Source organism: Coregonus clupeaformis, chromosome 28, assembly GCF_020615455.1.
Source record: "Coregonus clupeaformis isolate EN_2021a chromosome 28, ASM2061545v1, whole genome shotgun sequence".
Lineage (NCBI taxonomy): Eukaryota > Metazoa > Chordata > Actinopteri > Salmoniformes > Salmonidae > Coregonus > Coregonus clupeaformis.
This window is the reverse complement of record NC_059219.1, coordinates 6,028,938-6,100,587: the sequence shown is the minus strand read 5'-3', so window position 1 is coordinate 6,100,587 and position 71,650 is coordinate 6,028,938. Positions and strand designations below refer to the sequence as shown.

Here is a 71,650-nt window from a genome sequence, read left to right as displayed (position 1 = left end):
CCAGTCAAGGCTCCGCTGATAGCCAGGTGTAGCAGTGGTAAGAATTCACTCCATGGTGCTGAAAAGAAAGCTCTGCTGTTGGGACAGCTTTATGTAGGCCCTAACAGTTTGTGGGCACCATTTGTCACTGTTATAGTGCAATTAATTAATTGTTTAGTGTTGTGTTGTGGCTTTGCTGGCATGCATCGAATAAAATACAACTTTTTGAGTTTGCCCCACCAAGATTTACATGCCAAAATCACCACTGTTGCAGTATGTGTTGTGTACCTGTAGGTTCTCATGTTACAACACAGTGAGCTCCGAAAGTATTGGGACAGTTGATTTTTTGTTGTTTTGGATCTGTAGTCCAGCACTTTGGATTTGAAATGATACAGTGACTATGAGGTTAAAGTACAGACTGTCAACTTTAATTTGAGGGTATTTTCATCCATATCGTTTAGAAATTACAGCACTTTCTGTACATATTCCCCCCATTTTAGGGGACCAAAAGTATTGGGACAAAGTCACTTATATGTGTATTAAATTAGGCAAAAGTTTAGTATTTGGTCCCATATTCCTAGCACGCAATGATTGCATGGTTGTTGGATGCATTTGCAGTTTATTTGTTTATGTTTCATATCATTTTGTGCTCAATAGAAATGAATGGTAAATAATGTATTGTGTCATTTTGGAGTCACTTTTACTGTAAATAAAAACATAAAACACTAAACATTTCTACGTTAATGTGGATGCTACCATGGTTATGGATGGTGAATAATTTTGAGTCAGAAAGTTAGACGCACAAATATAATTCCCCAAAGACATGCTAACCTCTCACCATTACAATAACAGGGGAGGTTATTGTACATGGGCCCCGTGTAGCTCAGTTGGTAGAGCATGGCGCTTGCAATGCCAGGGTTGTGGGTTCGATTCCCATGAGGGGCCAGTATGAAAAAAATACAAAATAAAAACTCTAAGTCGCTCTGGATAAGAGCGTCTGCTAAATGACTAAAATGTAAATGTGTAATGAGGTTAGCATTTTTTGGGGGGTAAGATATTTGAGCGTCTGTAACTTTCTCACTCATCATTATTCACGATTCATTCAGGACTATCCGTAATCATGGTAGCATCCACATGAATGTACAAGTGTTTAGGAACATTCTATTCTTATTTACAATAAAAGTGACTTCAAAACGACACAATATATTATTTACCATTCATTTCTGTTGGACACAAAATAATCTGAAACACAACCAAAACAAACAGCAAATGCATCCAACACGCTTGATGTAATCATTGTGTGCTAGTAACATGGGATCAAATACTAAACCTTTGACTACTTTAATACAGATAAGTGAATTTGTCCCCTAAAATAGGGGGACTATGTACAAAAAGTGCTGTAATTTCTAAACGGTTCACCCGATATGTATGAACCTACCCTCAAATTAAAGCTGACAGTCTGCACTTTAACCTCATAGTCATTGTATAATCCAAAGTGCTGGAGTACAGAGACAAAACAAAACATTTCCAATACTTTTGGAGCTCACTGTATGTGTTGTGTACCTGTAGGTTTCTCTGTAGCAGTATGACTTGGTGTACCTGTAGGTTTCTCTGTAGCAGTATGACTGGGTGTACCTGTAGGTTTCTCTGTAGCAGTATGACTTGGTGTACCTGTAGGTTTCTCTGTAGCAGTATGACTTGGTGTACCTGTAGGTTTCTCTGTAGCAGTATGACTTGGTGTACCTGTAGGTTTCTCTGTAGCAGTATGACTTGGTGTACCTGTAGGTTTCTCTGTAGCAGTATGACTTGGTGTATCTTCATGATGCTCCGTTCCCTCCTCTACAGGCCTCAGCGTCTCAGCAACAGTCTCCTGAGACACACACACATTATTGAATTGACCCATATGGTGACACATTTAATCCCATTAGAAAAACTAGTTTTTTTCTTACTTAAGTGTTCAAAACTCAAACTTGTGCAAACTCTGCAGTGCACACACACACACAAAGCAGTGAAGAGAGCGTACCTCAGCTGTAAGGACAGTCCAGCTATTGCTGTTGGCAGCACCACTGCTGTCAGACATTGCCCCCTAGTGGCTATGTCCAGCACCTGCAACTCAAACACAGGATACTTCAGCACAGGATATAGATAGGCCTACAGTAGGCCAGTAATATTGAAATCCTGGCCTCAAGGTCCACAGTTCTACTGGTTTTCATTCTTTCCTTTAACTGATTTAAACCTGGGAAACCAAGTGTGTGTCTGTCATGGGCGATTACATTACATTGATTGATAGAGTAAGGGCCAGAGAGAGGTGAAAGGCACCAGTACTGCAGTGGCCCCCAAGGCCTGAATATGAATAGTATTGCTGTAGGCTTTATGTAGAGATACTGAAGGCCCGTATACAGCGTCAGTATGCTACAGTACAGTTCATAACTGTTCCACTCCTCATTCTTCTACTGTAGACCCTACAGCAGGGTTCCCCAACTGGCGGACTGCGGGATGAATTTGGCCCGTGGGTGGTTTTATTTGCCCCCCCACCCCCTCCAAGTTTTCTGAGCTATATATAATATAAATAAATAAATAAATAAATAACACACATACATACAGTTGAAGTCGGAAGTTTACATACACTTAGGTTGGAGTCATTAAAACTCATTTTTTCAACCACTCCACAAATTTCTTGTTAACAAACTATAGTTTTGGCAAGTCGGTTAGGACATCTACTTTGTGCATGACACAAGTCATTTTTCCAACAATTGTTTACAGACAGATTATTTCATTTATATTTCACTGTATCACAATTCCAGTGGGTCAGAAGTTTACATACACTAAGTTGACTGTGCCTTTAAACAGATTGGTAAATTCCAGAAAATGATGTCATGGCTTTAGAAGCTTCTGAAAGGCTAATTGACATCATTTGAGTCAATTGGAGGTGTACCTGTGGATGTATTTCAAGGCCTACCTTCAAACACAGTGCCTCTTTGCTTGACATCATGGGAAAATCCAAAGAAAATCAGCCAAGACCTCAGAAAAAAATGATAAACCTCCACAAGTCTGGTTCAACCTTGGGAGCAATTTCCAAACGCCTGAAGGTACCACGTTCATCTGTACAAACAATAGTACGCAAGTATAAACACCATGGGACCACGCAGCCGTCATACCGCTCAGGAAGGAGACGCGTTCTGTCTCCTAGAGATGAACGTACTTTGGTGCGAAAAGTGCAAATCAATCCCAGAACAATAGCAAAGGACCTTGTGAAGATGCTGGAGGAAACGGGTAGAAAGGTATCTATATCCACAGTAAAACGAGTCCTATCTCGACATAACCTGAAAGGCCGTTCAGCAAGGAAGAAGCCACTGCTCCAAAACCGCCATAAAAAAGCCAGACTACGGTTTGCAACTGCACATGGGGACAAAGATCTTAGTTTTTGGAGAAATGTCCTCTGGTCTGATGAAACAAAAATAGAACTGTTTGGCAATAATGACCATCGTTATGTTTGGAGGAAAAAGGGGTGCTTGCAAGCCGAAGAACACCATCCCAACCGTGAACCACGGGGGTGGCAGCATCATGCTATGGGGGTGCTTTGCTGCAGGAGGGACTGGTGCACTTCACAAAATAGATGGCATCATGAGGACGGAAAATTATGCGGATATATTGAAGCAACATCTCAAGACATCAGTCAGGAAGTTAAAGCTTGGTTGAAAATGGGTCTTCCAAATGGACAATGGCCCCAAGCATACTTCCAAAGTTGTGGCAAAATGGCTTAAGGACAACAAAGTCAAGTTATTGGAGTGGCCATCACAAATCCCTGACCTCAATTCTATAGAACATTTGTGGGCAGAACTGAAAAAGCGAGCAAGGAGGCCTACAAACCTGACTCAGTTACACCAGCTCTGTCAGGAGGAATGGGCCAAAATTCACCCAACCTATTGTGGGAAGCTTGTGGAAGGCTACCCGAAATGTTTGACCCAAGTTAAACAATTTAAAGGCAATGCTATCGAATACTAATTGAGTGTATGTAAACTTCTGACCCACTGGGAATGTGATGAAATAAATAAAAGCTGAAATAAATCATTCTCTCTACTATTATTCTGACATTTCACATTCTGAAAATAAAGTGGTGATCCTAACTGACCTAAAACAGGGAATTTTTACTAGGATTAAATGTCAGGAATTGTGAAAAACTGAGTTTAAAATGTATTTGGCTAAGGTGTATGTAAACTTCCGACTTCAACTGTACATACATACATACAGTGAGGGAAGAAAGTATTTGATCCCCTGCTGATTTTGTACGTTTGCCCACTGACAAAGAAATGATCAGTCTATAATTTTAAATGGTAGGTTTATTTGAACAGTGAGAGACAGAATAACAACAAAAACATCCAGAAAAACGCATGTCAAAAATGTTATAAATTGATTTGCATTTTAATGAGGGAAATAAGTATTTGACCCCCTCTCAATCAGAAAGATTTCTGGCTCCCAGGTGTCTTTTATACAGGTAACGAGCTGAGATTAGGAGCACACTCTTAAAGGGAGTGCTCCTAATCTCAGTTTGTTACCTGTATAAAAGACACCTGTCCACAGAAGCAATCAATCAATCAGATTCCAAACTCTCCACCATGGCCAAGACCAAAGAGCTCTCCAAGGATGTCAGGGACAAGATTGTAGACCTACACAAGGCTGGAATGGGCTACAAGACCATCACCAAGCAGCTTGATGAGAAGGTGACAACAGTTGGTGCGATTATTCAATCTCCCTCGGCCTGGGGCTCCATGCAAGATCTCACCTCGTGGAGTTGCAATGATCATGAGAACGGTGAGGGATCAGCCCAGAACTACACGGGAGGATCTTGGCAATGAGGGACCATAGTCACCAAGAAAAAAAGTGAAGGACTGAAATCCTGCAGCGCCCGCAATGTCTCCCTGCTCAAGAAAGCACATATACAGGGCCGTCTGGAGTTTGCCAATGAACATCTGAATGATTCAGAGGAGAACTGGGTGAAAGTGTTGTGGTCAGATGAGACCAAAATGGAGCTCTTTGGCATCAACTAAACTCGCCGTGTTTGGAGGAGGAGGAATGCTGTCTATGACCCCAAGAACACCATCCCCACCATCAAACGTGGAAGTGGAAACATTATGCTTTGGGGGTGTTTTTATGCTAAGGGGACAGGACAACTTCACCGCATCAAAAGGGACGATGGACAGGGCCAGGTACCGTCAAATCTTGGGTGAGAACCTCCTACCCTCAGCCAGGGCATTGAAAATGGGTCGTGGATGGGTATTCCAGCATGACAATGACCCGAAACACACGGCCAAGGCAACAAAGGAGTGGCTCAAGAAAAAGCACATTAAGGTCCTGGAGTGGCCTAGCCAGTCTCCAGACCTTAATCCCATAGAAAATCTGTGGAGGGAGCTAAAGGTTCGAGTTGCCAAACGTCAGCCTCGAAACCTTAATGACTTGGAGAAGATCTGTAAAGAGGAGTGGAACAAAATCCCTCCTGAAACGTGTGCAAACCTGGTGGCCAACTACAAGAAATGTCTGACCTCTGATTGCCAACAAGGGTTTTTCCACCAAGTACTAAGTCATGTTTTGCAGAGGGGTCAAATACTTATTTCCCTCATTAAAATGCAAATCAATTTATAACATTTTTGACATGTATTTTTCTGGATTTTGTTGTTGTTATTCTGTCTCTCACTGTTCAAATAAACCTACCATTAAAATTAGACTGATCATGTCTTTGTCAGTGGGCAAACGTACAAAATCAGCAGGGGATCAAATACTTTTTTCCCCCTCACTGTATATGGCCAATATACCACGGCTAAGGGCTGTATCCAGGCAGTCCGCGTTGCGTCATGCATAAGAACAGCCCTTAGCCGTGGTATATTGGCCACATACCACACCCCCTCAAGCCTTAATGCTTAATTATGTTCCGGCCCCCCGACCATCCGCTCAGCGTCAGTATGTTACAGTACAGTTCATCACTGTTCCACTCCTCAATCTTCTACTGGAGGCCCTACAGCATCAGTATGCTAAGGGACTGTTCCACTCCTCAATCTGCTACTGGAGGCCCTACAGCATCAGTATTCTACAGTACTGTTCCACTCCTCAATCTGCTACTGGAGGCCCTACAGCATCAGTATTCTACAGTACTGTTCCACTCCTCAATCTGCTACTGAAGGCCCTACAGCATCAGTATGCTACAGTACTGTTCCACTCCTCAATCTGCTACTGGAGGCCCTACAGCATCAGTATGCTACAGTACTGTTCCACTCCTCAATCTTCTACTGGAGGCCCTACAGCATCAGTATGCTACAGTACTGTTCCACTCCTCAATCTTCTACTGGAGGCCCTACAGCATCAGTATGCTACAGTACTGTTCCACTCCTCAATCTTCTACTGGAGGCCCTACAGCATCAGTATGCTACAGTACTGTTCCACTCCTCAATCTGCTACTGGAGGCCCTACAGCATCAGTATGCTACAGTACTGTTCCACTCCTCAATCTTCTACTGGAGGCCCTACAGCATCAGTATGCTAAGGGACTGATCCACTCCTCAATCTGCTACTGAAGGCCCTACAGCATCAGTATGCTAAGGGACTGTTCCACTCCTCAATCTGCTACTGGAGGCCCTACAGCATCAGTATGCTACAGTACTGTTCCACTCCTCAATCTGCTACTGGAGGCCCTACAGCATCAGTATGCTACAGTACTGTTCCACTCCTCAATCTGCTACTGAAGGCCCTACAGCATCAGTATGCTACAGTACTGTTCCACTCCTCAATCTGCTACTGAAGGCCCTACAGCATCAGTATGCTACAGTACTGTTCCACTCCTCAATCTTCTACTGGAGGCCCTACAGCATCAGTATGTTAAGGGACTGTTCCACTCCTCAATCTGCTACTGGAGGCCCTACAGCATCAGTATGCTACAGTACTGTCGCACTCCTCAATCTGCTACTGAAGGCCCTAAAGCATCAGTATGCTAAGGGACTGTTCCACTCCTCAATCTGCTACTGAAGGCCCTACAGCATCAGTATGCTACAGTACTGTTCCACTCCTCAATCTTCTACTGAAGGCCCTACAGCATCAGTATGCTAAGGGACTGTTCCACTCCTCAATCTGCTACTGAAGGCCCTACAGCATCAGTATGCTACAGTACTGTTCCACTCCTCAATCTTCTACTGAAGGCCCTAAAGCATCAGTATGCTACAGTACTGTTCCACTCCTCAATCTGCTACTGAAGGCCCTAAAGCATCAGTATGCTACAGTATTGTTCCACTCCTCAATCTGCTGCTCAAATTCATTTACACCCTCTGTTCTTGCGTGTGTGTGTGTGTGTGTGTGTACATGAAGTGCACACTCCTGTGAGTGTATTCAGTCCTTCATTAGTAGTATAGTGTGTGTTGCTAGCTTCGTGGCTACCCTGGCTTTTGACTGGCTGATGCATGCTTTGGCAGAAACAGGGGTTGCTATGGCTGGGGCCATTGTAGAATTAGAATTAGAATTAGTAGAATAGACATTCCCAAAGCAGCGGTCCATGGTGGGTAGTGGGTGGGCCTACACCGGGAGCCATATTAGGTGTAGGAAGGCCCAGTATTTTTTTTAAATGTTCGATTAATTGATGCCAACTACATCATCTCTTCTTTTATTGTGCCTTTCTCAAAGTTCTACTACACATGCACAAATGGCAAATTCTACTGTGTCATTCGGTGGATAGTGGATTTTAGATCTAGTCCATTCTAGTCATTGTGATTCTATGTCTGGCTGTTTGGCCAGGCAGTGCGGGAGGCACCTCCACTCAGGCCTAAATTACTGGAGCGGAAACCAACTGACTGAAAATACTGGATAGGGTTATAAAACGGCGCAATAAACTTTATACATGCCATACTAAAGTGTTGCTGCTAAAGTTTTACTGAAAGCCTATAACATGTCCTTTCTACTTTCAAAAAGTATGTTCTTCTATTAAGTTGGACTTTCTAGGCTACTTCCAATACGGGATTTCTTCTTTTCATTGTGTCTGACACCATCTTGAATCATGCCACTTTTGTCAGATCACTGCATGACACACTTCAGTCCCCTACGTCTCTTCTCGGTCCCACAGTAATTTAGGTCTTCTAATCAGGGTCTTCCCATGAGAGGACTGTTGAACGTCGCCTAGGGCCAACGGAGCATTGTGGAGCATATCGTGAAATGACTTAAATATAGATATTAGCCTAGCTAAATATAGAGCCAATGAGATAGACTCCCAAGACTGAGAGAGAGCGAACAGTGCCCTGGGGAATCACTCAAACACGCACACGCATTCTGAATGCGCGCCACTGTTTCAACTGTGGAGCATTTAAAGAGGCAGTGGCGACCGGTCACTCAGGGCAGGTGGTGCAGAGCTAATAAAATAATCCACATATATACAGTATGAAATAACACATATGGAATCATGTAGTAATAAAAAAAAAAAAGTGTTAAACAAATCAAAATACTTGTTATATTTGAGATTCTTCAAAGTAGCCACCCTTTGCCTTGATGACAGCTTTGCACACTCTTGGCATTCTCTCAACCAGCTTCATGAGGTAGTCACCTGGAATGCATTTCAGTTAACAGGTGTGCCTTGTTAAAAGTTAATTTGTGGAATTTCTTTCCTTCTTAATGCGTTTGAGCCAATCAGTTGTGTTGTGACAAGGTAGGGGTGGTGTACAGAAGATAGCCCTATTTGGTAAAAGACCAAGTCCATATTATGGCAAGAACAGCTCAAATAAGCAAAGAGAAACAACAGTCCATCATTACTTTAAGACATGAAGGTCAGTCAATCCGGAAAATGTCCTTTGGTCTGGAGTCCAAATTGGAGATTTTGGGTTCCAACCACTGTGTCTTTGTGAGAAGCAGAGTAGGTGAACGGATGATCTCCGCATGTGTGGTTCCCACCGTGAAGCATGGAGGAGGAGGTGTGATGGTGCTTTGCTGGTGACACTGTCTGTGATTTATTTCGAATTCAAGGCACACTTAACCAGCATTGCTACCACATCATTCTGCAGCGATACGCCATCCCATCTGGTTTGGGCTTAGTGGGACCAGCATTTGTTTTTCAACAGGACAATGACCCAACACACCTCCAGGCTGTGTAAGGGCTATTTGACCAAGAAGGAGAGTGATGGAGTGCTGCATCAGATGACCTGGCCTCCACAATCCCCGACCTCAACCAAATTGAGATGGTTTAGGATGAGTCGGACCGCAGAGTGAAGGAAAAGCAGCTAACAAGTGCTCAGCATATGTGGGAACTCCTTCAAGACTGTTGGAAAAGCATTCCGGGTGAAGCTGGTTGAGAGAATGCCAAGAGTGTGCAAAGCTATCAGCTGTCATCAAGGCAAAGGGTGGCTACTTTGAAGAATCTAAAATAACATACATTTTGATTTGTTGAACAGCTTTTTTGGTTACTACATGACTCCATATGTGTTACTACATAGTTGATGTCTTCACTATTATTCTACAATGTAGAAAATAGTAAAAATAAAGAAAAACCCTTGAATGAGTAGGTGTCCAAACTTTTGTCTGGTACTGTGTGTGTGTATACAGTTGAAGTCGGAAGTTTACATACACCTTAGCCAAATACATTTAAACTCTGTTTTTCACAATTCCTGACATTTAATCCTAGTAAAAATTCCCTGTTTTAGGTCAGTTAGGATCACCACTTTATTTTCAGAATGTGAAATGTCAGAATAACAGTAGAGAGAATGATTTATTTCAGCTTTTATTTATTTCATCACATTCCCAGTGGGTCAGAAGTTTACATACACTCAATTAGTATTTGGTAGCATTGCCTTTAAATTGTTTAACTTGGGTCAAACATTTCGGGTAGCCTTCCACAAGCTTCCCACAATAAGTTGGGGGAATTTTGGCCCATTCCTCCTGACAGAGCTGTTGTAACTGAGTCAGGTTTGTAGGCCTCCTTGCTCGCACACGCTTTTTCAGCTCTGCCCACAAATGTTCTATAGGATTGAGGTCAGGGCTTTGTGATGGCCACTCCAATACCTTGACTTTGTTGTCCTTAAGCCATTTTGACACAACTTTGGAAGTATGCTTGGGGTCATTGTCCATTTGGAAGACCCATTTGCGACCAAGCTTTAACTTCCTGACTGATGTCTTGAGATGTTGCTTCAATATGTTCACATAATTTTCCTTCCTCATGATGCCATCTATTTTGTGAAGTGCACCAGTCCCTCCTGCAGCAAAGCAACCTCACAGCATGATGCTGCCACCCCCGTGCTTCACGGTTGGGATGGTGTTCTTCGGCTTGCAAGCACCCCCTTTTTCCTCCAAACATAACGATGGTCATTATGGCCGAACAGTTCCATTTTTGTTTCATCAGACCAGAGGACATTTCTCCAAAAACGACGATCTTTGTCCCCATGTGCAGTTGCAAACCGTAGTCTGGCTTTTTTATGGCGGTTTTGGAGCAGTGGCTTCTTCCTTGCTGAGCGGCCTTTCAGGTTATGTCGATATAGGACTCATTTTACTGTGGATATAGATACTTTTGTACCCGTTTCCTCCAGCATCTTCACAAGGTCCTTTGCTGTTGTTCTGGGATTGATTGGCACTTTTCGCACCAAAGTACGTTCATCTCTAGGAGACAGAACGCGTCTCCTTCCTGAGCGGTATGACGGCTGCGTGGTCCCATGGTGTTTATACTTGCGTACTATTGTTTGTACAGATGAACATGGCACCTCCAGGCATTTGGAAATTGCTCCCAAGGATGAACCATACTTGTGGAGGTCTACAAAACATTTCTGAGGTCTTGGCTGATTTATTTTGATTTTCCCATGATGTCAAGCAAAGAGGCACTGAGTTTGAAGGTAAGCCTTGAAATACATCCACAGGTACACCTCCAATTGACTCAAATGATGTCAATTAGCCTATCAGAAGCTTCTGAAGCCATGACATCATTTTCTGGAATTTTCCAAGCTGTTTAAAGCCACAGTCAACTTAGTGTTTGTAAACTTCTGACCCACTGGAATTGTGATACAGTGAATTATAAATGAAATAATATGTCTGTTAACAATTGTTGGAAAAATGACTTGTGTCATGCACAAAGTAGATGTCCTAACCGACTTGCCAAAACTATAGTTTGTTATCAAGAAATGTGTGGAGTGGTTGAAAAACAAGTTTTAATGACTCCAACCTAAGTGTATGTAAACTTCCGACTTCAACAGATAGATGGATAGATAGATAGATAGATAGACAGACAGACAGACAGACAGACATACACACACACATATTACCGTTCAAAAGTTTGGGGTCACTTAGAAATGTCCTTGTTTTCCAAAGAAAAACATTTTTTTTGTCCATTAAAATAACATCAAATTGATCAGAAATACAGTGTAGACATTGTTAATGTTGTAAATGGCTATTGTAGCTGGAAACGGCTGATTGTTAATGGAATATCTACATAGGCCCATTATCAGCAACCATCAGTCCTGTGTTCCAATGGCACGTTGTGTTTGCTAATCCAAGTCTGAGATATGGCTTTTTCTTTGCAACTCTGCCTAGAAGGTCAGCATCCTGGAGTCGCCTCTTCACTGTTGACGTTGAGACTGGTGTTTTGTGGGTACTATTTAATGAAGCTGCCAGTTGAGGACCTGTGAGGCGTCTGTTTCTCAAACTGGACACTAATGTATTTGTCCTCTTGCTCAGTTGTGCACCGGGGCCTCCCACTCCTCTTTCTATTCTGGTTAGAGCCAGTTTGCGCTGTTCTGTGAGGGTAGTACACAGCGTTGTACGAGATCTTCCGTTTCTTGGCAATTTCTCGCATGGAATATCCTTCATTTCTCAGAACAAGAATAGAATGACGAGCTTCAGAAGAAAGTTCTTTGTTTCTGGCCATTTTGAGCCTGTAATCGAACCCCACAATTGCTGATGCTCCAGATACTCAACTAGTCTCAAGAAGGCCAGTTCTATTGCTTCTTTAATCAGCACAACAGTTTTCAGCTGTGCTAACATAATTGCAAAAGGGTTTTCTAATGATCAATTAGTATTTTAAAATGATAAACTTGGATTAGCAAACACAACGTGCCATTGGAACACAGGACTGATGGTTGCTGATAATGGGTCTCTGTACGCCTATGTAGATATTCCATTAACAAATCAGCCGTTTCCAGCTACAATTGCCATTTACAACATTAACAATGTCTACACTGTATTTCTGATCAATTTGATGTTATTTTAATGGACAAAACAAATTGCTTTTCTTTCGAAAACAAGGACATTTCTAAGTGACCCCAAACCTTTGAACGGTAGTGTATATCTGTTTTGCATTTTATTTTGGCATTAATACATGTCACGTCAGTTTGCAAACTTTGTATAAAAAAGAAAAGAAATTGAGTTAATAAAGCTGCATACAAACATGGTCTCTTTTTTGCTTTCTTGAGTAAGGCAGCTCCAAAACGCAGGCATTTCAGCCTAGCTCAGTGCTTTCTGTGGTAGTGGGGCAGGGGTTGTTCTCTAGTTGCGCCGTGATTGGCTCAGCGTTCGGTCACTAATGGGGACACTACGTCGCCGCAAAATCTACGGGGAGACCTCGAAAATTCAAGCCCCTTGGGTGCTGCCATAGAGTTACATTAGAAGTGCCCATCCAAGAAGGCTCAAGGTCATTGGCCACAGATAAAATGACGTAAATCATGTTATGTCTACCATAGCTTTGATTGGACTGATCATGTCAACATCATACTTTCAAAATCTTAGCTAGCAAGCTAGACAAGCAGTCATCATCAATAATCAAGTCGACATTCTACTGGCAAATCCTTTTCAAACCTTGTCATATGAAGAGAAATGATAGATAAAATGTATCGGTGCTCATCGGCCATTGGACATAAACATTACACAACAAGTTGGAAATCGCACATTTAACAATGAGGGGTTTGGAAGGAATCAGTGGCTAACTGCAGGCATTTGCAAAGCAATCACTAGCCTGTTATTCAGTGGAGTGCGTGTGTGGTCCAAGTCTGGGTGTAAGGGTCTCTTTTCCAAGCTTAAAAGGATAAACATTCAACACCATGGGCCATAAAAAGGTTGAATACATTAGCCATGCTGTCAAGCCAGCATGACTTCTGCCGCGTTCAAAACAACTGGAAACTCAGAACTGGGAAAACGAAGACTTCAGTGAGTTCAAGACAACTGGGAAATCATTTTTAAAAACGAGCTCCGACTGGGAAAATATGTTTTGAACGGTCATTCAACCGAAAAAACAAGTCGGGAACTCGGGCCTCTTTCTAGAGCTCCGACCTGAAGATCACTGACTTCATGATTCGACCTTATTGTTTTCCGAGTTCCCAGTTGTCTTGAAAGCACCATAAATCCAGAGAATGACAGACTTTGATGACAAAATGTGCCAACGCAGGACAGCTGCACCACCTTCCTGTTCACGTGAGCACAACAAGGTAAGTCCAAAAATGTCTTGTATGCTGCTGCATAAATTATGTAATATGCCAGGGAGATATGTATACTGTAGCTAAGAAAGTAATATGTTGTGTAGTAAGCTGTTAGTAGCCCATGTGCCTCACCCTAATAATTTGGTCCCTTTCCCCCCTCATAGTTTAGCCTTCTCTTCTGACTTGGTGGTGCACATGTAGCCCATAGCCTGTTTTAGAGGAATGTTATCATCGAATTTTGTAAGAGCTTTCATTGTCTGCTTATATGCCCCCTTTATTTATCCTACGGTTCTGACTTGGTGTACAGGGAGAATACTGTAGGAACGCCCCATGTTCTGAATTCTGTCGCTGTACATTTCAAAAGTGCTGAACAAATAGTTATATTGACTACGTCCATCCTAGCTCGAAATTATGGATTGCCTCTTATCCGCTCATTGTCCCCTTATGTCAGTAGAAACCACATTTGTTTAAGCAAGTCAGCCATATCGGCTGTTTTTTAAAAGGCAGTAAATGAGGTTGAATGAACTGTTTTGCTGCCATACAAGGCTCTGCTGATAGCCAGGTGTAGCAGTGGTAAGGATTCACTCCATGGTGCTGAAAAGAAAGCACAGTTTGTCACCGTTATAGTGCAATTCATGTATTGTTTTGTGTTTTGTTGTGTTGTGGCTTTGCTGGCATGTATCTTATTTTTTTTTAGTTTGCCCCACCAAGATTTACATGCTAAAATTGTCACTATAAAGAGGAAATGTTCTCTAGACCTACAGTAAGTAGCCTAGAATTCAGTATCTAAAATAAATCTTGCTTGTTTAAAAAACATCGGTAAAGATGTGGTGTCAATGAAAGAGACCCTCATTTCTGTACTCTCTGAAGTGGGTCATGTCTAGATGGGATACAGCTTTTGTCCAATTTTAGTCAAAAGTTGCAATTTTTGCATTTTAGCTAACCCCTAAACCTTTTCCTAATCTTAACCTAATTCTCCTAACCTGCTATTTTCATTCAGCTAACCTGCTGCATAAGTACTCCTAAACCTGCTACGAAAAGTCAATTTAGACTAAAACTGTATCCATTCTAGACAAAACCTCTGAAGTGGTGTATTAATTTGGCAGCCACGGAGCTCTCAGCAGAGTAGCGAACTTCTCACACACACTCTTGACCCATCAGCTTCACAAATTAACAAACGCTTCGACGCCAGCGGTAGTAGACTTGGCCTAAGCAAGCGCCCACTGCAAACTACACTTTTTCCTCTTTATATTTGCTTAATAGGCCTGGGTAATAGAGAACGATGTCCTTTGAAACGAGATTCTCTCATTCTCTTTAATATGAAATTACATGTATTTTTGAGTTGTCAAATGGTTCTTCCGTCTGCTGTGTGCCAATAGCCTATTATTATATCTCTTTATCTCTCTCCGCGAAAGAAAATGACCAAAAATGGTCACAACGTTACACTGCTGGCCTTGTCTAGTCGATGCTAGGCTGTAAAATGTTTAAACAAATGTAAGTGTTCAACCTATGCCTGGCAATTAATCATCACTCCCTGACACCTAATTTGCATATGTTAACCCATCTCACCGTGTTGACAAAGGTGGTGTGTACTCTGAAATGTACACCGCATCTTCACTGAACCCAGGAAAAAATCATCACCGAGTGAAACATTGTAACCATCGGTGACAACAGAATATAGAAGTAAAGGATACTGAAACTTTACCACATCAGTTATACAACATATACTATTCCATTAAAGACATCAGAATCTGCTAACCTACTTCTATAGAAAACTTTAATCCCTTCCACCGAAAATCCAGAAAAGTACTTTAACCTGTCGAGAACCAGGAACCAGTAACATCTAACGACAAAATGGTAACAAGAACACAAAGTAACATCCCATTTTCTAACCATAGTCTATGCATATTCCACTTACCTCTAAACGCGTCGCTTTTCTTAATGGCAATTGTGTATCAATCTCTATCCGTCAAATTAATTGGATCCATCCAACTTTGGAACTTGGAAGAGTCGCTTTTACACTTGCTCACGCTTTTACACTTGCACGCTCTCTTTTCCAACCCGGGGAGGGCATTCTCTGATGTCCCACCCCTCACTGGCCATCTCGACCAATGACATCGCTCTCTCGTGTCGCTCGATGCGCACACGTTCAGATTGATTGACACACGCAGGTGATAAGAGTGGATATGCAAAATATACCATACGCAATGCATTCCGACATTGTGGTGCTACCTAACACTGATGACATTGGCAGATGCTGAAGACAGGCTATACTTTTATTTATTTATTTATTATTTATATTTAATTTTACACACACAATCTGACTTTTGATAGCACAGACAAAAAAATCAGATATTACAATCCTTTTTATTCCTTGCATATTAAGATTGTACAGAAATGAATAAAACCTGGAATTAAATGTGACCTAAGCAGCATCAAAAACCATGTCCACTGCCTCACAGGTTTGGTTTCTCCACAGGTCTATGATCAGCTGATTGGTGTTAATATGATGCCACACACACTGCACTGCAGGTCTCCAGACTGACTGACTCAGGATCAGAGAATAACAGAGGTCCTCCGATACACTAGGCAGCACATCAGTTTCTCAAGCCTCCAGACAGGAATATAGAACTGCATCATGGGCACTAAGAAAAGAAAATCCACACACATACACCAGGGCCATATTCTACAACATGTAAACCACAACATACTACAGTCCTAGATATTTGGTGGAATATTTTATAGGTAACATATACCGTAGCTGAAAGGAAATTATGTCAGAAAAAAGATTGATGCCAAAATAGATGTTTGCCAAACTATGTACAGTATCTACTGTATGTAATGACAAGAGACTGATACTTACACCGCTTCACACGCTGCGTATAACATCATAGCTGGTGAGAGAAAAACAGAGGAGAAAAGGAGTGACAAGGAGGAAGAGAGAAACACATCCAGAGAGACAAGCAGGAAAGAGAACCTCACCCTCGTACCTCTCTCTCCCTCTCGTAGTGTCTCAGTCATCGGTCAGTCAGTCCAGTATCTCCTTGATGCACCAGCAGCAGAGTACGAAGTAGAGGCACTCCTTGAGGGACTGGATGAAGCCGTAGGCGATGTTCCCACCCAGTAAGTTCTTCCCTCTGCCTAGGCCCATGGCCATGTCACGCAGGTTCTGCCCGAGGGAGGAGGGCATGGCCTGGGGGAGAGGACGCTGGGGGTGCATGGCTCTATGGCCAAGAAGTGATAGAAAGAGGAGTAGAGGAAGAGGGGTCAGGTCAATCCCAGAGGAGTAGAGGAAAGGAAGAGGAGAAGGGTGAGGATCAGACCAGTGTTGGACTGGGTGTGAGTGGACAGAGAGCTCCTCCTATAGTGACATCAACACTACCAACACCAGGGGGCGTTCTCTCAGCTCCTGATCTTTCTCTATTATATTCTTCTACACTCTGGAACATGGACACACCAGTCACCACTGGTTATGAAACATTCTGTTCACTGGCTCTGGGTGTGCGCTGCTGCACCCCCCCCCTCCTCTCCCTCCCTCCAGGGTTTATGCCAGTCTGGAACAGACTAGCTCGGTGCTCTCCCTATGGAAAGCAGAATCTCTCCACCACACCACTCCTACAGTCCACCCTTCAGGATAGTTCCAGTATCACCTGCTCAATACAGCTCTACTGTAAAAGCATACAGTATGCCTCCTCTCCCTCCCACATCCCCCTCTTTGTCCAGGACTGTGTGACTGCCTATTGTTTCTCTCTTCTGGTAATTTGGGTTTTGTGTTCTGAACAGGTTGAAATAAGTAAGCCCCACTATTATGATTTCTATATTGTTTGAATACTGAGTGGTGGTCAACGTCCAGGTTGAAATGATTCTGTGAATGTAAGCTATAGAACATGTTCTCACCAGAGGTCTGAATATACAACATTTGCTGACATGGACCCTGTACCAATGCACTCGAACCCTAGTCCCTTCTGTAGGCCTAGGCACAACTAGCCTCTCTTCCTCCCTGTGGTAACTCAACTAGCCTCTTCCTCCTCCCTGTGGTACCTCAACTAGCCTCTTCCTCCTCCCTGTGGTACCTCAACTAGCCTCTTCCTCCTCCCTGTGGTACCTCAACTAGCCTCTTCCTCCTCCCTGTGGTAACTCAACTAGCCTCTTCCTCCCTGTGGTACCTCAACTAGCCTCTTCCTCCTCCCTGTGGTAACTCAACTAGCCTCTTCCTCCTCCCTGTGGTAACTCGCCTCGTCCTCCCCTGTGGTAAATCAAGTGGCATCTTCCTACCCCTGTGGTAACTCAAGTAGTCTCTTCCTCCCCTCTGTGGTAACTCAAGTAGCCTCTTCCTCCCCTGAGGTAACTCAAGTAGCCTCTTCCTCCCCTGAGGTAACTCAAGTAGCCTCTTCCTCCCCTGAGGTAACTCAAGTAGCCTCTTCCTCCCCTGAGGTAACTCAAGTAGCCTCGTCCTGTCCTCTCCTTATCTCCTTGGTCGGTTCCTTGAAGTGTATAACTTCAATTAAAACAATATATAGTGTTTACCTGTATTTGGCAGAATAAATAAATAAGTAAAGGTGATATGTTCTATTTAATAGTTATGAATCAAAATGTAAGAAACATCACAGGAGACCAAATAGTAAATCCAGAAACTGCATTTAAAACCAAACTCACCAAGAAAGATTAATGATATATGCATTTATATATGCAATCTATATTTTCAGATACAGGTGTAAACAGATGTATTTTCCCCAAAAACAACAACAAGAGTATTAAAACAGAACTGTAAAAAGTAAACAATTTAATCAATATTTGTGCAGGCTAATTGAAAAGAACCCTTTGGCTTTCAAAACACAAATTAAAAAGTACATCAAAACAGCAACAACAATATAGAAACTGTAAAAAGGATTTCCATGCAACAAAGGCAACTGTGATGAACAATGAGAAAATGACAATGCTAGAATGCTTCACAAATGATGTAGAGAGGATAGATGATTCCTTTTAGACACACACACACACACGTCACACACAGTTCGGGGCTCATATGGACTCATGTTCTTGTTGCCTATCCAGGACCTATAGTCACTTGAACAGTCAATGTCTAACACACCTGTCCCTCCTGTGTGTGTGTGACAGATCTCTGACAGAATGAAGCAAAGGCCTCACACACTCACAGACCACACGTACCACCATGTAAGAACTACACAATCCCCTACACTCTCAACCATAAACTCTGATCATCCACACATCCTCTCACACAACACACAGACTACTGAAGCACCATGAGAAAGATCAATAAAACAATGACCTGTCCAGGCTCAGAGAACCCTGTCTCATGAGTAGAGTTGCAAAATTCTGATAACCTTCCCCAAATTCCCAGTTTTTTCAGAAATCCTGGTTAGAATAATCCTATAATTACATGAGCGAACAAGCAGGAATTCCATGATTCCTCCAACCAGGATTTTGCAACCCTACTAATGAGACAGTAATATTTTGTACAGCAGGTGGCAGATACCAGTTTACTCTTCACTTCCATGTTACAGTTTGGTTTCAGCCTCCCTCAAAGACCTGGACAGGGTTCATTGGCTAGAATCAAAATGAATTGGATTCAGAGAGAAATGTATTCTGTGGGTATTACACGTGAAATACAGTATCTGGTTCTGTCCCACCCACGTTATTAAAAACATCTAAACAATAAAGACTTTCATTTCAGAACCAAGAACTCAAGACGACCAATCAGATTTGATGTTATTTACAGGTGGGGTGGAAATCCCTCCAATGAGAGCTACGACATCGAGCAACCGTGACAACAGGAAGTAAGAATGAATGTGCATCAGAGGAGCAGATTGCCATCACTGGACCTGGGTGGTGAGAGTCTGTGAGTGTCCTTTTTGCAGAGTCTTTAATGGCCTGAGAGACCATGTGACAGGATCCAACGGTCCACTACATTTGGATTAAGTACATCAATAGACTGTACAATAAGCACAGTACATAAGGTGACTGACTGCATTGGAGTGAGGCGACTGCACCGAAGAAACAAGGCACGAGTTAAAGATACAAAAAACATCATGAAAGGGAGGAGGGAGGAGGGAGAGGATGGAGGAGGGAGAGGAGAGGAGGGAGGAGGGAGAGGAGAGGATGGAGGAGGGAGAGGATGGAGAAGGGAGGAGGGAGAGGAGAGGATGGAGAGGAGAGGATGGAGGAGGGAGGGAGGAGGGAGAGGAGAGGATGGAGGAGGGAGGAGAGAGGATGGAGGAGGGAGAGGAGAGGATGGAGGAGGGAGGGAGGAGGGAGAGGAGAGGAGGGAGGGGATGCAGGAGGGAGAGGAGAGGAGAGGATGGAGGAGGGAGGAGGGAGAGGAGAGGATGGAGGAGGGAGGGGAGAGGATGGAGGAGGGAGGAGGGAGAGGATGGAGAGGAGAGGATGGAGGAGGGAGAGGAGAGGATGAGGAGGGAGGGGAGAGGATGGAGGATGGAGAGGAGAGGATGGAGGAGGGAGGAGGGAGGGGAGAGGATGGAGGAGGGAGAGGAGAGGATGGAGGAGGGAGGAGGGAGGGGAGAGGATGGAGGAGGGAGAGGACAGGATGGAGGAGGGAGGAGGGAGAGGAGAGGATGGAGGAGGGAGAGGAGAGGATTGAGGAGGGAGGGGAGAGGATGATTCCTCCACTTTCTCTCCTTCTACTATCCTCTAATTCCAAGGAAAACAACAACACGTCAAAGTCCAACGTCTGACCAACGTTGGCGAATCTCCCAGATTTCGCTGCGAACAGCGCTGATAACAGTTTTCCCTGGAGTGAGCTAAAAAAAACACATCACACACTAATGCTAAAAGCTAATCTCCCGACAAAGTGTTGCAGCATATTTGGAGAGGAGATCATTGCTTTGAATGCTCTGGACCGGATGCTTTCGGCATTAAACACACTTCGTCCAGTATCCCCCCCAACCTCTCCACCCCCCACCCTCCTCATCCCCACCAGTCCAGACAACAGAGACAAGGCCATAGATTGTCAAGGCAAACAGATATTAACAACAAATCCATTGAAAAGCAAGAAAATATTGGCATTAATCTGAACTACGATTCCAACAATGCACCGATTAAATTGTGACAGCCGCATTTGCGTCGACTGTGACATCATCGTAGAATTGGCTTTGAGCTCTTTCAGATGACATCTTGTCTAGGTCTGATGACATCATATCTAGATGTGGATCCTCCCCCATGCCAGCTGCCCCCTTCCCAGTCCTCTCTCCATCTCTCTCTCTGTAAAGACACTATACTCCCAACGAAAGTACACATGACAGATACACTAACATACAGTGTGTTAGTCTGAATGAGTCATCTCCATGGTTTCTGCTGCCCCAGTCCAACCAAGTCCACTTTATTTGTCATGATCAGAGCAGAAAGGTGAGACCAGTCCCATGCAGACAGACAGGGAGACTAGTCCCATGCAGACAGACAGGCTGATGTCAGATGGACATGAATCACATCCTTTTTATCAAACTCCGCCCTCAGAGGCAGGAAAGAAACCCTGTCCATATTTGGACAGACGGAGACAATGGTTGTTGGCATAGCAACCCCCTTTTTGCATACAGGAACATCCTCCGTGACATTACCAGGTATCACTCAGGGGGTCAATGGTCAAAGATGAAAGGTCTTTAAATGGGAGTGGCTAGAGGGTGAGCGAGGGCCCTGATTTGTGTGGATACAAAACTGTCTATGCATATTTAACAGGAGGCCTGATCTCAGTCATGATTGGTTATTCCGGTGTTCCACTGATATTTGATTGGCTGTTCCTGTGTTCCACTGATATTTGATTGGAGGGTCCATGTCTGAGCTCTCTGATGATTCCAATCATCAGACAAGTCTTTGGAGTGCTTCTGTGACGGTGGGAGAAACTGTTTCCTCTGCCATATCTGGATCAAGACCTCTCCCTCCATCACTCCACTCCTTTCTCTACGTTTCACTCCACCCCTCCAAGGTCCACAGTCCTCCTTTACTATGATTGTATCATTTTTGAATGATTCTATGGCATGATTTCATTAATAATGCTCAGTTTTGTACTAAATTGTATTTTCTGTCCCACAAAAAAAAATAAAAAAAAATAAAAGAGGTGTTCCTCAGTATTACTCCCTCGCTCTTTGGAGGGATGGAGGGAGTGGACCTCGATGATGGAAAGATGAACAGAAGGAGGGATCATGGAGGTCACAGTGAGTCGTCCAGGAGGGTGTGAGAAAAAGCAGCGAGCAATTCATTTGGCAGAAAGAGTGACAGAGGTGCGTTTTTTTGGCTTTCCTTAATGTGGTCAGTGTGTGAGTGTGTGTGTACAGTATTTGTGTATTCCGCACTGCTTATGTGTGTAGTGTTGCTGAGAGTGTGTATGTGTTGCATTGCTGTATGAGCCTGCGTGTGTGTGTGTTGCATTGCTGTATGAGTGTGTGTGTGTGTGTGTGTGTGTGTGTGTTCAGGCCCTGTGCTCCACTGGTTGTTGCAGACACACCTCACTGCCTGCTGATACTATGGGCAGTCTGTTGTCCATGTGGTAACTGATCAGGTGGCTCACACTCTCAAAGTGGTGGTCTTTGGTACGTACCTGAGGAGTAGGACAACACACACAGACAGACAGAGAGAGAGAGAGAGAGAGAGAAAGGGTCAACAAAACGTAGCACATCACAGCTGATAAGTGGGAAGGCTTTGGGTGGCTTGCTCTAACACAAACACCCTCCCCTCCCTCCCTCCCCACTCACCACTCCCTCTGGGTCGACCAGTAGTAGGTGTTTGGGCTGACCCCCCTGTTGTCCAGTGAGGACGTACTGTCCAGGCGTGGTGCCTGACTCTCGGACCAGGAAGTCTCCGTCGCGGGTCAGCAGTCTCTCAGCCTGCCTGCGACTCAGGCTGCCGTGGAACCAGGCCTCGCACTGCAGCTGTTCCACCAGAGGGGGTGCTGCTGAGACCCCCAGACCTGATACACCCAGGGAATCATCAAACGGCTCTGAGAGGAGGAGGAAGAGGAGGGAGATTGCGAGAGAGACATTGTGAGACTATAAGACCAGATCAGATTCATTCTTGATACATTCAGGATACCAATATTCTCATTTCCCCTATGTCCAAACCCAAATGAATAAACTAATGACTTCTACTGTAGTGTAATTACTGCTATTTATCTGATAACCATTCTAATTAGTCTTATCTGAGATGACTGATAGTCACTGCTATAGACTGCAGGGCCAGTTGATGTATTGTACACAGACTCTAGCTGATAGGGCCAACTGGGACTCACTCATATCGAACGCATCTCTGTGAGCATTGCCATTGGCTGCAGCTGCTGGTGGGCGGGGTTTATCCACATTGACGTATGAAGGGTCATCACACAGGTCCCGTCCTCCCTCCTTTGCTCCCACTGAAACAACCAATCAGAGTTTAATCACATAACTGTCTGTCGGTATCACCTGTGAGGTGTTCAGGGAGGTGCAACGTTTAGAGTATCTGTTCTACAAAAAATATTTCTATGGATGTTCTGTGATGTCACAAATAGAAGAAGAACACAGATCATTCACAGGATGTATAAATCTGATGCATCCGTTTTGAACTTCTTCTCACCACCAAATATGGTGATGAGAGGAAGTCCAGTGGCGGGAAGTGGGAGAATATGGAGCTAGATGAAACTTGCCCGAACATTCAGCAAATGTTCTAATCGATGAAACATTAGATCTCAATACAGTTCTGTTCCCAAAACTAGAATCTGTTACGAACAGAGTGGACTAAGGATCTCGCTAGGCTCTGCCCACCTCCTTGCTTGTTCTGCCCACTATGCTTCATTTGCTCCCATTGGACACGACGCCAATGATGTATCTTGGGTTAGTTACCAGTATCTTTGGTGATGTTGTGGAGAGGTGAAAGCTATAGAGCAGAACCCTGCAGTGTTTTTAGTCCTGAAGTGGCTCTGAGTGCCCTGCTTTCTGCTGAACACAAATCTCTGGTTGAGGTGTGTGTCATGTTTTTATAATTTGTGTGCATGCATGTCGTGTGTTTGTTGGGGTGACAGGGTTTGTACAGTATGTGTGTGTGTGTGTGTGTGTGTGTGTGTGTTTAGACTATTTCTCAGTGCAGTCGCTGGCTCATTTAAGATTAGGGACTCAGATGGAGAAAAAACGTATACACCCAGGGGCTGCTAGTGTAGCAGCACAGACCTGAAGTAACATACACACCCCTATGGGAACACACAGACCAGTTGACACACACTGTCCTAGAGTAACATACACACACACACAGGGTCAATCTGACTAATTTCCTCTCTCACTGTGTCTGTGGCATTCTCTTGCTGTATGTCATTGTATTATGTGTCACCTCATATCCTTTAGCTGAGTGAGAGAGAGAGTGAGTGAGTGAGTGCGAGAGAGAGAGATGGCTCACTTGGTAGAGGGGGCAGCGGCTGCTTGTGAATATCATTCTGACCCGGCTGTCCATAGGGCTGCAAACACACACGCCAGAAGAAATTAAGATACAATTAAGATACAGATGGAAAAACATACATTATACTGTTAACACACACACACACACACACACACACACACACACACACACACACACACACAAACAAAGACAGACAGACACACACAGTGAGGTGAATAAAGAGAGTGCCAGAGAGAGTGGGAGACTAAGGTCTGCTGTGATGCGAGGGTGAGACTGGGTCAGATGATTAGCCTACATACTGAACTGCCCTCTCTCTCCTGGAGCTGCAGTCTGGAGCTGGATTCAATACTATTGACTGACAATGACTTGATGTGTGTGTCTCACCAGGGTAGCCCCGGGGCGGCCCCTCATGTCCACCAGTCCTCCAGGAGGAGGTTGTTTCCCGGGGAAGTTATTATAGTACGGAACCTCTGCAGGGGGCGGTGCTCCCTCATCTTCCTCTTCCTCCCACGCTGAGCTGTCAAACGGAGCCATCCTGAGAAAGGGGAGAGGAGTCAAGAGTGAGAAACACACATGCACACACACGCAAACACACACACACACACACACACAAACACACACGCAAACACACACCTGTCATGGGGGGTGACCAGTTTGGGGGGGTTCTTCAGGTACTGTTTGAAGCGTAGTTCGAAGGCCTGTCCTATCGTACTGATTACATCCTGGGCCAAGCCCTCTGAACACTCCAGGATATGACACGCTGGACAGAAAGGAAGCGGAGAGGAGGGTAAACAACAGAGATAAGGAAACAGAATATTGGCACTGCCTCACTGTCCAAAGTAAGGTACTGAACAAGGATTGGATGTGCTGCTGGATAAATATATTGGAGGGATGACATTGAGTCTCACCTCTCTGGTTGACTGGGTCTTTGGCCACGTATGCTACATACTCTGCTGTGTCCTGAGGGAGAGAGAGAAGAGGGGGATGGGGAGGAGAGGGTGGGAGGGGGAAATGGGAGGGAAATATGAAGGGGAGGGTGAGGAGGAAAAGGGAGAGTGGGTGAGTCGGAAGAGAGAAGGAAGCAAAGACATTTAGTCAGAGGAGCTATTAACACACAATGATCTAGGAGGAAGAGATGAGGAGGAGGAGGAAGAATACATGTCTGAGGAAGAGAGGGAGTTCCACTGATGTGGATGCAGACAAAGGGGGGAGGAAAAGAGCTATAGAATACAGAGGGAGGAGAGAGGGATAGAGGAAAATAAAGATGGACGGAGCAAGACAGAGGCAGGGTGACAGGGATAGAGGAGTAGATGGATGACAGAGTGAAGCAGGGAGAGAGGGGCAGAGGAGTAGATGGATGGACAGAGTGAAGCAGGGAGAGAGGGGCAGAGGAGTAGATGGATGGAAAGAGTGAAGCAGGGAGAGAGGGGCAGAGGAGTAGATGGATGGACAGAGTGAAGCAGGGAGAGAGGGGCAGAGGAGTAGATGGATGGAAAGAGTGAAGCAGGGAGAGAGGGGCAGAGGAGTAGATGGATGGACAGAGTGAAGCAGGGAGAGAGGGGCAGAGGAGTAGATGGATGGACAGAGTGAAGCAGGGAGAGAGGGGCAGAGGAGTATATGGATGGACAGAGGCAGAGAAATGGATAGAGGATAGAGTATGGATAGAGGATAGATAGAGTGGGGATAGAAGATGGATAGAGTGGGGATAGAGGATGGATAGAGTGGGGATAGAGGATGGATAGAGTGGGGATAGAGGATGGATAGAGGATGATAGAGTGGGGATAGAGGATGGATAGAGTGGGGATAGAGGATGGATAGAGTGGGGATAGAGGATGGATAGAGTGAGATGAGAGAGAGAGGGCTGTATAACTCACTGGGTCTCCTCCAGAAGCGAAAGAGATGGAGTGCATGTGATGATTGGCGATTATCTGTGAAGAGAGAGACAGAGAGAGAGGGAGGGAGGGATTTGAGCATGGTAGTGTGATGAATGATGTATAGAGGTGAGATGTAGCGGTAGAGAGATTGGAGAGACAGACAGAGAGGAGAGAGAGAGAGAGAGAACAGAGAGAGAGAGAGAGAGAGAGAGAGAGAGAGAGAGAGAGAGAGAGAGAGAGCAGAGAGAGAGAGAGATGGAGAGAGACAGAGAGGAGAGAGAGGGAGAGAAGAGAGAGAGAGAGAGAGAGAGAGAGATGGAGAGAACAGAGAGAGAGAAAGAGAGAGATGGAGAGAACAGAGAGAGAGGAGAGAGAGGGAGAGAACAGAGAGAGAGAGAGATGGAGAGATGGAGAGAGACAGAGAGGAGAGAGAGAACAGAGAGAGAGAGAGAGAGAGATGGAGAGAGACAGAGAGGAGAGAGAGAACAGAGAGAGAGAGAGAGTGGAGAGAGACAGAGAGGAGAGAGAGGGAGAGAACAGAGAGAGAGAGAGAGAGATGGAGAGAGACAGAGAGGAGAGAGAGGGAGAGAACAGAGAGAGAGAGAGAGAGAGAGAGAGAGAGAGAGAGAGAGAGACAGAGAGAGAGAGAGTGGAGAGAGACAGAGAGGAGAGAGAGGGAGAGAACAGAGAGAGAGAGAGAGAGAGAGAGAGAGAGAGAGAGAGATGGAGAGAACAGAGAGAGAGAAAGAGAGAGATGGAGAGAACAGAGAGAGAGGAGAGAGAGGGAGAGAACAGAGAGAGAGAGAGATGGAGAGATGGAGAGAGACAGAGAGGAGAGAGAGAACAGAGAGAGAGAGAGAGAGAGAGATGGAGAGAGACAGAGAGGAGAGAGAGAACAGAGAGAGAGAGAGAGATGGAGAGAGACAGAGAGGAGAGAGAGGGAGAGAACAGAGAGAGAGAGAGAGATGGAGAGAGACAGAGAGGAGAGAGAGGGAGAGAACAGAGAGAGAGAGAGAGAGAGAGAGAGATGGAGATATACAGAGAGGAGAGAGGGAGAGAACAGAGAAGGAGAGAGAGGGAGAGAACAGAGAAGGAGAGAGAGGGAGAGAACAGAGAGAGAGAGAGAGAGAGAGATGGAGAGAGACAGAGAGGAGAGAGAGGGAGAGAACAGAGAGAGAGAGAGAGAGATGGAGATGGAGAGAGACAGAGAGGAGAGAACAGAGAGAGAGAGAGAGATGGAGATGGAGAGAGACAGAGAGGAGAGAACAGAGAGAGAGAGAGATGGAGAGACAGATATAGGAGAGAGAGAGAGAGAGAGTGAGATCATGTTTCTCCATTCAGCAGTAGGGGTTGGTTCCATTGACAATTAGATATAGTGTATACTAAATACCTTAACAGTCTGTAATAACAAACCCAGATAGATCAATAACAACAATCACTCATTCAGGATCCCTGCACGCAGTGTGTTTGTATGCCCGAGTGTGCGTGTGTGTGTGTGTGTGTCACCTGTTTGCAGTCAGAGGCCAGCAGGTTGAGGCTTATGGTAGAGACCGTCAGGCTGATGGTCATCCCAGCAAACTGCAGGTTTCTTTTCCCCAGAATGGACGTCATACAGCGAGACGACGGCTGGAGAGAGGGAGGGGAGGGGGGAGAGAGATAACTTTTAAAAGCTTTTTATAGTATAAAGATATTATAAAAGAAGATCTAACAATCAGAGTATAGTAAATGTACTGTACAATATACAGAGAAGAAGTGTGTCAGTGTGTGTGTGTGTGTGTGTGTGTAGGCAATAGAGAGGGAGAAGCATGTCTGAGCCGTGTGTGTGTGTGTGTGTGTGTGTGTGTGTGTGTGTAGAAGAACAGCTGCAGGCTGCCAGTGATCCTGTCTGACTCTGCTCTGCTCAATGGTTCATCTGGTCAACACAAACTTAAGCTTGTCTAGTCAAGTCCCACACAGTCCATAGTCTCAAATAGTCTTGCATAGTCCCCAATAGTCTAAAATGGTCCCCAATAGTCTAAAAGTGTCCCCAATAGTCTCCCACAGTCTTGCAGGGCCAGACATGCTTTAGCCAAACCAGTCTGGTCTGTATATAGCTCTGTTTTATGTAGTGTTTGGGTGGATGCTTTTAGTTTTACAGGAATGCTCTCTCTCCCTCCCTCCCTCCCTCCCTCCCTCCCTCCCTCCCTCCCTCCCTCCCTCCCTCCCTCCCTCCCTCCCTCTCCCTCCATAAAGACAGGCTGGGCCCGGCCCAGTTGGAGTTGGCTTAGTCTGGGCACACACAACTTATTCACAAGTCTCCCTCATACAAGGGGCAGTGTGTGTGTGTGTGTGTGTGTGTGTGTGTGTGTGTGGGTGTGTGAGAGAGACAGTGAGAGAGAAAGAGAGAGACAGAGGTAGTTACCTGTAAGTACCACTGACCACAGAGTGGACAATCCAGCTAAATCCAGATCCAACCACGCCCTGACCACGGCCCTCCACTTAACACATAAATAAATAATGCTCTGTGTGTGTGTGTGTGTGTATTGGTGTGTACCTTTCTCTTGCGTTGGGCTGCTTTGGCTCCGGGCACTGCCTCACACACCACTGAGATAGCCTCTCTGAAACAACAACACGTGTGAGAATCTCTAACACACTTGTGCGGATTTCACACTTAGATTAGATGAAATCAGGCAACATGTGACACAGACTTCATCATCCTGACAACCACACTTGTCCTCACCACAGATACAAACATCACTACGGAAACCAGAAGGAAACCACCAGGATTCCAGAACATTTATTTTAGAGGTCGTGAGGGCGGAAGGCGCGCACACACACACACACACCACCATACTGCTAAACCTATGGAGTCCTTTCAGATTTTCACTGAATGGGTAGAGGCTAGGGACCAAAATAGAACAGGGCAAGAAAGATAATTGAACCAGAGCCATATACAGTACTAGGCTCTAACTACATGGCTCTGTTCTGAACTACCTAACCACAGTACATCTGAGTGAAGTAACTTGATCATTAACCATAAACAACAGTTTAAAGGGATAGTTCACCCAAATTACAAAATGACACATTGGTTTCCTTACCCTGTAAGCAGTCTATGGACAAGGTATGACAGCAATCCCTGCCTTGGTTTAGTTTCCCTGGCACTGTTTCTAAATGCTAATGTTTTAGCATTTGTTGCACAAATCCCATTCAAGTCATGGTACTGATATTAGCATTTTACGCGCATCATGTTCCAATCATCTAGAAGTTACTTTGTTGAGCCTCACAATCAATTTAAGATACTGTCGGATGATTTTGACTGTCATACCTTCTCCATAGACTGCTTACAGGGTAAGGAAACCAATATGACATTTTGTAATTTGGGAGAACTATCCCAACTGGAGGGTTCTCACCTGGTGACCTGAGTTCTGGTGTTGAAGTCCAGCGCCCTCATAGACTGTAGCACCTCCACACAGCCCATATACTACACCGGAAACAGAGAGGAGACGCATATGAACAGGGATGCCACTTCCTACAGCACTCCTCTCCACACAGCCCATATACTACACAGGAAACAGGAAAGGAACTCATATGAACTAGGATTATATTTCCTCCAGAACACCCCCACTGACCGGAGGGGCAGATCGAAACAGATGGAGAGACAGATGGAAAGATGGATAGACAAGAGAATAGATTATTTTGAGAGAGCAACAGAAAAAATGGACAGATATGGAAAGTTAAAGAAATATGCAAGTACTAGCCTATAGGCCTACATCCTACAAACTGAAAAACAGACAGACAGGCCAACCAACTCTTACCCGTACAGAGTAGGCAACCCCAGTGGTGCTGACCACGTGGTCTGAGTGTAGCCATCCTCTGGTGGGCTTGTTGACGAAGGAGCCGTGGCGCGTCCACTCATCTCCCCCCAACTGCCCCCCCTCCACCCGCGCCCTCCTGGACGGCCCGCCCAGCCGGTTCATATCCTGCAAAGGGGGGCGAGGGGGGGGAGAAGGGGCTGTTAGACAGTGAGGGGGGTGAGGAGGGGGAGATCTGGAACTGTTAACCCCTGAAGACTCCATGGGGGCTTGAGCCTGCTGAGGCCTGCTGGAGGCCTTGAGGCCTGGGAGTAAAGTGGCAGAGACGCCCAGGCGAAGGGCTCCCATCCTGGGGAAGAAGGAGCAGAGCGTGGTGGGGCTGTTCTCGGCTCGGTGGCGGGAGGAAGGGGGGAGGATGGGGGTGAGAGAGGAGGAGGACAGGGAGGAGGGTAGCCCAGGGGGGGTGAGGGGGGTTGCGGGGGTGGAAGGGGGGAGCGAGGAGGGGTTGGAGTTGGTATCGTCATTCGAACTGAGAGATTCACTCCGGAAGTGAGTGTACTTAGTTTTAGGGACCAGCTCCATCATGGATCTGAGATGTTTAATGTTATTTCAGTGTTTCTCTAACAAGTCCTGTGTAATTCTGACCAATCAGTCTGAACAACAACTGTGGTTCATTCTCCTTTTCTTCGTATTATCAGTCTTTCGCTCCAAAACACGCTGTCCTCTTTCTTTCCCTCTCAGTGTCCGTTGTCTGTCCGTCCGCCCTGTTTTATTTCCTCCCGTCATTGTCAGGCAGTGCGGCAGACACTGCACAATAAACGCCTTCATCTACAAGACAGAGGAGAGGAGCGAGAGGAGAGGAGCGAGAGGAGAGGAGCGGTTGAAGATCAAAGGGGGATATCCCTCGAAGAGTCTAACCCAGCACACTGATGGAGTGATATTCAGAGTTTTTTGGTGTCTATGCTGTCAGTCTTACAACATTTGATGACTTTCAATCCACAGAAATGACTGCCACTTTCCAATAGAGAGAATCAAAAAGGTTTTTGTGATCAAGTATGCGGCACGTGTTCTGAAAAATGCTTTCTGAGCACATCAGCATGCCAACGAATGTAGCATAGCACTTAAGTCCAGTTCTTCATCTTTGAGCACCATGGAGAATCAACATAAAACCTCAGAATGTGATTGTCTCTTGACACAGACACTCACTGCATCGAGGGGCCTACCCTCATGTGTCTGTGTGTGTTAGCATGTGTCGGACTAGAAACCTACTCTACTGCCTGCAATGGCACTGAGAGTGTGTGAGTCTGTGGTGTGTGTGTGTGTGTGTGTGTGTGTGTGTGTGTGTGTGTTTCAGCGTGTCTGTCGGGGCAGTAGCTCACTAGCCGCTCTCGCCTGACACGGCCCATAAAAACCCTATCAGCTGCAAACGAGTAGATCAGAAGGGACACACACACACAGAGCCAACACACACACTGAACGAAACACAGCAGTGACGGGTCGATACAACAGAGTAAGATTACCTGCAGTGCTTAATATAGCAAAGTTCTGTTAAGACCTGCTGATCTATGGCCAGACCAATTCTGGCAGGGAAAATATACCTTTCTTCCTCTTGCCTTCTACTCCCTCTCTCTCTTTATCCCTCTTTCTCTCCTGTGAGCAGCTTTGCTTTTCAGGTTCCAAGGCTGCTGGACAAGACCCCTAAGTAATTTAACACTTCATCCTCTATACTCATTCACTCACTCTTCCTCACCCTCACCCTCTCTCTCTCTTCCTCACTCCCTCGCCCTCTTCCTCCAGATGGTCTCGTGTCCTCTCTGGATGGCCCTGGCTTTCTCCCTCTCTTTCTCCCCCTCTTCCTCTCTCTTCCTCCAGATCACCTCCGGGGCGGTCTCTCTCCCCCTCTCTGTGCTCCTCTCTCCCCTCAGCTTGTCCTCTCCTATCCTCTCCTGGAATCCCTCTCTCCTCCTCCACACTGTTTTCTGCGCCTCCCTCAGTAGCCGCTGCGCCTCCTCCTTCTCTCGCTCCACCACTTCCTGCCTCCTCTTCCAGATGATCTCTCGCTCCCCCTCTCCCCCTCCCTCGTCTCCTTTTCCGTTCTCCAGGCTGTCCTCTTAAACAGTCCCTCCTCTACTTTAAAAGATTGTCTGTCTCTCTCTCTCACATACACTCACTCACTCTGTAACTACAGCCAGTCTATACTCTGCACATAACCTAGAAATAGACACCAGTAGATAAGAAAAAGACAGATAGATAGGAAAAGACCAGATGCTGGGTTTGTCCCTGACTGAAGTTTCTGATATGGCTAAAACAGTAGGTAGAGCTGTTCTATAACATTGCTGCCCTGGTTAGAGTGGATACGTTCTGGAGCACCATAGCATCAGAAGTGCTAGAGTTTGAGATGTTGTATTTTTCTGGTTACAGAGACAGAGACACACACGGTGGTGATGTAACAAGAGAGAATGTAGGTCATTGGATGATGACACCACTGGTGGGATTGTTTTGATGATAATGAGACCTGAATGGTACTGGAGGCTCGTTAGAGGCAACCGTGAACTCAATCACCCGGTTATTACACTCAATTAAACCTCCCTCCCCTCTCTCTCTCGCTCTCCTTATCGATACCACAGAAACAGTCTTGTTTAAACAACAAGCCAAGCCAATAGTCAGTTACCTGAGAGAAGAATGTGTATTTCTTGACACAGCACCCACAGCATGGTCCAGTACTAGCCTAACTACAAACACAGGAGCTAACTACAGTCCGAACAATCTGTATAGTCCATCCAAAGAGAAAACAACAGTCATCTTACATTAACAGTCTCCAGCTGCAAGACACAACTCACAGAACTGAATAGTCAACGGAGGTTGAACCTGTAATATAACACCAGGGGCTATCCAGCTCACATATCAGTGTTGTTAACAGCACTTTACACATGTTCTAACCTTTACTCTGCCAGGTTTGACCCACTGAGATAAAACTTTGTAACAGATTGACAATTCGGCACCAAAAGTTTCAGGATGATCCCAGAGAAAGTTGACTTTCAACAACAAGCGCTAACGGCTAAAGCCCTGTATGTTTGGAGGCAGACGGCTACCAGCTAGCCGTTTGCTTTTGGCTGCCTAGTAACAGACAGAGGGACGCTCGCTCGACCACACCAGTCTAGCACCAGAGGGTCGGTCTACGGAGCCTGCCACAGCGCTCGCTAGCTAACGTCACCAGTCTCCTCCCAGACAGAGAGCACCAGAACACATCAGGATACAGACTGGGATTAGCTATGAAGTGCTATGTGGGGGCTATGAAGGTCTTATGACAGCCTACAGCAGGCTCTTAGCACAGCCTAACTGTCTTTGCATAACTACAAAACTCTTCCATTATAGTCTCTAAATGTCTATTTGCTACCAGTGGCGCTACCAGTGGAATGCTAAGTGCAGGCTAGATGGTCAGATCGCGATGGTCAATTAGTGGCTGTGTCCCGTGTGGCTCACCTGGTGGAGCATTAGGCTTGCAACGCCAGGGAATGTGGGTTCGATTCCTACGGTGGACCAGTACGAAAAGTATGCGCTCACTACTGTAAGTTGCTCTGGAAAAGAGTGTCTGCTAAATGACTAAAATGTAAATGTCAACACAGATGAACATATAGAGTTGCGTTCAATCATGAAACGCTAGCAACACTCGCTAACAGTGATGAGATGTCACAAACATAGCCGACGAGTCAGTTAGCAAACATACAGAGAGGTTAACACTAGTAAGTGCTAGTACAGCAGGTTTACCCTTGCCCTGCCAGATGTTAGTGCACAGAATAAAACACAGTGTAGGTCAGACGAGTGCAGAGTACAGCACCCTCTACTTGAGGAGATGTCCTGAGTCTCCTACACACAGATATAAAACACACAAGTACAGAAAGTCCCCACTACACTAACACACATTAACAACACACAGTAGATTAAACCAGTTAAGACTACACAGTTCCACTGCTGTACAGAGTGAATGATATGTCAACAAATAGTATCAGTAGAATCATCTGATTATAATCCAGATTAGTCCAGCCATTTCTGACATCTGCTTGGTATACCACTAGTCCCAGTCAGGACGCTAGTTGCCAGTGAATATGGCTAATATGGCAAAGGTGGCACAGCACAAGCTAAAGGGAGAGAGAGAACGAGAGAGATACCTCACGGCAAACCAGTAAGGACACTGCACCAAATACAGTCTAGAATTCTAGACAGAGCCTACATTTCCATAAGTAGGTTAGAGGTTCTACACACTAACACCCCACCAGTAGTCTGGTCCTGTCTAGACTGTTTCTCCTGGTTATCACCACCCCACCAGTAGTCTGGTCCAGTCTAGGGTGCGGTCAAGACTATTTCTCCTGGTTATCAACACCCCACCAGTAGTCTGGTCCTGTCTGGACTGTTTCTCCTGGTCATCACCACCCCACTAGTAGTCGGGTCCAGTCTAGACTGTTTCTCCTGGTCATCACCACCCTAGACAGACACGTATAGAAAAAACAGCACCAGTGTTTGAAAAAAGAGAAAAAGACTCAAAAGAACTTTACATCTCAGTCTGTCTCCATCTGCGGCGGATGCAAGTTGCTGTGGCAACAGACATTAAAAGAGAAGCCTGCTCAGGAGCTATATTGAGAAATCCTGACAGCGGCAGAAACATCTCCAGACAAAGAAATAACAGACTGCATCCACAAATCAGAGCCCAGGAGCAGCTAGACAGAGCAGAGACTGACCCATTACGGTCTTTAACATCTAACTGGAGAAACTACAGCCGGTCGGCCAGCCAGAGACTCCTGGAGGGATCAATACCGCTCAGGAAATGATCAAAGTTTGGCTCGCGTCGCACCGGCCATAAAACCCAATCAATGCTGACATCCCAACCTGGCTGATTCCAGACTCTGGCTAGGACACATAGATTAGCACAACATATATTGCTTCAGAGGATGAAATACTTTCATCTATGATAGTCAATATTAATATCAATAAAACTTTACTAATCACTAATCCCAATAGCTACCACCTTAGAAAGAAATTGCATAACAACAACCTGAATGTTTTCCTGTACAGCCCTAATTGTTAGGTATGTAACGACATAAGGTGGTGATTGTATAATAATCTGCAGAGCAGGTTTTTTCCACCTATTATTGTATTTAATTTTACCCCCCCCCCAAAAAAAGCTGAGATTAATATTATTATTATTATTTTATTTTTTGAGTTATGTGAATAAATTCCTTGAGAACTCTTCCTTTGCTTCAAGAGTGAATAAAAAATTTAAAACAATTGTTCCTTATTTGGGTTGAACAGAGTAGAGGTGATTATCCGTAGCATGGTAATAACAGAGCTCCATATTCACATCAGAACCATATTCATGTTTAAACACCCTCTCCCTCTCTCTCCTTCTCCCTCTCTCTGTCCCCACTCCCTGAAAAGCGTGCTCCTCTGATCCGCTCTTCCACTCGTTTAAATCACAAAGTCATTGGCAGGTCTCATATCCTCTCCTCCGCTTGTCCTCCTCCTCTCTTCCCCCTCTTCTCAGCGGACTGTGAAACAGCAGAACGGCAGGGCTGAACAACGGCACTCCTTCATTGTCTTCCTCTCCTCCGCTTGCATCGGTCTCATCCCCTTTTCTTTCCTTCCAGCTCTGTCTGAGTGAGAGACGAGCACGCTGTCTATCCTCCCCTTCTCCCTCTGTTTGTCTGTCTGGGTGATGCCGTCCCTCTCTCCCTCTCTCGCTCATGCGCTGCGTCTGCTTCTTCCCCTCGCTCACCCCTCCTTCCCTTTTCTCCTCTCCCACTTTGCAGTCTCATTTAACAGTATATGCACGCGTGTGCACTGAGCGTTGCTCTGTCTCACACACACACACACACTAGGGAAAGGAGAGAGGGATGGAGATAGAGGGGAAACAGCCCATGTGGGCTCTACAAAGAGGCTCCTCCCCCTATTCCTGTTGGGTAACCTGAGAACCAGAGGGAGAGAGGTAAGTGGGGGAGGAGGGAGATAGACAGAGGAAGAGAGGGAGGGGAGAGTCTCTTTCCTTCCTGTCCCACCCCCCTTCTCTCTCCCTCCGGACAGACAGAGATGCAGGCTGATTTGAGGGCATTGTGAATAACCTTGACTTATACGGCCAAATATGGACATCTGCCACTCAACCTGACAAAGCCAAGCAGCTACTGTACCGCTTGAGTTCACCGCTGGTAAAGACCAGGTCATCATCACACAAACAGGACAATAACAACAGAAACAAAGAAATAAGAAAAGAGAAAACCTAAGTGATCAGTGGAACCAAGTGAGAACTTCCACTGATGAGAACCAAGATTCAGACAACAGAACCACAGAAGAAGATCTAGAACTCAGCAGAACCACTAGAGACAGAATCAGGAGAGAACCACATAACCCCACGTCAACACCTCAGCGTTACAAAGCGCTGCGGTGTGTGATGACACCCTTCACCATACAGATCACAGAGGTATACAGAGTGATCGTTGTGATCATTGAATGCACCCCCAGCCACCCCACACCAGGCCCCACACCAGCGTAACATACACACACATACATTGGCATATGGGTTGCTCTTTCAAAATAAAATGTTGAACGTTTACTTAAGAGGAAGTACAGCTCTAAATGGCTTAGACAGGCAAATAAAGAATGCCCCTTTACAGCTGGGAGATACTGACAGTGGGAGGATCAACCAGCAACCCATATGCCTATAGGTGTGTGTGTGTCTCAAGTTCTTACCACGTATTCCATGGGACAACACTGACTGCCTGTGTGTGTCTGTAACCCTAAAAACACCAAAGCGCACATCAGCACACGGTACACACACTCTTAGCCAATCACTGAGCATTGTACATGTAGCGAAACATAGTTATCCTAAATGCTCCCCTCACAAACACATGGCTTCGAGCATGCATTGCTCCCGGAATCAGCTGTGGAGAGAGTCATGTGACCTCCTTGCTCAGGTGAGCGCAAAAGGTACACACACGTTAGGCAAGCTGATTTTGGATCCCCACATACCAAAGACTGTGTGTGTGTGTGTGTGTGTGTGTGTGTGTGTGTGTTTTGAGCATGTTCAGACACACATTGTGGAATGAAAGGAATTACCTACAGGGACTAGTCAAATAAATCCAGACAACAGCTTCCCTTCCCAAACCCAGTCATAATTGCACACACACGACAAATAACCCCGTCAGATGTTGTGAATGTGACAGGACAGGTCCAGAAATAGTCTGGTTATTGGATTGGGGGTAAATCAATGTGATTAGGGGGTGATATGGATATTAGATTAGCCAGGCCTTCAGCATGCCCAACCAGCTCTACACACCCAGCTACAGTACCATGTGAGACACCCAGCTACAGTACCATGTGAGACACTCAGCTACAGTACCATGTGAGACACCCAGCTACAGTACCATGTGAGACACTCAGCTACAGTACCATGTGAGACACTCAGCTACAGTACCATGTGAGACACTCAGCTACAGTACCATGTGAGACACCCAGCTACAGTACCATGTGAGACACTCAGCTACAGTACCATGTGAGACACTCAGCTACAGTACCATGTGAGACACCCAGCTACAGTACCATGTGAGACACCCAGCTACAGTACCATGTGAGACACTCAGCTACAGTACCATGTGAGACACTCAGCTACAGTACCATGTGAGACACTCAGCTACAGTACCATGTGAGACACTCAGCTACAGTACCATGTGAGACACTCAGCTACAGTACCATGTGAGACACTCAGCTACAGTACCATGTGAGACACTCAGCTACAGTACCATGTGAGACACTCAGCTACAGTACCATGTGAGACACTCAGCTACAGTACCATGTGAGACACTCAGCTACAGTACCATGTGAGACACTCAGCTACAGTACCATGTGAGACACTCAGCTACAGTACCATGTGAGACACTCAGCTACAGTACCATGTGAGACACTCAGCTATTTTAGGTTTGTTTCCTCTCTCTCCCTCCCTCTTTTCCTTCCTCTATCATCACTTTTTTCTCACATTCCGTCCCCTCTCCTTCCATCACTTACTCTGTCGGTTTCCCTTTCTTTCTCCCTTTTGTCCACTCTCTCTCTCTCATTGATTATCTTCCTCTCGCCCGCTCTCTGGTTCTCCAAAAGGCTGTCCCTTACTCTATCCTTCAATACCAAATATTGTAAAACTTACATTAATAGCCTGGGCGTTTATTTGCTTCAATCACTGAACACAACCAGTGCTTATTAGAGACAGGCTTCTATTTGAGCCAGGCGTCTATTTCCTTAACGCACACAGCTTTTGCTCAATAAAATGTTGAAAAGACTACCACACTGTTTATGTGACCAGTATGACCAGTATTGACATTATAATAACAAATCCACTGCAGATCAGACATGCAAAGACTAGGCTGCCTATCATATACCCCCGATTTCGTGCTTCAGCACCATTACTCTCACTAGTTGCGCCTCTTATATCCACCGTAGTTGAGCCGACCATGTCAAACCACACTGCTGTCTCGTTCATGGCAATGATGTTGGTCTCCTTCATCTTCTTTACAGTACTCACTGAAGTTCACTCGCAAGCAATTCATTTAGACCCGGCATTTATTTGAAACAGGTGTTTATTTGCTGAAATGTGTGCCGCTGTCCATTAAAAGGACAGGCGGCTATCTGAGACTCAGCGTTTCATTGAAGTTTTACGGTAAAGGGTTTTTCATTGCTGACTCACATACTTAGCTACTCTCAGATCCTCAAACACACACGTTCCCATTCTGCTGGTCTCCTGTCCTCCTCTCTGATGAGTTAGTGTGGGTCCCATGCGCGTCAGATCCAGTTTCTCAGAAACGGCCGCCCTCCTGGGCTTTTCACGCCCTACAGTGTCTAGGGTTTTACCGAGAATGGCGCGGCAAACAAAAACATCCGGTCAGCGGCAGTCCTGTGGGCGAAAACAGCTCGTTGATGAGAGGTTGAAGGAGAATGGCAAGAATAGTGCAACCTAACAGGCGGGCCACAAACAGAAAATTAACAGAGCAGTACAACAGCGGTGTGCAGAACGGCATCTCGGAACACACAACTCGTCGGTCCTTGTCATGGATGAGCTATTGCAGCAGACAACCACACTGGATTCCACTCTATCAGCTAAAAACAAGAAGAAGTGGCTCCAGTGGGCATGTGATCACAAACACTGGACAACTGAGGAGTGGAAAAACATCACCTGGAACATGACAGCGAGTTCAGTTTACTTGAGTGGCCTGCACAGTCCCCAGACCTTAACCCAATAGAGCATATTTGGGATGAGATGGAACGGACTGTTTGCAGCATGAATGTACCTGTCACGATCGTCGGATATAGAGGACCAAGGCGCAGCGTGGAAGGTGAACATACTTATTTATTAAATGATACACGAACAAAACAACAAATCGATACGTGACGTCCACAGGTGCAAAACACAAACCAACACGGAACAAGATCCCATAAACACTGTGGGAAAACCACCTGACTAAATATGGTTCCCAATCAGAGACAACCAGCAACAGCTGATACTCGTTGCCTCTGATTGAGAACCACTCAGGCCAACATAGATATACAAAACTAGACTAGACACAACGAGCACAAAACAAACTCTACACACCCTGGCTCAACTTAAAAGAGTCCCTAGAGCCAGGGCGTGACAGTACCGCCGTCCAATCTGCGTGATGCCATGGCGTCAGCATGGACCAACATCCCTATGGAACTTTTCCGACAACTTGTAGAATGCCCCAAAGAATTCAGGCTATTCTGGAGGCAAAGGGGGTCCGACCTGGTACTAGATGGGTGTACCTAATAAACTGGCCAGTAAGTGTTTTAACCTGGGTGTAAACATTTTTATATATACAGTACCCGTCCAAAGTTTGGACACCTACTCATTTAAGGGTTTTTCTTTATTTTAACTATTTTCTACATAGTAGAATAATAGTGAAGACATCAAAACTATGAAATAACACATATGGAATCATGTAGTAACCAAAAAGGTGTTAAACAAATTTTAGATTCTTCAAAGTAGCCACCCTTTGCCTTGATGGCAGCTTTGCACACTCTTGGCATTCTGTCAACCAGCTTCACCTGGAATGCTTTTCCAACAGTCTTGAAGGAGTTCCCACATATGCTGAGCACTTGTTGGCTGCTTTTCCTTCACTCTGCGGTCCAACTAATCCCAAACCATCTCAATTGGGTTGAGGTCGAGGAATTGTGGAGGCCAGGTCATCTGATGCAGCACTCCATCACTCTCCTTCTTGGTCAAATAGCCCTTACACAGCCTGGAGGTGTGTTGGGTCATTGTCCTGCTGAAAAACAAATGATTGTTCCACTAAGCGCAAACCAGATGGGATTGCTGCAGAATGCTGTGGTAGCCATGCTGGTTAAGTGTGCCTTGAATTCTAAATAAATCACAGACAGTGTCACCAGCGAAGCAACCCACACCGTCACACCTCCTCCTCCTTCATGCTTTACGGTGGGAACTACACATGCGGAGATTATCCGTTCACCCACACCACATCTCACAAAGACACAGCGGTTGGAACCAAAAATCTCCTATTTGGACTCCAGACCAAAGGACATATTTCCACCGGTCTAATTTCCATTGCTCGTGTTTCTTGGCCCCAGCAAGTCTCTTCTTCTTATTGGTGTCCTTTAGTAGTGGTTTCTTTGCAGCAATTCGACCATGAAAGCCTGATTCACGCAGTCTTCTCTGAACAGTTGATGTTGAGATGTGTCTGTTACTTGAACTCTGTGAAGCATTTATTTGGGCTGCAATTTCTGCGGCTGGTAACACTAATGAACTTATCCTCTGCAGCAGAGGTAACTCTGGGTTTTCCATTCCTGTGGCGGTTCTCATGAGAGCCAGTTTCATCATAGCGCTTGAAGGTTTTTGCGACTGCACTACAATTTTGTCCCTGACATCCTTGGAGAGCTCTTTGGTCTTGGCCATGGTGGAGAGTTTGGAATCTGATTGATTGATTGCTTCTGTGGACAGGTGTCTTTTATACAGGTAACAAGCTGAGATTAGGAGCGCTCCTTTAAGAGTGTGCTCCTAATCTCAGCTCGTTACCTATAAAAGACACCTGGGAGCCAGAAATCTTTCTGATTGAGAGGGTCAAATACTTATTTCCCTCATTAAAATGCAAATCAATTTATAACATTTTTGACATGCGTTTTTCTGGATTTTGTTGTTGTTATTCTGTCTCTCACTGTTCAAATAAACCTACCATTAAAATTATAGACTGATCATTTCTTTGTCAGTGGGCAAACGTACAAAATCAGCAGGGGATCAAATACTTTTTTCCCCTCACTGTATATATGCCACTTAGAAGACGCTTTTATGGAAAGCGACTCACAGTCATATGTGCATCAAGTAAATACTGGTAGGCCTTTAGTTTAAACTTATCTATGTGGGACTGAATCTCTCTGCAACTCGTAGCAGATTAGCATGTAGTCTAAGTGTCTTTCTATGTGAAGTGAGTAGGAGGCAGACCAGGGCTGCAGGGCAGGAAGTGGAGCTGGCCTCACCTTCTCTTCCGCTATGTTGTAAGAGACGGACAACCACACACTGAGACCCAGATAACTGCTCCTGCAGTGTTTCCACACACACACGCTGAAAACTATTTGGGTCCACATTTAAGTGTTACAGTGAAGGACCCAAATAAGTCAAAGGTCATACATAATGTTCTTAAAACCATGGAAACAAAACCTCTCTTCTCCATACAGATAAGCTGCTGCTGACAACAGCTGAAACAGGATCTTGCCAGCTAACACAGAGCAGTATCTAGCCAGCTGCTTGGCTTTTTTCTCTGGCAGTCAGCTACATGTCAGATACGGCCTCATATTGATACACAAACTGACGCTGAGTGAAATCTAAGACTGTTGCCAATTGCAACTATGGGCTGGCACACGTGAGCACACATGCACGTGCTCGCACACACTTATTTATGAGCTGAGATACACTCACCTGTCCAACAAATCAAAAGGGAGTTAACGAAAGGTGTCACCCAGCCAAGCTTATCACACAGACAGGACTGATTGGTTCTGCTTTTGATTGATAGGGTCTGTATTAGATTGGGCAGACCCGGTTTTGATTGAGAGGGTCTGAGGTGGATTGTGAAGCTCTGTGTCAAACAGGATGTCTTTGACTGACAGATAGATGAATAGATTAGTTGGTTGTGTGTGTGTGTGTGTGTATACATTTCTGTCACTGACATTTCTGTCTCTCAGAGAGTGTATTATCCCCAGGCCCAGCCATGCAGCAGTCCTCCTCCTCATCATCCTCACCATCAGAGCGATATCCCACTGACAGTGAGTCTAAGGAGTGTAAGAGTGTGATAAGGAGCTGGGCATATTATGAAGCAGTCTGTTCCAGACACATAGGCCTACCTGTATCCACTCCATCCCTGACCCCTAACCCCTGCCTGCCTGTCTGCGGTGTCTCCAAACCATCAGAGTGGTATACTATGATTTAACCTAGATCTACTCAGGGTTTTTCTAAAGCTATCCAGCTTCAGTTAGCTTCACATTCCATCTCAGGCTTCATCCGTACTACGACGGTGGATATTGCTCATCCGCCTGCCGCTAACTCTAGCAGGCTTGTAACTACGTGTGCATGTCACACGTGTCTGGTCGAACGGCAAACTTTTCATTGAGACAATGCTGAAACATCCATCCATGGGCGACTCAGTGCCACATTTTAATTTGTGCAAAATGAAAGAAGAGTTATCTTGCAAATCAAGGCTGCTGAGGGGAGGACGGCTCATAATAAGGCTGGAACAGATCAAATGGAATGGCATCAAACACATGGATACCACGTATTTCATACCATTCCACCTATTCCGCTCCAGCCATTACCACAAACCCGTTCTCCCCAATTAAGGTGCCACCAACCTCCTGTGCTGCAAATTCATCAGGCTGTGGTGTGAAATAGGCTTGTTGAAGTGCCGTCTTTATTTTATGACTTATCGTTAACACCGTCTTTGGTGTGCTTATCAATGCACAAGCACCTCCCCCCCCCACTCCTATCCATATAATAATTGTATTAAGTCATACACAAGTTTTACTTGATTTCATTGGTCTTTAACTCGTGGCTCAGACACTTGATTCAGGATAAATGGAGTTAGCCCTGAGTAAGCCTGCCCAGGAGCAGGTTAGTTCTGGATTTGTTGCCATAGAAATGTGCCTGGCTAAAAGGTGAGCCACTTTTGTGGTACCGGTTATCCCGAGATGAACTCAGAGTTGACCAAAGTTACCTCGCTAACTCCTCAAACCATGTATAGGGCTCAGGACCAGGCCAGCTGCCTCAAAACAGTAGTCCCATCACAGACTGAGGTGCAGGTAACCATAACAACTGTGTGTATTTACGTATCTTGCCACATATATGGCCACACTAATACAGCCCGTATCATAGGCTAATGAAGGGCCCAGCATCACAGCTTGTTGTTGAATGTTCTGTATGGCACGTAGCCAACTACAGAGTACTGTTTTAGTCAGGGCTTGTTACAGATGATTTAGATTATCATTATTGTCTGAAACAAATAGTTACACATCCATAACAATATAACCTAGACCTATTGAAACATTAAATAATCTCCATGAGAATGCCATCTTGACAATAGGCTACAGATCTATATTGCACATTACAGAAATGTAAAGTAATCCTAACTTCTGATTAGGTCGCTGAAAAAGAACTAGAGCATTTCCAGAAAGACAAGACCAGCCTGTTTAGTCTAAGACTTTAGATTCAGTTTCTCTAAACCTGTGTGGTAACACTGGGATTAATTTAGTAATATTCTTGCATTAATATGTTTTTACATGGTAAGAATGGTCGCATAGTTTCCATAGCATAGTAGGCCTTGGGGAGTTTACATAAGTGGAACAGCAGTCAGTTCCTCTTCCACGTGTAGAATAACAAACAAACAAACAAAAACTCCATATTGCTATGGTAGTATGCAAACAACATGTCAATACAAACAATGCTGATACTTTTTTTTATTACAGTGTTAGTACTCATGTAGAGCCTATAAAGTGTTGAGAACAGTTTAAATGATAGAGTTGGACAACTTGGTGTGGGGGTAAGGAATGATATCCCAGGGGCCCAGGCCTACAGAAATGACTATTTCTAGTAGCCTCTGCAGCAAACCACTTTGATTTTGAAAACACTCAAAAAGTGACAACACGGTTGTTTGTGACTTCTGTTGAATGGATACAATGTTTCATGTGCGGCCTAGGCTAGTTACTTTGTATCACTAGGCTATATTTCACAATGTTACAATAACTCGATACATTTTATCGCAGTACGGCCACACAGAACTCAGCAGTCTTGCTAGACTAGTAATAGCCTAGGTAGTCTACAATCGGCCTATAGAAAATAATATTCATCTGTCAGGCAGAATGTTATTGTTTTAGTATTCGAATGTCCTAAAACGTCTCTCTACCACGTTCCAACACGCAGCCCTTAAAATTCCAGCCCAAACCATGCCCAGAAAGTGTGGTCAACTTTTGTCAGAAGAACTTACCAGCTATCTTCCTCCTTGTCCCTTTTGTGCCTCTTCTTTTCTCCCAGCTGTTGTTGTCCCGTAGGCCTACCTCTAACTAAATTACATTAGTGGCTGAATGCGAAGGTTTAAACCGCCAGCTGTCGTACAGAGTGCATTTGAATTTCTTTAGAAAGAGGGCTGAAACTTTTCTTCTTTAGTTTCTCTTCCTTTCCTCCCCCCGCCTCCCCCCTTTCTACCAACACAAAAAAAGCCACTTCCGCGAACAAATGGCAACGTCATTTGCCTTGGCTGCTAGTGCCACTCGGTTTGTGTGGTTCTCTGCACCTGGCCGGTGGTTGCGCGGCCTTGACAGAAAGGGATTGCGCAAAAAGAGAACTTCCCACAATAACAAACCAGCCTACAGTATAACCGAGTAAACTGACATTAAACCGCATTCACACAGTCTTTGTTGAATCATACATTATTATTTGCATAGTGCAACTGTAATGTCTATGTTATAAGCTACAACCTTTCTTGAACGAGGAGCACGAGAACAAACTTGAATTGCAGTTCATAATGCATCACTGAGAGGCCAAAAGAATATTATATTTTATTATATTATATAGTATTTTATTCTAGTCCATTATTTTCTATTTTATTACATTCAATTATATTACATTCCACAGTCATATATGTTATTCTATTCTATTTTTCAATTAAACTCAACACAACACAACTCAACAACTCAACTCTGTTCTATTGTTTTGTCTGTTCAATAATATAATAGGCTCATATAGAATAGGTAAAATATGATAAATAGCCCTAGGTTACACTTGAGTCTAGATAATTCCATGTAGCCCAGCCATTCATGCATAGTGAATACTGTTCACTAGAGTCCTCTGCTGGTAGATACCATATTCGCACACGCACACGCACAGATTAATATTTGTATTTGACAGTATTAGAAAATAAAAATCTAAACATCGACATTTTACAGACGATCCACAGTAGTGAGAGCATATTCATATTGATTATTTTGTACTGGTCCACCATTGGAATCGAACCGTCAACCCTGACATGCAAGCGCCATGCTCTACCAATTGAGCCACAAAGGACTGTCTACATGTCTGCATGAGTAAATTGTTTTTAATGTTTTTTCTTACGGTTTATCACAAATCATTGTAAGAATTGTAAACTCTGTTGCAGATAGGCTTAAGAAATGTGTTTTTGCTTGGTTGAGCCTAATATAATAATAATGTTATAATCATAAAATAATCTTGTAGAGCATATTAACCGGTGTGAAATGGCTAGCTAGTTAGCGGTGCGCGCTAGTAGCATTTCAATCGGTGACGTCACTCGCTCTGAGACCTTGAAGTAGTTGTTTCCCTTGCTCTGCAAGGGCCGCGGCTTTTGTGGAGCTACGGGTAACGGTGCTTCGAGGGTGACTGTTGTCGATGTGTGCGGAGGTCCCTGGTTCAAGCCCAGGTAGGGGCGAGGAGAGGACGGAACCAACACTGTTACACATACTCTGGGTGTATGTTAGCAGGGTCTTGTCTAGAAGGGATACTGAATGTCAAATTTGACGTCAAAAGTTGTTGTTGTATTTGAGCTAATCTTAACCTTAACCTAATTTTCATAACCTGCTGCTAAACCTACTATGAAAAAAAGCTGTATCGCTTGTGGGCAAAACCACGTTATCAGTGCAACACTGCACACCATGTACTTCCGCCACACAAACAGCTTGGTCAATATCCGACCCGCCTTCTCACACTCATTGGCTTTCTGGATTCAGAGAAAGCACTTTATTGCTCATGATTGGCTCGCCGGAGCCGCCCAGTGTTTGAAGGACATGGAGTTGGTTGGCTGATACATAACGAGGACGTATGCGACTTTAGGGTAAGCGCTTGTCTGATGATTACACGGGTTATCAAATACATGATTGTTGCTATCTATTGTCACAGCAGAGATCAATTAAAATATGTAGAAAGGGTATTACGTTGCCATTAAACTAATGATCATGTTTACATACAGACAAACTCATGTGCGCGTTGCGCAGGGGGTAAATAGCTAACTGTTAGCCTATGATGTCCAATGAAAGATGGTGGATGAATGAAGATGTCTTACTCAGGCCGTTTACCTTTGAAAACAGTTGTCACAGTTCCGGTCTGCTTAAGGGATAGCTGGGGCTAGCTTGTTCCTCGCCGAATGACCGTGGTGAAATCACCCTTTACTCTAGATAGGCAGGTAGCTCATAACTACAGCAGACATGTAGCTTGAACTTTGACAGCAACACAAATTTGAGCCATCATAACTTCATCCGTTTCCTGCTTGGTTTTCAAATAGAATAGGTAGCTAGCTGGACAAGCATTTATGGTGAAATCCTGTGTATGTAACAATCCTCCCTGGTCTACCCTCCCTGCCTTATGTAAATAAGATATGACTAACAGCTGTTCTCCTTATTGGTGTCCAATGACTACATTTTGATCTTGTTGGAACTAGTATGTACTGCTCAGTACCCATTCTCCTCTCTCCCCTTTCTTTCTTCCTCCCTCTCCTTACTCCTCCATCACTCACCCTCCCTCTCTCCTTCCCTGCCTCCCTCTCTCTATAATAAATAATAATATGCCATTTAGCAGACGCTTTTATCCAAAGCGACTTACAGTCATGCGTGCATACATTTATGGGTGGTCCCGGGGATCGAACCCACAACCTTGGCGTTACAAGCGCCGTGCTCTACCAGCTGAGCTACAGAGGTTGTTTCTCTTCCCCCACTCTTTCTGTCTCAGGTCTGGATGCTGCAGGCTGTGTCCAGGCTGAGTAGAGCAGCTACATGTGAGGAGAGTGGCCGCCCAGGTCCAGGTCACCACGGCAACCATGGCCCAGAACCACCAGAGCTGCGGTAACTCCTGTCAACAGAAGGGGGGTGCTGTCACAGCAGCCATCCTCATCATCGGGGACGAGATACTCAAGGTGAGACTGGAGATGGTGGTGGGGGCTTGGTACTGAGTGGAATATGCCTGGTCTCTGAAAACAACCTCCTCCCCCTAGTCCCTATCTCTTAGGAGTTAGCAAATCTAAAGGTTCTCTCTCCTCCCTCTACCCCCCCACACACTTTCTCTCAGGGTCACACAGTGGACACTAACAGTGCCTTCCTGTCGCGAGCGCTGAGGAAGCTGGGAGTGTGTGTCCAGCGTGTCACAGTCATCCCTGACCAGCAGGAGGTCATTTCTAAGGAGGTGGCCCTCCTGGCCCCACAGTACACACACCTGCTCACCTCTGGGGGAATAGGCCCCACCCACGACGACGTCACCTTCGAGAGCGTTGCCATGGCGTTCGAGGAGGAACTGCATGCCCACCCGGAGCTGACCCGTTTGGTGGAGGAGTTCTTTGGGGTGGTGGATAGGGAGAGTGCAGCCATGAAGCTAGCCATGGTCCCCCGCTCGGCCAAGCTCAACTACGGCACTGACCCTCAGACTGGACAGCCACTACGCTACCCACTGGTCAGTGGCTGACTACTGTTAAATGAAAAATCCACCCAAAAAATATATTTTGGTATTTTATTCTCATTAGTCCACTGTTGATACAGTCCCAAAATGTTTTGAATGTCAGCAGTCAAGTTAAGATATTGGACTTTCAAGAAGCAAAGTGTCACTTGCCACATCATCATTATGATGCAAAATGCATCATCTGATTCCTTTAACATGTAAGGGATAAACGCCCACGTTCTGTACATTACCTTGGAAACAATGGATGGCGCAGCGGGATGAGGCAGAGCCAACTAGCTATGGCAACAGAGTCTCGACCTCTGCAGCCAGAATAACAGCAAAGTTTATTTTGTTGCATTTGTTTAAGCTGTTTATCCCGCTTATACCACAGAAAACAATACTAAGCACACATTTACCGGTAGAAATCAAATGTTTTTATTGATATTTTCATTTATATAAGCGAATTCATACTTTCTCATATTTTGGTTGCTAGAGACACGACCCAGTCGTTCGTTAGATTAGTTCGATATTTATGGACGCAACCAGTCATTTGTTCTTTGTTCCGTTGCCATGCTCGCTGCCAACATTCTTATTCCTTGCTTGCTAGCTAGCTAGCTACGGCTAACACAGTCACAAACTCTTCAGCCAGAATAACAGCAAAGTAGCTGTTTTCTATTGACATTCATTTGAATAAGCATAACAATGAGCTGATAATGCCCGATTTTGCCTGGCATAGCTAGAAAAAGTTTGCCTTCTCATCAGGACACTCGACACTGTTCATTACGAGGAGATCACATTGCATATCAAACACTAGGATAGAAGCTAGCTAAATAGTTTGTTGCTAGCAAACCTGACAATATGATAAACAAATTTAAAAATACCAGTTGCTGAACACAGCTGGTCAAACTAGAAAACATGTGGGAGGATTTGACACCATTCCGCCACTTGCGAATCATGACTGCAACAGTAGGGACCAATGTTCCCTCAAACATTTTGGGGCACTGAGCAAATATCAGGTCTTCTGAGCGCAAACTTGAACGTTGTGAAAAGTCTGTGCAACTTCCAGCGTCGTTTACTGTGAACACTGAGGCTGTACCCGCTTTAAGTTACAGTTTCAGACAGTGGTCAAATAGGCTACTGTGGCTATTTGATCATAATGTAGGCCTACCAGAGTGGCCTACCATCAAAAACAATGGAGAAAATGCATCCCATAACATTTTTACATGGAAATACCTGTTCTATCATTCATCCTACAGTAGCAGCCAATGTGTGGTGTTCAATGTAGACCTACATTCCATGAGACTTTTGAAAAAAACATGCAGGGCTTGACATTAACCTGTTTATCCATTTGTACTTCAGACAAGGTGACTGAACATGTTGTGTTGTTTGATGCACCACTTTACAAAGTAAAAAGTATTATTATTCCCATACCATTATTACAGAGAATTAGACAAATTATGCTACCCTCTGCCTATTGGCTACTTAGCTTATTCAAGCCTGTCTCAAAATACAACACTGCCCCTTTAAGAGAAAAAAAAAGCAGTTTACCTGACTTGCATCTCAAAGATGGCTAGAAATGTACACGTTTTGTGCTCTTATAGGAAACAATCACTCCTCCATAGCTGACTACAAATTATCTATAACTGGGCTAATAACTCACTAACTAGCAAAGAATATGAACAAATGTGCACAAGTGGCTACATGCAGCTCTCGCTTTGATCTCAAAACAAGTGCATCTACGCACGACCGCTCATGTTGTAAACACAGTCCAGTTCAAAGAGAATGGCACAGATCCATATATGGAAAACAAAAAGGAAAACGCAGCACAATGCTGCTCATGCTCCCAGTTGATTTTATTTATAACAACATTTCAAACCCGTAGGTCTTCATCAGGCATCCATATCCCAGGTGGGGGTGGAAGGTCCTATATATAGGGGCAGTACTCAGTACTCTTCCTGAAACAGTTTGGGAGCATTAGCAGCAGTGTGCGGTGTTTTCCCTGAATTCACTCCAGCACCTGCGAAAAGTACCTGGATGTGCATATGTTCTTCAGATTTTGTACAGATCCATATATGGCAATGATCTATTTGCATATAGGCTACTGCAGCTCTGATTGGTTATGCCGCACCGGTCTGTGTAGACTAAGGGCTGAGTAGTGCGTGTCAATGCAACAGAATCCTACTCCGACGCGTTTTGCCTACAAAAAAATGTCTTGCATAGTTTGTTTTGGATATTAAGTATGTTGCATTGAAAGTGGCTAATATTGAGTTGATTCGATCACAATTCCCACAGTAAAGGGAAACGTTGATAGTGTTAACTAAGGGGGAAAACTGTAGAAAGTTAAGTGAAATTCAATCTCGTGCTTCACTGCACAGGCTGATATTTCCACTGCGGCTCGCCTGTGCACACGCACAGTTTAGAGGGAACATCGGTAGGGACCAGAGAAATTCATGTTCATCCCTCACCACGTTAGGTCATCAGATGCTCCAAAAAAAATTCTCTGCAAAAACAAATCAATGCAAAAACAAATCAATGCCTGCTAGCTAGCTAGCTAGCTAAGTTTTTTCCTCGTTGGATCTGTGTTTACAATTTATCCAATTTCATTTTGTGTAGTTGTTGGTCTAGCTTTCTGTAACTTTGTAACAAGTACAGTCTGCATGTGTAGGCACATATTGCGTCATGATTGCAAGGTGTCCCCATATCTTTTCCAACTGTCCAGTTATCTGGTTTTAATGTCCATTCTAGAAGGCCCTTCTAGCCAATCCAAAAGGAGTATTCAACAATGCTGTGGTATAACATGATATAATGTAGAAAACATTAATGTTCTACTTGATGGTCAGTGTCTGAAACCAGGTAAAATATATTTTAATGATAGGCGATATCAGTGCGTTGGAGCCAACTGCTTCCTTAAGAATTTGGAGATGCTTGATGTCATGCTGGTCCTGGTTCTGTCTCTGTGTCATTCCCAGGTGAGTGTCCGTAACGTCTACATCTTTCCTGGGATCCCGTCTCTGTTGGAGAGAGCCTTCAACGGTCTGGAGCACCTGTTCGCTGGCTCAGGGACCACCTTCCACACACGAGAGGTGAGGTAACCAACCATCTGACTCCACTACAATACAGTCGACAGGACGTTTTCAACATACAGTGAGGGAAAAAAGTATTTGATCCCCTGCTGATTTTGTATGTTTGCCCACTAACAAAGATATGACCAGTCTATAATTTTAATGTTAGGTTTATTTTAACAGTGAGAGACAGAATAACACAAAAAGAAATCCAGAAAAACGCATGTCAAAAATGTTATAAATTGATTTGCATTTTAATGAGGGAAATAAGTATTTGACCCCCTCTCAATCAGAAAGATTTCTGGCTCCCAGGTGTCTTTTATACAGGTAACGAGCTGAGATTAGGAGCACACTCTTAAAGGGAGTGCTCCTAATCTCAGCTTGTTACCTGTATAAAAGACACCTGTCCACAGAAGCAATCAATCAATCAGATTCCAAACTCTCCACCATGGCCAAGACCAAAGAGCTCTCCGAGGATGTCAGGGACAAGATTGTGAGACCTACACAAGGCTGGAATGGGCTACAAGACCATCGCCACAGCTTAGTGAGAAGGTGACAACAGTTGGTGCGATTATTCTCAAATGGAAGAAACACAAAATAACTGTCAATCTCCCTCGGCCTGGGGCTCCATGCAAGATCTCACCTCGTGGAGTTGCAATGATCATGAGAACGGTGAGGAAAGCTCAGAACTACACGGGAGGATATTGTCAATGATCTCAAGGCAGCTGGGGCCATAGTCACCAAGAAAACAATTGGTAACACACTACGCCGTGAAGGACTGAAATCCTGCAGTGCCCGCAAGGTCCCCCTGCTCAATAAAGCACATATACAGTCCCGTCTGAAGTTTGCCAATGAACATCTGAATGATTCAGAGGAGAACTGGATGAAAGTGTTGTGGTCAGGTGAGACCAAAATCAAGCTCTTTGGCATCAACTCAACTCACCGTGTTTGGAGGAGAAGGAATGCTGCCTATGACCCCAAGAACACCATACCCACCGTCAAACATGGAGGTGGAAACATTATGCTTTGGGGGTGTTTTTCTGCTAAGGGGACAGGACAACTTCACTGCATCAAAGGGACGATGGACGGGGCCATGTACTGTCAAATCTTGGGTGAGAACCTCCTTCCCTCAGCCAGGGCATTGAAAATGGGTAGTGGATGGGTATTCCAGCATGACAATGACCCAAAACACACGGCCAAGGCAACAAAGGAGTGGCTCAAGAAGAAGCACATTAAGGTCCTGGAGTGGCCTAGCCAGTCTCCAGACTTAATCCCATAGAAAATCTGTGGAGGGAGCTGAAGGTTCGAGTTGCCAAACGTCAGCCTCGAAACCTTAATGACTTGGAGAAGATCTGCAATGAGGAGTGGGACAAAATCCCTCCTGAGATGTGTGCAAACCTGGTGGCCAACTACAAGAAACGTCTGACCTCTGTGATTGCCAACAAGGGTTTTGCCACCAAGTACTAAGTCATGTTTTGCAGAGGGGTCAAATACTTATTTCCCTCATTAAAATGCAAATCAATTTATAACATTTTTGACATGGGTTTTTCTGGATTCTTTTGTTGTTATTCTGTCTCTCACTGTTCAAATAAACCTACCATTAAAATTATAGACTGATCATGTCTTTGTCAGTGGGCAAACGTACGAAATCAGCAGATTAGCAGATTATAGACCAACATCGTTTCACTCCTTGTCCTGGGGACCCACAGGGTGTGCAGGCTTGTGTTCCAGCCCAGCTTTAACACATATGACTCAATTTATCGACTAATCATCAAGACCTTGATGACCTTTGTGCTGGGCTGGAACAAAAGCCTGGACAGGACCTCTGCTGTAATGTATGCCTGTTATGTGATGTATTCCTCATGCTGTATTGAAGGTGTTTGTGGATGCAGACGAGGCGTTGATCGCCCCAGTGCTGACCCGTCTGCAGGCGGGCTGGGGGAAGAGGGTGGCTCTGGGCTCCTACCCTGACTGGCTCAGTAACTACCACCGGGTCAGGCTGGTGCTGGATTCCGACAGCTCTGAGGAGGTGGAGAAGGCCCGGGCTCAGCTGCTGGAGGAGCTGCCCAAAGGCAGCGTGGTTCCCCTGGTCACGGACCCCGTGTCCATCGCTACTGAGGAGGTCTACACACTGGCCAACAGTGGTGAGAGAGCGAGAGGGAGGGAGGGAGGCACAGGTAGATAGATAAAATAACTGTGACTACATTTCCCATGACCCCAACTGTCTGTGTGAACTCCATAGGCACTCCGCTGGGTGATAAAGTGGCAAACGCTCTGAAGACCATAGAGACTGCTCTGGATCAGTATTCGTCAGGGGAGATCTGTGTGGGCTTCAATGGAGGCAAAGATTGCACTGCTCTATTACATCTATATTACGCTGCACTAAAACGGTGAGAGAGAGGGGGAAGAAATATTTTGTGTTATCCTGTCTGAATTAATTGTTTACTTGGAAAATCTACCTTTTTATTCTCTCTCGCTCTCTCTCTCCCTCTCTTTCTCCCCCCCTCTCTCTCCTCTATTTTCTCTCTCCTCTCTTCCCCTCCTTCACAGGCGGTATCCGGAGGGTAAGGACAAGGTAAAGGCTCTGTACATTCGCATCGTCTCTCCCTTCCCAGAGATGGAGAGATTCCTCCAGGACACAATAAAGAGGTAAGCTATCGGTCTCTGTAGTTAGCGTTAGCATCGCTAGGTCACTTCCCCAATCCTCAGATACTGTACCTCTGTGTTAGCTATGTACTTTTTTCTGTCCCTAACAAGTCTGTGTATGGTTGTAGCTTTCGTTTGCTTGATCTGCATTGCATCTTTGAGTTTGAGCAAAACTCTGATAATAAAATGTTTTACTGTATTATTATACAGAGACTTTGGCTCACTATTTAGCAGAGCTCCATCCTGTCTCCCATAGGTATGACCTGGAGATTTTCTCAGTGGAGGGCAGTATTCGGCAGGCGTTAAGTGAGGTACAGGAGAGGAGGCCGGAGCTCAGAGCTGTGTGTATCGGGCACCAGGAGGAGTGACCCCTACTCACACACGCTCACCCCCCATGTGTCTCACTGACCCTGGATGGCCGGACTACATGAGGGTCAACCCCCTGCTGGTGAGACATGATGCTTGCAGTGTTGCCTTTCTGAGGGTGTGTGTGATAAACTTCTAATGCTCTCTCTCTTCCTCCCTCCCTCTCTTTGTCTCTCTCTCTCTCTCTGTGTTTCTCGCTCCTTCCCTCCCTCTCTCTTTATCTCTCTCCCTCCTCTCTCTGGTCTCTCCCTCTCTCTCTTGTCTCTCTGTCTCTCTCGCCCTCCCTCTCTCTCTCTCTCTCCCTCCCTCTCTGTCTTGCCTCTCTGTCTCTCTCTCTTGTCTGTCTGTCTGTCTGTATGTCTCTCTTGTCTGTCTCTCTTGTCTGTCTCTCTCGTCTGTCTCTCTCACTCTCTTGTCTGTCTCTCTCTCTTATCTGTCTCTCTCGTCTCTCTCTGTGTCTCGCTCTGTGTGTCTCTCCCTCCCCCCTCTCTCTCTGTCTCCATCAGGACTGGATGTATCATGATATCTGGTCATTCCTGAGGACTCTCTATGTGCCCTACTGTATTCTCTATGATAAAGGGTAAGAAGACATACACACCTTAATCAAGCATGTCCTCTGTTTCCTCTGTCACTGTCTATTCCCCCATCCTGGTCTCTGATTGACTGAGTCCTCTGTCTGTCTCCTGACAGGTACACCTCATTGGACAGCATGGACAACACCTGCCGAAACCCCGCCCTCCAAGTGGTGGATGTGAGGGGTGTGAGCCGCTATAGACCTGCCCACCACTTGGAGAATGAGGAAATGGAGCGTGACTCGCGTGAATGATGTCACTTCCTTGTTTGTATCATCATGTCCTGACCGTTTACCTGCCCCTCCTGATTGGGGCTCCGGGGAAGAGATGCTTGTAGGGACAGATCTAGGATCAGCATACCCTCCTCAAATCCCAACCTTAACCATTAGACAAAACTGAACATTCATGCAACTTCTTCTGAAGAGAGGAGGGGATGAAGGAGGATTAGGGAAGTGGAGAGAGAAAGAAAGAGGGAACAGATTTGGAGGAAAGTGAAACAGACAAAGAACCAGAGACTGATCGCAGAATGAGTGCATTGTGAAGGAAAAGTGTGCCTGTTTGAGTGGAAAGTGTGTATGTGTGTGTCTGAATGTGTGTGTGTATGTGTGTGTCTGAATGTGTGTGTGTGTGTGTATGTCTATGAGTGGCTTAGAATCTAATGATATGGATTTACATGGTTTGCAATAAAATATTAATCTGTCACACATTTACTTGTTGAGTAATTATTGGCAAGAGATTGTGAAGGTGCTGAGAAAAGAAGTTGTTTTGAATGTGTTGGAGGCTCACCAGCAGGTCTGGCTCCCCCTCTGAGAACACATTGTTACAGTTTAGTCATTTAGCAGATGCTCTAATCTAGAGCGATTTACAATTAGTGCATTCATCTTAAGATAGCTAGGTGAGACAACACGTCACGATCGTATCAAGTACATTTTCCCTCAAAGTATCAGCAAAGTCAGTGCAGGTAGGAAAAGACGAGTGCCTTTTTTGGGGCGCTGTGAGCATTATTTAAGATACTCTTCAAAGAGGTAGGGTTTCAGATGTTTTCGGGAGATGGGCAGGGACTCACTCCACTGTCCTGACTTTAGGGGAAAGCTTGTTCCACCATTGGGGAGCCAGGACAGAGAAGAGATTTGACTGGGCTGAGTGGGAGCTGCCCTCTTGTAGGGCTGGGAGGGCCAAGAGACCAGAGGTGGCAGAACAGAGTGCTCGGGTTTGGGTGTAGGGTTTGAGCATAGCCTAAAGGTAAGGAGGGGCAGTTCCACTTGCTGCTCTGTAGGCAAGCACTAGGGTCTTGTGTGCAGGGGAGCGGGATGACATGGGAAAACTTAAATACACATGCATTTATTATGGTACTGCCCCAAATGATTTGGTATACCAATAAAAACCACATAGGGCGGCCTCCTGAGTGGTGCAGCGGTCTAAGGCACTGCATCACAGTGCTTGAGGCGTCACTACAGCCCCGGGTTCGATCCAAGGCTGTGTCACAGCCGGCTGTGGCTGGAAGATGTATGATGTGGTGCACAATTGGCCCAGAGTCGTCCGGGTTTGGGAAGGTTTGGCCGGCTGGGATTGCCTTGTCCCATCACGCTCTAGCAACTCCTTGTGGCGGGCTGAGCACCTGCAAGCTGACTTAGGTCGCCAGTCCTCCGACACATTGGTGCGGCTGTCTTCTGGGTTAAGCAGGCAGTGCTGCTTGGCAGGGTCGTGTTTCAGAGGATGCATGGCTCTCGACCTTCGCCTCTCCTGAGTCCGTAGGGGAGTTGCAGCGATGGGACAAGACTGTAATTACCAATAGGATATCACAAAAAAGGGGTACAAGTACAAAGAAAATAAACATAGGGCTCTATTTGATCAGATCCGCTTTAGCCGACATCTGCATAGTGCTTGTTTTGGCGGTGTCGGAGGAGGAACTGTGTTACTGGCAGGTAGCTTAGCAGTTAAAGCATTGGAACAGTCACTGAAATGTCATTGGTTTAAATTCCAGAGCCGACAGAAAAATCTGTCGATGTGCCCTTGAGTAAGGCGCTTAACCTTAATTGCTCCTGTAAATTGCTCTGGATAAGAGCATCTGCTAAATGACTAAAATGTAAATCCACAAGCGGCTCCTGGCATTATACCTTAAGTGGACATTGCCATTGGCTGCACGGAGCCGCATTAACAGAAATCCCATGCAGATTTGTTTGAACACTGGAGTGTGAGATGTAGGCTAATCTACACCTTGATTAGGATGATAGAAATCCTCATTATTTCATTTAATTATTTTTTAATTTGAGCATTGTTATTTCTATATAGCCTACACTTTCTCATTCTGAACTTCTAACGCGAGTGGGGCGGGGTGGCTTCGTGACAATGATCGCAAGAGCAGCTGTTCACTGTTTTAACAGCTCCAATCCAGTTCCACCTCAGACACCGCCAAAACATCAGCTATGCGGCTGTCTGCTATCGCTTGATCTGATTTAATCCATATAGGCCTTAATATATAGTGTATGGTGCAATCTAAAACAGCATAGAATTAAAAAGGCCTACAGCTACTGCAAAGTAGCCTACTACACATTCAAATCAAACAGGCATGTATCTATGATCCCACGACAAAGACACACCCATAGAGATCCTAGTAAATTACAAGAGGGGCTATGGCATAAACCCTCAAAGTTCCAGAATGGTATGAAAATGGCAGCCATTGTGGTCAGGGAGAAATCAAAACAGTCTAATTGGAATGAATGCTAGTGGCATACAGTGGGGAGAACAAGTATTTGATACACTGCCGATTTTGCAGGTTTTCCCTACTTACAAAGCATGTAGAGGTCTGTAATTTTTATCATAGGTACACTTCAAATGTGAGAGACGGAATCTAAAACAAAAATCCAGAAAATCACATTGTATGATTTTTAAGTAATTAATTTGCATTTTATTGCATGACATAAGTATTTGATACATCAGAAAAGCAGAACTTAATATTTGGTACAGAAACCTTTGTTTGCAATTACAGAGATCATATGTTTCCTGTAGGTCTTGACCAGGTTTGCACACACTGCAGCAGGGATTTTGGCCCACTCCTCCATACAGACCTTCTCCAGATCCTTCAGTTTTTGGGGCTGTCGCTGGGCAATACGGACTTTCAGCTCCCTCCAAAGATTTTCTATTGGGTTCAGGTCTGGAGACTGGCTAGGCCACTCCAGGACCTTGAAATGCTTCTTACGGAGCCACTCCTTAGTTGCCCTGGCTGTGTGTTTCGGGTCGTTGTCATGCTGGAAGACCCAGCCACGACCCATCTTCAATGCTCTTACTGAGGGTAGGAGGTTGTTGGCCAAGATCTCGCGATACATGGCCCCATCCATCCTCCCCCTCAATACGGTGCAGTCGTCCTGTCCCCTTTGCAGAAAAGCATCCCCAAAGAATGATGTTTCCACCTCCATGCTTCACGGTTGGGATGGTGTTCTTGGGGTTGTACTCATCCTTCTTCTTCCTCCAAACACGGCGAGTGGAGTTTAGACCAAAAAGCTCTATTTTTGTCTCATCAGACCACATGACCTTCTCCTATTCCTCCTCTGGATCATCCAGATGGTCATTGGCAAACTTCAGACGGGCCTGGACATGCGCTGGCTTGAGCAGGGGGACCTTGCGTGCGCTGCAGGATTTTAATCCATGACGGCATAGTGTGTTACTAATTGTTTTCTTTGAGACTGTGGTCCCAGCTCTCTTCAGGTCATTGACCAGGTCCTGCCGTGTAGTTCTGGGCTGATCCCTCACCTTCCTCATGATCATTGATGCCCCACGAGGTGAGATCTTGCACGGAGCCCCAGACCGAGGGTGATTGACCGTCATCTTGAACTTCTTCCATTTTCTAATAATTGCGCCAACAGTTGTTGCCTTCTCACCAAGCTGCTTGCCTATTGTCCTGTAGCCCATCCCAGCCTTGTGCAGGTCTACATTTTTATCCCTGATGTCCTTACACAGCTCTCTGGTCTTGGCCATTGTGGAGAGGTTGGAGTCTGTTTGATTGAGTGTGTGGACAGGTGTCTTTTATACAGGTAACGAGTTCAAACAGGTGCAGTTAATACAGGTAATGAGTGGAGAACAGGAGGGCTTCTTAAAGAAAAACTAACAGGTCTGTGAGAGCCGGAATTCTTACTGGTTGGTAGGTGATCAAATACTTATGTCATGCAATAAAATGCAAATTAATTACTTAAAAATCATACAATGTGATTTTCTGGATTTTTGTTTTAGATTCCGTCTCTCACAGTTGAAGTGTACCTATGATAAAAATTACAGACCTCTACATGCTTTGTAAGTAGGAAAACCTGCAAAATCGGCAGTGTATCAAATACTTGTTCTCCCCACTGTAGGTGATGCATTTCCTGCTTTTACTTAAGCAGAAAAATAAAATTAAGGCATGTGATATCAACATTTGTGTTATAGAATTATTGTTAACCTAAAATATTGCCATATAATTATAAATAGGCCTACAGTTTATATAGGTTTTTAAACGTCTCAATGTTTGTTTTCTTGGAAAGCTGTGTGTTATCATATGATTCAATATCACTACTTGTTATATTTACAACCTAGCATCAACTGATTTCAGCCAGTCTGGCTGTGGATTGACTGCATTGTTTGTATGGAATGTTAATAATAATAATAATTTAACTTTTATAGCACTTTTCATTACAGAAAATAGTCTCAAAGTGCATAGAAAGCAAAATAAACAAACAACAAATGTAAATTGAGTTGGTAGAGATGGAGATTTAATGTTTCTTTGGCTTCGGATGAAAGGCTGGGAGTTGAGGCAGTTTGGATTGGAAAGGCAGTGTAGCTTCAGGGGAGGGGCATCGATGGTAGAGCCAGAGAGAAACAAAGACAGTCTGACAAACAGACCCGGAGCGCTTCATCAGTGCACCACATCTGCTTCTCCGACGGTCAGTTCCTCCATAGGACCCACTCCTCCGTAGGTACTGCTCCTCCATAGGACCCACTCCTCCGTAGGTACTGCTCCTCCATAGGACCCACTCCTCCGTAGGTACTGCTCCTCCATAGGACCCACTCCTCCATAGGACCCACTCCTCCGTAGGTACTGCTCCTCCATAGGACCCACTCCTCCGTAGGTACTGCTCCTCCATTGCCGAACATGTAGCACTCACCTGGGTGATGCCACAGCTGCTGAAAAGTTTAACTTTTTTGGCATATTATTGGCAGTTAATTAGAACAAATATTTGAATAATTCCACTTAAAATGGCTGGCTAGCTAGCTACTAAACATATTGTGCAGATAATCTTCAAATTCATTGTTTTAGACAATATCTTCACATCACACTGGCTGGACATGGTTGACCGACTCCCTGACCAAAATACCTGACCATTTATGGTGTCAGAAGACCTTTCAAGTCCTATCTAGTATTCTAATTCCTAATTATATGGAAATATCTGTGCCATTAAGCAAATGCTTCTTATGAGAATGTTATTTTTATTTTATTTTAATGAATTTAAAACAGACAGAAGAAAGCTTTTAACTATGTCTCTCTCACATAGAACAGTTGAGTCAGGCACTCATTTTACAGTAGGTCTAAGATGCAGTTTCTGTGTCTGACCTCGCGGGCGCGCTGTTCTCACGTTTTCCATTTAGCCTTTTGATTACAATAAATTATCCTTTCTGTTTTCAAGCGTGATTGATTCCCTGCGTATCGATTCCCCTCTCCCCGCCAGGAGATTAGACGATGCTCCTGCAGCAGGAAACGATACAGGCCGATCTAATCAAGCGGGTCGCTTACGGGGCCTCCCCAGGCCTCACACACTGTTACACCATCAATTACCTTCTCCGCCCTCGCTCTGTCTCACTCCCATGTCCCCCAAATTCACTGGTCTGGGTGTTATGGCGTGATTAGATTACTATTAATAACAGCAATAACAGAGACAAAAAGATGAACTATTTAAATTATAACAAAAGTAATGGTGTGTTAGAATGTGGGAATTGATAGGAGATTGTCTGGAATATGATGTAGGTATATTTGGAGTGAGTGCTTTATATTGGTTAAGATGCTTGTCAATTACAAATGTAGTGTGTGTGTGTGTGTGTGAGTGTGTGTAGCAGGTGTTCAGTATGTAATCATTTCAGAGAAGCAGGTGTCCCCCTCTTCCCCAAGATCTACCCCATACCCTCTCTCTCTCCCTCATCCTCTCTCACACTCCTCCATCATGATATCACTCCCTTTCCTTCAATCCATCTTCCATCCCTCCCTTTCCCCTGTTTACCCTCACTCCCTCTAGTCTTTCATGTCCAACTTTCAAAGTTTCACCGTCTAATAAACAGGAGCTAGATGGTGCCAATCTTCCCCATTTGTCTGGGATGGAGGCCTGCAGATTTCCCATAATGCATATTGCTGACTTTGTTTACACAACACATGGCATGGAATACAGACACAGCTTGACTTTAGACCACTGGTAATGTGAAAAAGGTGTGAAAACGTCTGACAGACTTTGATTTGGTAATGAACCATCGCTTTAACGTCCCCAGATGTAAGCCTTCTTCAGATAGTGTGATTGTGTTCTATAGAGGAAGGCCTCTAATCCAATTCCATGCTGGCTCTCTCAGTGTAAGAGGAGACACAGGCAGCATGAGACAGCGATTCAGCTCCCCGTCCTGAGAGGGATGGTGAACACTCAGGATGAATGGATTCTCAGTTGTTAGAAATCATCTGGAGCGAGAGAGGAGCGACAGAGTAGAGACAGAGAGAGAAAGAGAGGAGCGAGACCATTGAGTGTATGTAAATCACAAACTGATCGGCATGTAAAGTCGACCAACCAGAATGCAGGAAACGTGATGTTCAGTATCAAAGTGTCACACATTTAAATAAGATGAAAGTGAGAGAAAATAAAGAGGGAGAGAGAGAAAGAGGGAGAGAAAGAGGGAAAGAGCTCTTTGAATCGTCTCATGTGAGGTGTGACTGAGGTGATTTAAGTTTGTGTCTAGCTTTGGTTTCTACACATAATGGTGTTCTCATAATCTCAGGTTTGCCACAGTTCTGAGTTCAGTTAATCAAACCTAGACCCTTGCTTGTATTGGGGTACATGAAGCAGTTCTGAAAAGCCAGACATCACAGGGTTCACTTAAAGTAAATGCAGCATGGCGTACAGATTCATAACTGGTTTTCTGAAAATGAAAATTCACAGAGCTTGGATTTGTGGGGTTCATGTTTTGTACTGAGAACATTAACACACCAAAATATTTTCAGAAGTTGCTAATTGCAATGTCCTTCAGAATGTCACTATTGAAGTAAGAACGTTACGGCTCAGTGAACAGTAGGCCTAGATAGTCTTTGATTGTGCATGTAATTGAGAACGTCTTGAACGATTGGTAAATGTATGTGTAATCTGTCACGGTTTCGGCCGAGGCTGCTCCTTCTCCTTGTTCGGGCAGGCTTTGGCGGTCGTCGTCTCCGGAGTACTAGCTGCCACCGTTCTATGTTTCGATGTTTTGATTGGTTTTGTCTGTTTTGTTACACCTGTTCCTTGTTAGTGTTCATTATGCGTTCTATTTAGTTCTCTTGAGTTTTGTCATGTGTTGTGTGTAATTGTTTGTTGTCACGTTGTGTGCTAGTTCGTTTTCTGTTCTCTCTGTATTTTGTTTAGAGAGAGTTCCGCACTTTGTGCGCCTTTGTTTTGCACTTTACCGTGTTGCGTAAAGTTCGCTTGCCTGCCTGGTTGCCTGTTGCCGTGTTTGGCTTGTTCTTTGCCTTCACTAAAGACGTCTGTACGAAGCCTCTGTGTGTCCTGCGCATGATTCCACACCACATCTACACTCAACCCTGACATAATCTGACCCATCACCAACAACAAGCAAGTCTATAGTCGAGGTAACTGGTCTGGCTGCTTGAACAACAGTCTATCGTCCGATTCCAAATAGACTCCTATCCACTTATTCAGATCTGAAAGGATTGGACCGGTGTTAGGAATACAGTAATAGCAGCAATGGCAAGGCGGAGGTCATATAGCACGACAGAGATGACACCAGCATTTCTACTGTAATTAGTAAAGGGAATCACAAAAGGACATTTAACACCTAAGACACAGTAATCCTCCATTGTCTCTGTACAGACTGAACAAACACATGAGAGCTTTGTGAAGTTATAGAAAGGACCTCAAGACAATTCATTGAACCATAATGAGTTAATTGAACCCAGTTATCTAGTATATCCTGCACTACCGTCACTGAACTTGTAGGAAAATAATGTAATTTGTCCTCGAGTGTTCACATGCAATTCTCAGAAGACATTTCTTAACTCCGCAAGTAAGAAAAAAATAAAACCCTCCAGATTGCATTTCTTCTAAAGGTTTAAGAAACACACACGTGAGATGTTCTATAAAATACAATAATGGGACTTTAATTAATAATAATTGTTTGATGACATTGGCAGTTATTCCTACTTCAACAATAACATAATGTGCTTGATATAATTTGCTAAAGGTAGTGATTTAAAACCTGTATTGGAAATGGAAACTCAAATGAAGTTTGTAGCTCTGTTTTACGGGTGGCATTCCGTAAGTCTTATCACCAGCATCCAATGATAGATGCTGATGACGCATAGGTGGGTGTGGATATTTGAATCGATGCACGCAACATTTACATACCTATTTACATAGACTCACCTGAGTATCAGAGGTCATACAGCACAGCAGAGAAGACACACCTGGATCAGCGCTACACAGGTGAGGTTATTATATGTTTTTGTTTTATATACAGTGGGGGAAAAAAGTAGTTAGTCAGCCACCAATTGTGCATGTTCTCCCACTTAAAAAGATGAGAGAGGCCTGTAATTTTCATCATAGGTACACACGTCAACTATGACAGACAAATTGAGGAAATTTTTTCCAGAAAATCACATTGTAGGATTTTTAATGAATTTATTTGCAAATTATGGTGGAAAATAAGTATTTGGTCACCTACAAACAAGCAAGATTTCTGGCTCTCACAGACCTGTAACTTCTTCTTTAAGAGGCTCCTCTGTCCTCCACTCGTTACCTGTATTAATGGCACCTGTTTGAACTTGATATCAGTATAAAAGACACCTGTCCACAACCTCAAACAGTCACACTCCAAACTCCACTATGGCCAAGACCAAAGAGCTGTCAAAGGACACCAGAAACAAAATTGTAGACCTGCACCAGGCTGGGAAGACTGAATCTGCAATAGGTAAGCAGCTTGGTTTGAAGAAATCAACTGTGGGAGCAATTATTAGGAAATGGAAGACATACAAGACCACTGATAATCTCCCTCGATCTGGGGCTCCACGCAAGACCTCACCCCGTGGGGTCAAAATGATCACAAGAACGGTGAGCAAAAATCCCAGAACCACACGAGGGGACCTAGTGAATGACCTGCAGAGAGCTGGGACCAAAGTAACAAAGCCTACCATCAGTAACACACTACGCCGCCAGGGACTCAAATCCTGCAGTGCCAGACGTGTCCCCCTGCTTAAGCCAGTACATGTCCAGGCCCGTCTGAAGTTTGCTAGAGTGCATTTGGATGATCCAGAAGAGGATTGGGAGAATGTCATATGGTCAGATGAAACCAAAATAGAACTTTTTGGTAAAAACTCAACTCGTCGTGTTTGGAGGACAAAGAATGCTGAGTTGCATCCAAAGAACACCATACCTACTGTGAAGCAGGGGGGTGGAAACATCATGCTTTGGGGCTGTTTTTCTGCAAAAGGACCAGGACGACTGATCCGTGTATAGGAAAGAATGAATGGGGCCATGTATCGTGAGATTTTGAGTGAAAACCTCCTTCCATCAGCAAGGGCATTGAAGATGAAACGTTGCTGGGTCTTTCAGCATCGAAGGAGTGGCTTCATAAGAAGCATTTCAAGGTCCTGGAGTGGCCTAGCCAGTCTCCAGATCTCAACCCCATAGAAAATCTTTGGAGGGAGTTGAAAGTCTGTGTTGCCCAGCGACAGCCCCAAAACATCACTGCTCTAGAGGAGATCTGCATGGAGGAATGGGCCAAAATACCAGCAACAGTGTGTGAAAACTTTGTGAAGACTTACAGAAAATGTTTGACCTGTGTCATTGCCAACAAAGGGTATATAACAAAGTATTGGAGAGAGAGGGAGAGAGAGAGAGAGAGAGAGAGAGAGAGAGAGAGAGAGAGAGAGAGAGAGAGAGAGAGAGAGAGAGAGAGAGAAAGCTCAAGTGAGTTGCAATACTAATAGCACAATGTCTATTCGTTTCCAATCATTTTAGGTTTAGTTATTTGTGGAATCTTATGGATATTAAAATGTGAAAATATGGATATTACACATTTCATTGTTTTCTAAATAGCATTAAAAAATACTGGCCTCTTTGTCCAAATTCTGATTTAGCTGCTGAGTGTCAAATAACTGTGTTGCTCTGTCTTTATCTAGGGAATGTGGAAGTTTTAAACATGAGCTCTGGAAGAAAGTTTTCATACAATCTACTGGATAATTATACGGCTCCATCTACCCAACAGCATGTCAACATTACATCACCTCATTCTCCTCCCCATGATACTGTCCTTCTTCAACGTTTTCCTTTCGTCATGTTGTCCAGATGGTGTTGAACAACCTACTTCAGTGATCTGACAAAGAACAAGTCCAACCTCAACCATCACTCATAAAACACTCATCAATTTAAATGAACTCATCGGAATCATCAAAAGAGACAGAGGACGATCTGAGTCTCCCCTTACCAGGATCTACTCTTCTTCACTTTATCACCTGGAACACCTGTGGTATCAAACCCCGCAAACAAGCCTCAGATAATGACCCTAAACTTCATGCTGTACTACACCAGCTAGAGGATATCAACTCTTCTATAGCGTTTCTACAGGAGACACGCATTGGACCTAAGGATGTGAGTCTTTTAGAGGATGTGCCGGGTTGGAAATCTTACTTCACTGTATTTGATTCAAAAAGCAAAGGAGTGGCCATACTGATAAAAGATAGCATAACAGACTTTGAGTACATCTGCCATGATGAAGATTACACTGGTGGCTACATTGTACTGTTCTGTCGACTGTATGGTCAACTCTTCACTCTAGTGAATGTATATAATCACAAAGATGACCACACAATCCTGGAGAGACTGGGTCATTATCTTAAAAAAACTGCTATCGGAACCTTGGTGGTTGGAGGGGATTTCAACACAGTTCGAGACCCTAAAATGGACAGGAGCGCCACGTCAGATAATCGTCAGCACAAAGCATTTAGAGGTTATCTTGAAAAATTCACATCCTCTCTGAAGCTAGTGGACATATGGAGAATAGAAAACCTTCATTTAAAAGACTTCACTTTCTCTCAAAAGACTAAGACCTCAGAGTCTGGAGAGCCTCAGTACACCACATCCAGGTTAGACATGTTCTTCATGCCAGAATTCAAACAGACACATAAAATTACTCACAGCTGCAGAATCCATGATATCTGTAAGGTGGAGAGAACAAAACCAGTTTCCGATTACAAACCAGTTATTCTGGAGTTCTACCTTCCTGCCAAAGCAGACAACTCCACTCGCTCCACAGCAGAATGTAGAATTACAGAGGTTCTGGCAAAGTTAGCTGAGTCTCAATACAATGATCAAAAAGTTAGAACAGGAAAAATATGTGGGTCTGAGATAGTAATGGCAATAGAATCTCTGACTGGCTCTGGACAACCAACACTTGGTACAATACCTGACCTGATAACAACCGAACACTTAAAGCAGACGTATAATAAAAAACTTCAACATAAAGCTTCAGAAATGTCACCCAATGAAAGGAAGATATTTGCTAAAATACTAGAAAGTCGTCTACAAATGTACCTTCAGTTCTCAATCAATGAAAAAAACCGAGGTGAACCGTCACAGAGTTTGCCTTATCTTATTACCTTGGACATCCCAACAAAGATTAAGAGAAAATTCTTGGAAGAAGCCCTTTTGTCCATAAAGTGTTCTAAACGATCTCCTAAATCACCTGACCCTATTGGATTCACATTTTTAAGGGGAGTGCTTTCTCGTGACTTTCCCATCTGGTCAAAGTTGCTTCCAATTGCTGATCATACTTTAGGTCCCACAAATCTTCAATGTGACAAGAGATGGTTAAAGCGTGACTGTCCCCTCACCCAAACTCTACTTGCCCTATGTCTGAAGAATTTGCAATACAAGATTAATGATCAAACTAAGATAACCAGTGTGTGGTACTTCACACGTTGTTGTCTGATACACATGGAAGAAAAGGAATTGCCAACTGTGGCAGCTGTACTCTTTAAATTCAGAGAAGACTCTGGGCTTAGTATTACCACAGATAAAACTATCCCTTTGCCACCAGGCCACACACAGTGAGTGAAGGTCAAACCCAGAACCAGTCCTAAAGAGCATGTATTATCTGTGACACACATGTCAAGTTAAATCATAAACCATGAAAGAAGAGGCATTACACTTCATATCCAGGGATATTGGATATCTGGATTCACAACAGCCTATACATTACAACCTGTATACATGGAAATGTATTTTCAAACGTATAGGTTATTTAGATAGTGTGTCTTTAAAAACTGCTAATTTTACTGTATTCATGGTTGCATATACTGTATAGATGTATGAGGTATTATGTATGGAAGAGAAGTGCCCCCAGGAGTATACAATATCTCAGTCTTATCAGGTTTCTGCCAACCTTAGATAAAATATAACATCAACTCAATATTCTGTTGGGTTTCTCAGGTTACAATGGCCTTTCAAACCACAAGGTCATCTGAAGTCTCATTGCGAACATACAGTAGTCCTGTGCATTGTACATAATATGTCTGTCTTCCACAAATAAAGGTGTGTATTTGTATATGTGTGTGTGTGTTTGCAAGAATGAAGACAAATAAACCAGGAAAATCCACAAATAGCGAAGTTAAGAAAATTCAACAGTTTTATTGCAATCATCTTTATTTTGTCGTCTCACCTTGTAAAAAAGGGCTCGGATTGCAGTTTGCTCTTCATAGAAGACACTCAATTCTTAACTAAAATGTGAAATCAAAAAAACTAAACATACAAAACGACAAATCTTTTTTTTCTGTGAACTGATTGTAATAAACTCTAACTCTGGGAACACCAGCTTTATATAACAAGGTTCCAGACATAAGTGTTCACACCCCTGGAATAATCATTGCATTGCTGAATAACTTGCGTAGACCAGAAAATAATATTTAACTGTCATTTAAGGCATATTGAGTATCAAACGTGTGTGTAAAGTAATAAAGTAATTATTAACAATAATTTCAGTTAATTCTCCCATACACTTTTTAAAACAAAACATAATGTATATTTTTTTGTGATATTTGTAACACACTTCTACTGTAAATGTACTTTAGTGTTCCCTGATATGACTTGTGTGATTGGAAAATGAAATGATCTAAATGTCATATATCTAACCAACAGATAATAAACATATTACACAATAAAAAGAAAAGTAATGAATTTAAATTGCATTGATAATAACATTGAATTCATTTATGCTATTTGTTTGATGTACAGATGATAAAAATTGGATGTTTTATAACTTAAAGAAAAATACAGGGGAACCTGTACTAAAGAGCTTCAATTATTCTTCATAGAGCTATAAGCAACAGCAATCTGAGTTCATCTACACCTGTAAATATATATATATATTTTTATAGTTCAGCCATGTAAAAATTAAGAGGTTTTTCAGAATGTTTCAAATAATCCAAATGGATGCCAACACATGTCTGGACCTCTAAAAAACATAAATATTTAACTGAAACACCTAAAGAGTATTTTCTGCGCTAAAACAAAAACCTCTATTCAAACAAAAACCAGCTTTAAGCCTCTTCTCATTGATGGAGGGCCTCACCTGGTTAAGTGCTCAGCAGACAGTCTAAATAACTGCACACCTGGTTGGTCAGCAGCATCCGCCAATCAGCCGATGCAGTCAGCCGATGCTGTTTGGAGCATGCTCGGTGGAGTGAGGTGAGGTGAGGCGGTAGTCTTAGTGTTGGTCCCAAGATTCCTTTTGATTGCCGTTTAAGACTGAAGAAGCGGGGACAGGGGTACAGGGGGAAGGAGTGGGGTGAGAGAGTCCCCATACCAGAACAAGAAGGGGAGAGGGGATAGAAATCTCCCTCCCTCACCCCCTCCCAATTCAATCCCAATCTGAGAGGTAAACCACCAGCTACAGGTGTGTGTGTGAATGTGTGTGTGTGTGTGTGTGTGTGTGTGTGTGTGTGTGTGTGTGTGTGTGTGTGTGTGTGTGTGTGTGTGTGTGTGTGTGTATGTTTGGAGCAGGTGTCATGTTTGTTCAGTAATCAGGGTCAGATTGTTTAACTGAAGCAGACTCAGCTCTGCTATTAACTACCAAGGCACCTACACTTCCTGATCCCACCCTCCTCATCTCACTCTCCCCCAATCTCTCCCCATCCTCCCTCAGCCCACTTCTCCATTCTTTACCAACCTTTCTCCCTCTCCCCTTATTTTATCCCTCACTCACTTTTCCCCTTTTCCCAAATACAGTATCTACCCCATCCCACCATCTCTCTTCCCCCATCCTCCATTGAAATCCATAATTCTATGTCTTTTCTCTTTCAATACCATCCTTTGTCCTCTCTCTTCCACTTCCTCCCTTTGCTCCGTTCACCGTCACTCCCTCTAGGATTTCTTGTCCAACTTTCTAAAAGTTTCTTCGTCTAATAAACAGGAGCTAGATGATGCCAATCTTCCCCATTTGTCTGGGATGGAGGCCTGCAGATTCCCCATAATGTATATTGCTGAATTTATTTACACAACAGATGGCATGGAATACAGACACAGCTTGACTTTAGGCCACTGGTGATGTGAAAAAGGTGTGAAAACGTCTGACAGACTTTGATTTGGTAGAAAGCTATTGCCTTAACGTCCCCAGATGTAAGCCTTCTTCAGATAGTGTGATCGTGTTCTATAGAGGAAGGCCTCTAATCCAATTCCATGCTGGCTCTCTCAGTGTAAGAGGAGACACAGGCAGCATGAGACAGCGATTCAGCTCCACATCCCGAGAGGGATGGTGAACACTCAGGATGAATGGATTCTCAGTTGTTAGAAATCATCTGGAGGAGCGAGAGAGGAGCGACAGAGTAGAGACAGAGAGAGAGAGAAAGAGAGGAGCGAGACCTTTGAGTCTATGAAGATCACAAACGCAGGAAATGGGATGTTCACTTTCAAACGTGTCACATTTAAAGGGGATGAAAGTGGAGAGAGAGAGAGAGAGAGAAGAGAAGATATATAGAGAGAAAGAGTTAGAGAGAGTTCTTTGAACCGTCTCATGTGAGGTGTGACTGAGTGAGGTGATTTAAGTTTGTGTCTAGCTTTAATTCTACACATAAAGGAATTCTCATAATCTCAGGTTTGCCACAGTTCTGGGATCATTTAATAAAACCTTGACCCCTGCTTATATTGGGGTACATGAAAGAGTTTCTGAAAAGCCTTTCAAACCAGACATCAAGAAGTTCACTTAAAGCAAACACACCGTGGCTTATAGATGCACCAAGTCTGGAACCAACTGGAACTTGAACATCTTCTATCCCCAAGCCTATAAGACTGCTCAATAGTTTGTTAAATAGGTAACCAATAGCTACCAAGACTATCTGCATTGACCCTCATTTGACTCATCACATATTCTGCTGTTACTGTTTATTATCTATCCTGTTGCCTATTCACTTTATCCCTACCTATATGTACATATCTAACTCAATTACCTCGTACCCCTGCACATCCACTCAGTACTTGTACCACGTGTATATAGCCAAGTTATCGTTAGTCATTGTGTATTTATTATTTTTCTATTATTTCTCTCTTCTTTTCTCACTGCAAATGTTGGAAAGGGCCCGTAAGTAAGCATTTCACTAGTTAGTCTACACCTGTTGTTTATGAAGCATGTAACAAATAACATTTTAATTGATTCATAACCGGTTTTGTGAAACTGATGAAAAAATTCACAGTGATTGGACTTGTGGGCTTCATATTTTGTACAGAGAATGTTAACAAAGCAAAATATATTCAGAAGTTTCTACTTGCAATGTCCTTTGTATTGTCACTATTAAATTAAGGACATTATGGCTCAGTGAACAGTATAGGCTATGGCTGAAAAGTATTTGATTGGGCATGTAATTGAGAACGTCTTGAACAATTGGTCAGTTTGTGTGTGTTTTGTGTAACCTGACCAAGCAATCAACAACAACAAGCAAATCTGTAGTCAAGGTAGCTGGTCTGGGTGATTGAACAACATATTGCCTGTTTCCAAATTGACTCCTATCCAGTTGTGCAGATCTAAAAGGATTGGATTGGTGTTAGTAATACAGTAATATTGGCAATAGCAAGGGTAGGTGGATTGCTTGCACCTGGACAATCTTCCAGATATGGGATTGGCTTTAATATAATAATAATATAATATGCCATTTAGCAGACGCTTTTATCCAAAGCGACTTACAGTCATGCGTGCATACATTTTTTTTGGTGTATGGGTGGTCCCGGGGATCGAACTCACTACCTTGGCGTTACAAGCACCGTGCTCTACCAGCTGAGCTACAGAGCTCCCTTTCCTCGTCAGGTGACAGGTAAAAACAATATGCTCAGTGTGGTGAAGGAAAGTACATGAAGTGATCTATCTAGTTTTAGCTGTTGAATAACAGGGTGTGTTCACATTGTCTCAGTAATAAGAGAATCACAAAATAACATGTAACACTTTAGACGCAGTAATCCTCCATTGTCTCTGTAAAGACTGAACAAACACAGGAGAACTTTGTGAATTTATAGGGATTACCTCAAGAAAGTTCATTGAATCATAATGAAGATCATAATCCAGTTGTCTAGTACATCCTGCACTACTGTCACTGAACTTGTGGAAAATAATGCCATTTGTCTCTGAGTATTCACACGCAATTCTCAGAAGACATTCCTCACCTCTGCAAGACAAAAATAAAAATAAAAACCTCCATACCCCCTCATCCCCTCAAAACAAAGGATTCAACATTTTAACATTACACCTGGAAAGTCAAATGAGGTCAGTGCAGGATGTACTAGATAACTGGGTTATGATCTTCATTATAATTAAATTAAATTTCTTGAGGTCATTTCTATAAAATCACAACGTTCTGATGTGTTTGTTCAGTCTGTACAGGAACAATTGTCACGCTCGTGGATTGACGGATCAGACCAAGGTGCAGCGTGGTAGGCGAACATATTACTTTATTCAATGAACACAGACAAAACAACAAAAATGCACATGAACGTAAAGTTCTGTAGGCTACAAAGCACCTATACAAAAACAAGATCCCACAACCTAAGGTGGGAAAAAAGGCTGCCTAAGTATGAACCCCAATCAGAGACAACGATAGACAGCTACCTCTGATTGGGAACCATACCCGGCCAACAAAGAAATAGAAAAACTAGAATGCCCACCCAAATCACACCCTGACCTAACCAATTAGAGAATAAAAGGGATCTCTAAGGTCAGGGCGTGACAACAATGGAGGATTACTGTGTCTAAAGTGTTACATTTTGTTTAGTGATTCCCTTTACTAATTACAGTGGAAATGTTTGTGTTTCATCCCTGTCGTGCTGTATGACTGGT

At 44.3% G+C, this 71,650-nt stretch overlaps 4 protein-coding genes across 9 annotated transcripts in view; 1 reads left to right on the top strand and 3 right to left on the bottom strand.

The window, feature by feature from the left end:
- The window catches only part of LOC121542712 (pre-B-cell leukemia transcription factor-interacting protein 1), a 22,625-nt gene extending 7,022 nt beyond the window's left edge, over positions 1-15,603 (bottom strand). For all 3 annotated transcript variants that reach the window (XM_041852214.1, XM_041852216.1, XM_041852215.1), the window contains exons 1-3: positions 15,309-15,603; positions 2,003-2,085; positions 1,759-1,849 (exon numbers count right to left, since the gene is read on the bottom strand). In XM_041852214.1, the coding sequence (XP_041708148.1) occupies positions 1,759-1,849; positions 2,003-2,059 (148 nt within the window). In that variant the 5' untranslated portion in view covers positions 2,060-2,085; positions 15,309-15,603. The remainder of the gene's footprint in view (positions 1-1,758; positions 1,850-2,002; positions 2,086-15,308) is intronic.
- A 101-nt stretch (positions 15,604-15,704) lies between these two features.
- Positions 15,705-16,812, bottom strand: LOC121542714 (lens epithelial cell protein LEP503-like). 2 transcript variants are annotated; one of them, XM_041852218.2, is made up of 3 exons: positions 16,373-16,812; positions 16,254-16,284; positions 15,705-16,035 (listed from the first exon to the last, which is right to left on the bottom strand). In XM_041852218.2, the coding sequence occupies exon 1, from the start codon at positions 16,608-16,610 to the stop codon at positions 16,419-16,421; it is 192 nt and encodes a 63-aa protein (XP_041708152.1). In that variant the 5' UTR covers positions 16,611-16,812; the 3' UTR covers positions 15,705-16,035; positions 16,254-16,284; positions 16,373-16,418. The 2 variants fall into 2 exon arrangements, with proteins under 2 accessions (XP_041708152.1, XP_041708151.1); XM_041852217.2 differs by having other exon boundaries at positions 16,381-16,806.
- A 3,141-nt stretch (positions 16,813-19,953) lies between these two features.
- LOC121542715 (SHC-transforming protein 1-like) lies at positions 19,954-44,228 on the bottom strand. 3 transcript variants are annotated; one of them, XM_045208519.1, is made up of 13 exons: positions 43,976-44,225; positions 29,448-29,612; positions 29,043-29,113; positions 28,187-28,250; positions 27,160-27,279; positions 25,654-25,707; positions 24,688-24,739; positions 24,413-24,539; positions 24,164-24,314; positions 23,780-23,837; positions 22,647-22,766; positions 22,114-22,358; positions 19,954-21,959 (listed from the first exon to the last, which is right to left on the bottom strand). In XM_045208519.1, the coding sequence occupies exons 2-13, from the start codon at positions 29,607-29,609 to the stop codon at positions 21,831-21,833; spliced, it is 1,353 nt and encodes a 450-aa protein (XP_045064454.1). In that variant the 5' UTR covers positions 29,610-29,612; positions 43,976-44,225; the 3' UTR covers positions 19,954-21,830. The 3 variants fall into 3 exon arrangements, with proteins under 3 accessions (XP_045064454.1, XP_045064455.1, XP_041708153.2); XM_045208520.1 differs by lacking the exon at positions 25,654-25,707 and having other exon boundaries at positions 43,976-44,228; XM_041852219.2 differs by lacking the exon at positions 43,976-44,225 and having other exon boundaries at positions 29,448-31,322.
- Positions 44,229-46,773: 2,545 nt separating this feature from the next.
- On the top strand, positions 46,774-54,773 carry LOC121543779 (FAD synthase). The gene is given in 11 exon segments (XM_041853930.2): positions 46,774-46,906; positions 47,059-47,436; positions 50,391-50,504; positions 52,360-52,627; positions 52,726-52,873; positions 53,034-53,132; positions 53,386-53,473; positions 53,475-53,519; positions 53,521-53,577; positions 54,002-54,075; positions 54,186-54,773. Coding segments are annotated over 11 exon segments (1,503 nt in total). The 5' UTR covers positions 46,774-46,810; the 3' UTR covers positions 54,322-54,773.
- Positions 54,774-71,650: the final 16,877 nt, after the last annotated feature.

Excerpts from the sequence above, each read along its gene's own strand:
- LOC121542714 (XM_041852218.2), bottom strand. The coding sequence starts at position 16,610 with ATGCACCCCCAGCGTCCTCTCCCCCAGGCCATGCCCTCCTCCCTCGGG.
- LOC121542715 (XM_041852219.2), bottom strand. The coding sequence starts at position 30,029 with ATGATGGAGCTGGTCCCTAAAACTAAGTACACTCACTTCCGGAGTGAA. Across the intron at positions 25,708-27,159 it reads TGGCCTCTGACTGCAAACAG|ATAATCGCCAATCATCACAT; the intron begins GTGACACACACA and ends CTCTCTTCACAG. Across the intron at positions 24,540-24,687 it reads AGACCCAGTCAACCAGAGAG|CGTGTCATATCCTGGAGTGT; the intron begins GTGAGACTCAAT and ends CTTTCTGTCCAG.